This window comes from Hydractinia symbiolongicarpus, chromosome 4 (assembly GCF_029227915.1).
Source record: "Hydractinia symbiolongicarpus strain clone_291-10 chromosome 4, HSymV2.1, whole genome shotgun sequence".
Classification (NCBI taxonomy): Eukaryota; Metazoa; Cnidaria; class Hydrozoa; order Anthoathecata; family Hydractiniidae; genus Hydractinia; species Hydractinia symbiolongicarpus.
This window is the reverse complement of record NC_079878.1, coordinates 4,692,825-4,764,913: the sequence shown is the minus strand read 5'-3', so window position 1 is coordinate 4,764,913 and position 72,089 is coordinate 4,692,825. Positions and strand designations below refer to the sequence as shown.

Genomic DNA, 72,089 nt, shown 5'->3' with positions numbered 1-72,089 from the left:
GTTGCAGTAAAGGTTTTTTTAAAAATGTATTACGGCTGTCCAATTTTATGATTAATTTTTGATCTAGCACAGAAACTTTTCCCATAAAATATTGCAGGATTCTTTAGGGGCGTAAAAACAGGTTTTGAACAGTGTTTTTATTTTTAAATGTTACAAAAACTTTTCCGCAAAATAAAATTGCTGAATGATTGTTTTAGCTGTGTAGGATAACAACAGGGTGTTTACTGTCTGTTTATGTGAACCAAAGTTTTTTCGGATGTGCGCCACAGTATATTTGTACTAATCACTCAGCCTAGTGTTAACGACAAGCTATTACCTGTGTTTCTATTTAACAGAAGTTGTGCTAAAGTTATTTTCAAAGGGTTTGTTTACCTATACTAATGGCGCACCACAGATTAAAGTACATATATATTTTAAGTTTTACCGGGAACATTTTATGAAATAGTTTTCGCTATGACATGGCACAATATGTAAATTGTGTTTCTATTCAAGCTAAAGTTGAAGGAAATATATATTTTGTGAATCTGAAAAATATAATTACACACCCGACACACCTTTAATGTTGTGTGTTTCACTCGATTTATGATATACTGCACACCTGTACTAAAGCCAGCCACCTGAATGTGTGGTACAGTTTAAAATTTGTATTAATTGTTCCATCAAGCGTTTAACGCCAGGTAACACAGTTACTTGTGGCTTAACCAGCGTAAATTCCTAAGTGTATATAATACTCACCTGTAAAGTTTTGTATATATATTTATGTTTATGCCCTGCTGGTCTAATGGCTATGACACTCATGCTAATGAGAGATCCAGGTTCAAATCCTGGACAGGGCTAGGAAAAACATAATTATCTTGCACCTACAACAACCAGGTTTTCATATAATAGGTAACCTTTGAGTAGGACTTCTCTGATTATTTCTATATCTTGACTTTTTAATGTTGTTGTCATTGGAACCAAGTTAATCTCAGATTTATGAAAAAATGATATGTCGTTATGACCGATTGTTTAAATACTTGTAATGGCACATAATTCTGCTATGATTCACTGTGTATTGACCTGAGATAAATTTAAGACTTTTTTTTTGAGATATTGAATTTGAAACATTTGCACCTCAATATTTTCTATACTCCTGGACTAATATGATACTTAACTTAGACATATTGAATATACGCAATCTTTGAGTTGTAAGATGGAGATTTTCTACTAAAGTCATGCACCCCTGCCTTGCCGTTCCATTGCCTTGCCAGCACTGACCGTGCCTTTCTTTGCCTACCCTTCCTATGCCTTTTCTGGTGCCTGCCTACTATGTCCTTGCCTGTGGCTCCCATGCCTTGCCTACCCCTGCCTTCCTGATTCCTCTTCCTATTTCCTTGCCTGCCTTTGCCCTTTCCTTGCCGTGCTTAATGCCTTTGCCTTGGCAACCTCTCCGCAACACTTTCTATATTGATTTACATAATTTTTAAACGAGCCTCTCTTAGTGATGCTAAACCTTAGCTATTTTTTATCTACGCCATAAAATAAATCGACCGCCATATTAGTTGTACTCTTGTTTACATGAAGCTCCCGCGCGGGGCAGAAATAAATTTTTGCAGGGCAAAGACTGTTCATAAATTATTTCTTTGGTATATTTATCATAAATTATAAGGGATGGATCATGTGACCAGCCTGTTCCAGGGCCTTTCTCGTGGCTATCAACTTATCAACAAGGCAAAATGCCCTGCCGGAACAAGGTTGTTTGGTAGCCCTTTTGGTAGCCCTTTTGCAGCACTAAACACACATAAATTCGACCTGCGCTTACATTAGACTAAAAAGACCCCGAGGACGAGGTTGGTATTTCATTTCTAAAATTATCCACGCACACATAATAATATGAGAAAATAAATTACAATGGCCAGTTTATCAGAAATACTTGTCACACCTACCTGGTACTTGTAAAACCATTGTTGAGGATCTGTCTCAAAAATGATTTTTTTATATGTTGTGGAGAATAAAAAGTTGTTTATCAAGCCCTTTGGATTTTTTTTAAAATCTTTTCCCGTTCTCAAATTATTCAAGATTTTAAATATTTAAAATCCGGGATCTTATGATGTCATAAGTCAGTTTTTAAAAAATGCTGACGTCATATTTCTACATATAATTAAAGATAAGGCCATTGTTAAACTACAAAACTTTACACATGCCAAGAGCATAAGGACAGTAGTAGTAGGGAGTGATTATAATCAGGTTTTCGCTCCTTTCACACCTTTACCCCTGAAAAACCCCGCTTCCACCACTTCCACCACCACCTCATTCCAAAACAAGTAAAAAACAAAATCATATGACGTCATCAACACATAATCATATTCATATGCCAATAACCAACACATAATAATAATATGACGTCATCAACGCATGCGCAAAGGCATATATACTATATATGCTATAAATAATAGTATACAGAATATGAGTAAGGGAAATTCCCTGAAATATCCAATCCTTGACCAAACCAAAAAAAAATGCTGGTTGAAATTGAAATCTACCTATAATAAAGATGAGTTGGTTCAAAAATGCCATCAGTAAAATATATAATACCGTGTCGGCACCAGTAGCGGCAACTCGCGAAGCTCTCACTAAACAACTAAGGAGCGTGCGGGATACCGTTAGTTACTACTATAACAAGGCCAGGGATCAATTTTCAGGAACACCAACTCTCCACGATGAGGTTCAACGGGTCACCATCGAAGATGAATACCAAGGAATTGAGGACCTCAAACACATGTTTGGGAAAGAATCTAAGCATGCCACCAATACTGATGTGATTGAGGATATCCATAATATTTTTAACGATGACGCGGAAATGATAGAAGACGGAAACCGCATCAAAACATGGAGGTTCGACAAAAACCTTAACCAGCTATTGACAGATACCATTATGCGAAAAATCCCCCCCCCCCCATGTAAACATGCGTGTGAAGGTGATATACTCATTTGGCTGCGATATTACCGAGGCGGTGGAGATGTTGCGAATTATCACAAAACCAAGAGCTCTAGGTCACTCTCAAGCATGACTGAAATCGAGGCTTTCATCGATGAATGTGAGATGAAACGCCTTGATCTGGAAGATGCGGAATTCTGGACGAAAGCCTATTTACCACCAGACAGAACCATCGAGACCCTTGGGGCATATGAGGGTAAAATAGTCTTCAAGCACGTGCAGATTAAGATTATTTTTACGAGGGAGCCCCTACTTGGATGTGGACCATTACCAGATTGGTTGCGCGGAAAAAGGTGCATTTATAGCTTTGACAAGACGGAAGAGAGAACAGACAGCTTGTGCCTAGCTGTTCATTACCGGGAAGAGCGAAAACAGTGCGAAAAGTTCCTCACAAGGCCAGCTCTCAAATTAGCTCGTGAATACTACGAGGAACCCAAGTTAAAGAGGGGAGAGGTACGTGCTATGAGGCTCGTGGATTTGGAGGGCATCGCTAAAAAATTCAAAATTAATATCAGAGTCTTTGAACCAAAAACAAACACCGATAAGGCCCCATGGCGACTCGTATACGGACAAGGCCAATACAAAAAAGACTTAGACACGATCAATATTGGTATGCTGCAGGGTCATTATTTCTATATCAAGAAGATGGATGTATTGACGCAGCATTGGGAATGCGAGGTTTGTACACAAAGATTTACCAGACCCGAAAATCTCACACGACACAAGAATAACGAATGCGAAGGCATCAAGACCAAGATCATTTGCAAAGGTGATAGGGTTGAGCGCATGCCGAGTAGCTCTGAAAAGGTATTCTATCCCGATAAGGGTTTCAGTTACGCGGCATGCCAATAGATTGAGGCCATGTCAGAGCAAACAGGTAGGCATATACATCATGCTCTTTGTGGACATGGGGGAGAGCGTGTGATACGCGATGGTAGTAAGGAAGTTTATAGGGTAGACGGGTATGATCCTCATACAAAGACAGTATACGAATATCACGCCTGTAAATGGCATGGATGCCCATGTCAACCACAGCGAACCAACGTAGATAAAAAATAATTTCAATCGTACCAAATTTAAAGAAGACCACATTCGGGGGCTGGGGTACAATCTTGTCACTGCATGGGAGTGCGAAAAGCCTCCCAAGGCTAAGAGGGTATTCAAGAAAGAATTTCGACCATATCCCCATTTCATTGTATTTGATTTCGAGGCCCTCCTGGCACCATTGAATCAGCAGCCCACGTCTGATTTAACATATATCTCCGAGCATATCCCAAGTGTTGCAAATCACGATTCGCTCCAAGAACATCCTACCTTCAATCCAAAAATTTGTTGAGCAATTAGAGCAGAGACAGATCCGGATTGTCCAAGAAGTTGAACTGATATATCCCAAGCCGGATGATTTCGATATGCTCCCGGAACAAACTCAAAATGCTTGGCATGAATGGGTAAATCAAGTGACGGTGATAGGTTTCAATAGTGGCAAGTACGATATCACCATGATAAAGCGGTATTTTGTCGAACGAATTGCGGATGATGATAATATCAAAGTGGCAAAAAAAGACAACGACTACATGTTTCTAACCACTTCAGAGTTCAAATTTATCGATATTAAGAATTTTCTGGCGCCAGGCTTGAGTTATGAAAGATGGTGCAAATCATTGGATTGTGATCTCAAAAAATTAATGTTTCCGTACGAATGGCTAACATGCTACGAAAAGTTGAACCATGTGGGCCCAGTCGATCATGAGGCGTTTTATAGCACACTCAGTGGTAAAAACACCCTATCACCCGAAGATTACCAGACGTTCAGAAATGAGTTTTTTAAAAGAGAATGCGTCACGATGCTGGATTGCTTAGCCGAATACAATATGGCCAATGTAATACCATTTATCGAGGCAAGACCCGACGAGTACTACGAGGATGAGATTGACATTTTGAAAGATGCCGTAAGCATTCCGGGTGTTTCGATGCGGTATGTACTGAATAAATCCTTGCGGTTGAACCATGATATACAGCTTTATGCCCCGGGTGATCCCTGTAAGCATAAATGTGAGGCTCGTTGCACCAAAGCCCGATGCGAATATTGTAAACTGGTTCAAAACGCTTGTACATCTTGTACAAAGAACGAGGCATATGAGCTCCTGCAAACTGGCATAGTAGGTGGGCCAGCTATCGTATTTTGTAGGTACCATGAGAGTAATGTGACGGGTATTCGCTCACATATTTATAACGAACCGAAAAAATGTAGAACCATCCTAGGATATGACGCCAATATGCTCTACCCGAGCACCCTACTCCAAGATTTCCCTTGTGGGAAGGAGAAGCTAATAAAAATGGCAGATCCTGCTGAAAAAATAGATGATCTAATGGAGAGCATTCTAGATGGATCGCTTTTCGGGTTTGCTCAAGTTGATATTGAAGTGCCAACTGAGTTGTACGAAACATTCAGCGAGATGTCCCCGTTATTTGTAGTCACGGAGATCGCTGACAATCAAATCCCTCAGCATATGCACGAGTATTTAAACAAGACAGAGCGAAAACGTATACCAGGCACTAAAAAGCTGTTGGGAGTGATGAAAGCTGAGAAGATCCTGCTTTGTACTGACTTGCTTAAATGGTATATTAATCATGGTTTAAAAATTACAGCTTGTTATCAAATACTCAAGTACTCAAGGGGTAAACCATTCGCTTGGTTCCCGGAAGAAATAGCGGATGCGCGGCGCCAAGCTGATAAGAACCCTGATAAACGTATTGCGGGCGATGCAGCTATATTAAAAGGTAATAGCTTCTATGGCAAAATGATAGAAGACCTGGCGAGACATAACAATACCACATTTACAAAGGATGAAAAGGTAGATGCAGCAATGAGAAGCCCTTAATTGGAGGATCTTGAAGAAATTGGAGAGGCATACGAAGTAAGGCGGGTTAAACAAGGAGTTTCCATAAACCGGGCGTACCAATGTGGAATCCTAGTGTATCAATTGGCTAAATTGCGGATGCTCGAATTTTACTATAATTTTCTCGACAAGTACGTAGATCGACGAGATTTTGAGAACATTTATATGGACACGGACTCAGCGTATTTTGCCATATCTGGAGATAAACTACGTGATGTTGTTCACTCGGAGCTACTCGAGCAGTACGATGAGGATGTTAAGAACTGGCTCGTTACCGACAAACACTCGAGCCGAACCGGAGGGTTATTTAAGGAGGAATTTATCGGGTCTAGGATGATTGCGCTGACAGCCAAGTGCTATTTCGTCGAAGGTAAAAATGACACTAAATTCTCGTGTAAAGGAATGTCCAAAAGACAAAATGAAGTGACGTGGTCTAGATATATGGCAGCATTAAACGGAGAGCTGGATACTGCAAAAAATGTGGGCTTCCGAGTTCATAACCAGGGGATGGTCACATATCAGCAAAACAAGCTGGGTCTATCAGCGTTTTACGATAAAAGGGTAGTGCTCGATGATCGTATACATACAAAGCCTTTAGAGTAGTTCGCGTCCAATATTTTGTTATAGGCCATTAAAGTTTTATAACAAAAAAAATGCCTTGGAAAGAAGATTGCGAGCGATTTTTTTGTATGGGTAACTGTGATCACCCAGGGCGCTGGGTATGGGTTGAACCATCTAACCCCGACAGTGTAAAAATAAAAAAACCCGCGGTACAACAGCAGCAGCCTGTACCGCGGGACATACCACATGTCACGAGGCCTGGGATAGAGGTATTACGACCTATGCGCACTAATAAGCATTAAAGGTGTTGTGGGGCACCACCTTTATACACAAAGCTGCAAATAAAAATGGAGTTACGGCTATTGATTGCGATAATTCTTCCGTATATATTGATACTTCCTTTTCTCTATCGATACAAACATATAATAAATAGTACGTCTTCATTATCTGAAATATTCGACAATGTTGCCAATACTCCAGAAGCGCCTGAGCAACCTTTAGATAAGCGTCAGATTCTCAAGGATGCTTGCAAAACCAAGCCACACCTCTTAGGAAAAAAATGTACTGAGGCGTTTCTGGACAAAGCATCGCCCGAGGTTATCGAGAAAATATACGCCGAGGTAGTTCAGCGTGAGTTGGTAGAGAAAGGAGAAACCACAGCTCGAGCCATCAGCACTCACGCGCTTGGGTTGTATAGCAAAACCATAAGCAATTTTGTACCCATCGATGATCCCGAGGCCCTTCGCCAGGATCTAGAAAATGATTTAATCATTAAAGAGTCCATGACTGATCTGGGTATACTGGTATATACTGCCTTTAGTAAGTTACTTGCCCCCTTACTCGTTGCGGCCCACACGATAAATCATACCCAGCTCTCAAAGTCCATTGAAGAGAAGAGAGAGATTGATGAGGAGCAACAAAAAGATGAGCAGCGCGTGTAGTATTATTATCAACCAACAGAAACAACAAACAGAGACCGTCGAAAAAATTATTGAAGTACACAAAAAGCACCCGGGAAGGGTTGCCCAGGGGCACAGACTAGCGGCACTGATGAGGGAGAGAAAGCTTGGAAGAGCGCCGCCGAAGAAAGAACCCATGACGTTTAGAGAGTACCTGCGATACTTTGAGAGAGATTTAAACACTCCTGAAGCCATACTCACGGGGATAAAAGAGACCATGGAGATCCTTGAGGAACAGGGTGTATCCCTCATCTTAATGTAAAAAAGAAGTGATTTGTTACAGGTCTTAGGGCCTATAAGAAATGAGTGAAGAACCTAACCAAGTGATTACCAAGAAAAATGAAGGTCGTGTAGCGACTGGCAAGAGACTTACTGAGTGGAATCGCAGGAACAAGGCCGACGTAAAGAAGAACGTGGGTAAAGGTACTTACCAAGAGAGTCAGGAACCTGTCGCAGTTCCTCCCAAGTCCCGGGCAGTGGATATATTTATAGCGCTGGGAGTCTCGTTGCTATACCCGCCTGTGTGGGAGGGGCATATTATATTTTCCGCAAAAAGCCCGCAACGGATCAACAGCCTGCTGAAACACGTGAACAATAGCAGCGTCAACCTTCAAAGCATCAAGCCAAGCCAGATATTGATATTTTTCACATGCGATAGGGTATAATATAAATGAGCAGCAAAGAATATCAGAAGGAAGTTGTTGATAGCCTATGGGAGTCTGTCAGACTAGTTTCATACACAATCGTCTTGGCACTGATTGCCAAAAAAGCATTAGGCGTTTCTCGACCAGGTGCGAAGATGGATCTAGAGGATGGACTAAAGCTCGCTGGATATATGACTGGTGCGATCTTATTTGACGATTACGCGATAAAACAAGGCTGGTATAAGCGCTCCATGATGCCACCTAAGTAAGCACATGCAAAGTTCGTGCATACCACGTGGTATACATGAAGAATATAATGCTAGATATTGTCAAGGAACATCATACAGCTCTCTTTACAGGCCCCAGTTCTTGTGGAAAGACGCAGCGCGTGCTCGACCTCCCGGAAAATGAATACAGGGGTCACTTTCATAATATTATAATCCTTTGTCCCGCTATACGTTACAATAGGACTTACCTCGATAGATCCAGTCTCTGGCAAGATCCTTATGTATTTCTTATTGACATAGGTGATCAGTTATTTGAATGGATAAGCAAATTTTCAAACCTCCTGGCAGGTGAAGACACGCTATTTATACTTGATGACTTCATCTCTAATGAATCTCTCGACAAACGAAGGCAACCTTTGCTCGAGTTGGCAATATCTGGTAGACATCGAAGGCACTCAATATGGCTCTTGACTCAGAGTTATACGGCACTGCCGAAGAATTTAAGACGACAAAAGAAGCAGTTCTTTCTATGGTATCCGCATGAGAAGTTAGACCTCAAGCTGGTGGATGATGAGACAAACCAGATAGACGACTGGAATCCAATCAAAAATCAACTGAAAAAATCAAAACACGCGTGCTTGTATATTAGGTTGGAACACCCCAGGGCTCGGTGTATATTAAAATAAATGTCATATATCATAACATTAAGAAATCAGCTGACTGCTTGCCATGAAGAGCTCGAACGCATACCCTATCTGGAAAGTCAACTAGAAGCTCTTCAGGAGGAGCTTCATGATGTTCTGGAGAGAGAAAGAATCCAAAGGAATACCAAGTATTTTTTCATAACCGTCCTACTCATTGTGACCCTGGTTGGAGTAATGTAAATAATAAAATGTCACTTACCTTATTTAAAACAATGCCTACCATTGAGATATTGGTAAACAATCAGGACCAACCAATGTTTAAACGTGCTGATCTGGGAAGATTTCCGGGTATTGTTGATATAAAGGCAACATACAGAGATGTAAAAACCACGCCTCGTCATGAGATAACAGATGGTGCGTTAGACGCACTGTCCAAGGAAGTAACCGGAGACGAGGCTTTCGTGACATTGGATGGCGCATTAGAGATTGTACATAGATCTCGAAAACCAAGGGCTATTGATGTCATAAAATGGCTAACTAAAAGAGGTGTGGAAAAATTACAAAATGAAATCGAAGAACATCGTCAAGCCCTGGCAATACTCAACGATGACCTTCAGGAAAGGGACTTAACTATCGCTAACCTTGAGGAAGACCTCCAGGAGAGAGAAAACCAGCTTGATCTCCGAACATTGGAAATTGCGGGATTACGTCAAAGATATGTGCCACATGCCAATGATGCGGGCAAGGATAATGTTATTATAATATTTCGCAAGCATACAACACCGGAAAACGATAAATACCACCATCTTCCCTATTACTGTGCACGCGTTCAACGCCGTGGTATCTTTAAGAAAAGGAGGTGGATCAGGCTTCCATATCCTGAGTCTGAAGAAATCGTCGTTATAGATAACGCCAATGGCATGCATGCGCTTAATCGGTTTGAAGAGGAAGGACATATGGAGCGATACATATGCCACTTCAGGCTTATTGATCTTACTCGCGAGCATTTATATGACCTGGGTGATCCGACATTAGAAGATTAGAGAGCGTAATTTTGTGTTTATAACACACAAAATCGAGAAATATTACCAATTTACCAATTTTTAACATGCTCTGGAGGTAGTTCAACATCCTCTGGAATCAACATTAATTCTTCCGCCACAAAACTTCGATCAGATAGTATAGGAGACGGGTACCTGTCACTATATGGTCGAGTCTGTACGTCTTTTTGCTCCAATAGGTATCCGTCGCGCGTCTTTTGGCATCCCCATGTTCCTCACCAGCCTGTAGCAGATACAAGTATAGGCCGTCGTCTGGTAGAGATTTTTCCTCCGGGTGCTTCTCACTTTTCGCAAGCGGTACTTCATCAAGCTTAATTGCTTTTGAAGGTTTCATGTTAATCATAGCCGTCTTGGTGTTATTCAAACTCTTGACGATGGTGTACAAGTGTTTAACTCATGTGGTACTCTGTTCGCCAGTGACCAGCTCCTGAACATCTTGGGGTTTGAACAATTTCTCGGCGAGTACCTTGTTGTAGGATTCCACAAAAGCCGTGAAAGTATGGTGGTACTTAGTAGTAGCCCGGTTGATGGAAACTCCTTTGGATTCCAACAGCTTACTCACATTTGATTTGAACTCACTACCATTATTCCACTAAAATATGCTCGGATAACGCAAAGGTCCTGCTTTATAAATATCCTTGACCATCTCCACAACTTTACTGGCTTTCTTGGTTCTCAGAGGCCTCGCCACCTTGAAGCGTGAGGCTATGTCAATACCTGTTAGTATATACTTGTACGTATTACCATACAGCTTGTCATGAGGCATGTAAAGCAAGTCGAATTGGTGCATTTCGTTTGGCTTTGTAACGGTGAAATGCGGGTAATTGATCTTTTTCGGACCCTTGATATGTCGGAGCCAGAGCAACTGACGGGATAGCCAATATATGACTTTCTTTTTTGAGAGACCAGATTTTTCAGCGAGTATCTTAATGGCTTTTCGTCCAGTCCAGAGATTTTCTGGAGAATAGTAGATTTGACTTAGTTTTTCAGCTTCCTTCTCGGTAACAATATGTGCTTTTGTTTTCGACATATTTATTACATATCGCAAACGTTCGGCATTACATGTATTTGTACGCTACGAACCCCAATACGGTCAAGGAGCCAAGAATGAACGTGAGCTCTTGGCCCTGCTGTTCCTTGGATGGGACATAGTAATCAGACAATTTTGGGGCCCTCTCAATAGTTGCGATAAAATGGTCTCGCATGCTCTGGTCTAGTTCCTTTAAACTATGCCCTGCAGCACGCTGTTCTTCTCGTCTCTTATTGTACCAATCGATGCGAGCTTGTCTTTCACGGACCCATTGGGCCTGAGCAGCTTGTAGTTTTTCTACCGCTAAATCGTGGCGTCTCCGCTCTTCTTCACCGTGGCTGCTTATTTTACTGAACAAAAAATTTGATCCACTGAAGGCCAGGGCGTTAATTAACGCCCCTCCTGCCATGATTGCTAAGGTTGTCATGTTTTATTCTATGATATATCACAGAATAACGCGTGATACTGAATATTTGATCTCTTAATATCCTACTGAATGAAAACAACCCCCTAGGATATTCAGTTGTGCATCCATTAACAAGTACACGTAACATCTAATATCACCGGTACCATCGTTTTTTTGATGATATGTAGGGTTATGCCGTCCGACAACCTCTGAAGGTGTCGCCCGCTCCCGTGCAAGATGTGATCTGGACTACTGCGGAAGTCAATGAACAATGCATACCTCTCCATTAGATATTGGCCAACGGTCACCATGGAATCATGGTGATCTAATAGCACCGTGACTTGCTCTAGGTGGTCCTTTGGCAACATCGCGTGTGAAAAGAGCTTATTGGGGCTACCTTCAATGGTGACAGACATCTTCTCAATCTTCGGGTTGTAAAAATTTTCATTATTCCCACTATATGCTTTAACTACACCGGGATCCTGGAATAGGAGTAATATCCCTTTTAGAGATTTCGCCGGTGTGTCGATTTGTAGGTTGTAGGATGTTTCGGCCTTTCGGATCGTGACAACCTTGCTACGGAGTATACGCTCTTAGGGTAAGGCGAGACGGCTGTATCTCGACATCATGGCACTTGCGAGCTCCTCGTTTACAACCTTGTCGAATTCTAGCGAGATATTGCTGATCTTGTAGGCAGCATCAGCTGGTTTGGCTGCCGTTGAAGCTGGGGTACCGGCATCCTTTATAACGTCACCGTACGATGCAAAATGGATCACAAACTGTAACCTATCGTGTAGTCCTGCCTGGTAGAAGGGCAAGTCTCGTGTCAACGAGAACATCTTGCCGATAGGAATACAAAATGTGTTGCCGTAGGCCTCAGCGATCGTCTTTTCCTCGTTATTGCCTACATGGTCGCTGGTCTTGACTTGGAGGGCCCACACGGTGCCGTCGTTAGGATTTATCCCCTGAAGGATCAGGGTGTTGTCCCTATCAAATTTTGATAGCCAGAGGTCTCGATACGTCGCCAGTATGTTAAAATCTTGTATGTTTTGTATTTCATTACCATTTAAGCTTATGCGAAGGTTTTGCACCAGTGCTTTACCGATATTGCTTACGATGGTACGTTTGGTATTGGCACCCGTAAGCTCAAGGTCGAACAAGAGCTTCAAACTGCTGGGAAATATCACGTCGTCTCGACCCATGTTCGGAACATCCACGTACAAATCTTCATTGGCACCAATGGTAGACGGTACATGCGATATTTTCACTCTCTGCCTCTTACCCTTCATTGACATCATAGTCTTCACCTCCTTATAAGGGTCTAATTTCGTTCCAAAAACAGACATTCTTTATTAATAGTATTTCGGCGTTGAAATAAACTATGGATAATCCAGGATATGAAGATGACTTTACGCCGGAAGAGGATATTCAAGACGAAGCCGAGGAGTTTAGTAGCGAGAGTGAAATTCTTCGACCCGAGGACGTACCAAGCACTACGCCCGCAACACGAGGCAGCCTCACTCTCACGGTAAGGCGGGAACTAATGGAATCAAGGTTGATAGCTTATACAAAACTCTTAGTGGGGAGCTCGGTCAACCACTCGCGGGACATTATGATGACTTTGAAATGGATGGGAACCACCTTACCTACGATGGTATTAGTCTCACGAAAATGAATGGTGAGCTTAGAAGTTTTTTAGAAATACAGAGGAGGTTGGGTGTGAAACGCCTACGTGACATGGACTTTACCGACTACACTACACCACACAAAAGCAGTAAAAATATGGCGCAGGGACTCCTTAACGAGATTGTTCACGTTGAAGAGAAGGCTGATGACATCAAAATGTTGCCGCCACTCGAGAATGTTCTTGATGAAACGAAGAGCCTTATGGAGGATACTTCCTTTACCGAAGCCTTTGATGAACGCGAAAGACGGAGGCTTCATTTCTATGTTAGAACGCTCCAGGACGACTTGAATAACGTGAAAAGTAAGATGATCTACTACGATGGTGAGCTTTTCAAGGCAAATGACAAGATCAACAAGCTTGAGGCGAAGAAGGCTGGGTCCGACGTATCAGAGGAGCAGCAAAATATTTGGGAGGAGGACCTCGATAAAGCCAAGGAAGATCGTGAAAAGCTAAAGGATGATCGAAAGGTGGCAATAGAAGAAAATGGTCTCTCTAGAATCAATACCCAGCTCAAGGGGATTAAGGAGACCCTCATGAAAATAGCTGGAGATGACACATCCCTACGGGAGAAATTGACCATTTTGTTCAAAGAGCAGGGGCTCACTATCGCGAGCATCGTATCAGCTGTTGGTCTACTGGTTTCTACCATCGTGCTCGCCGTCACTGGAGGAAGTGCAGGCGCTGTAGGAAGTACAGGAGGAGGTGGTGGTAGCAAAGGGTTTGTGAGAAAGCAGCTGGAGAGACTGGGAAAATTCCTGAAGTATCTAGCAGGCAAGGCTGGGGCCGCATTACCAGGGATCATTGGCAGCGTGGCAGCGAGAAGATCAGCTCTCTTGAGGGTTGAATAACCACGAATCCCTAATTCTCTGGCTTCTTTTTTTACATATATAGAAATATATCGAGCTTATTAGACCACAACGAATGTTTCCTCTTCATCATCTGAATCAATAAGGTGCCGCGTCCTGAATTGTTGAACGGACTTATATTTACACTCCTCAAGCAAGACCTGTGGATGGTGCTTATTCCCTTGTCGATAGATGCTGCTTAGTTTTATTATACATATCGAAGTACAGGGCTGCTTCAGTGGTAGTGGTTGATCGTAGAAATATATGTTTATTTTACCCTCCCATTCTTTAATTTCTGTGTTCAGGTATCTACCGTTCTTCACTGATGAGGTTGTGAACTCACTACTATATAATTTCTCTATCCTGGCCAGGATACACTTATATTTTTCCAGCCATTCAGGATGTTGATGCATATCAAATGACATGGTAGCTAAGCGAAGATCCATCATCATATCTGGATACACCGTTTGAATACAGCCCCTTTGGCGTTATGATCAATAGTGATGATATCTTGCTACCATGTTTATAGCCTATAACATATCTAGCATCTTTGCCTTTGTTGGTTTTAATGGAATCGCTTAGTACTATGTTTTCAATTTGAACCTCGTCAATATTAAGTACTCTTGGTTCGCTGTAGAAAGACCTTGTCTCTACGGAGTCGTTATAGAATTTGAACATCCTTTATTATAATAATCAGAGCCCAACCAAGGATTTTTCACAACTACACGACCCATTATATAGTGCTGCCAACACAGCATTTTTCCTTTTATGATTAACCTCCGTCAACACTTGCATCTATCATATTTTTATCGAGATTAATCCTGCATTCGTCGCAATATTCCTTGGTCATATTTATTTGATAGAACTCTGTTAACTGGCAATTAGGGAATTTCCCTTTACTCAATTCTAATTTTGTTGATGTCAGAATATATAGTATATATGCCTTTGCACATGCGTTGATGACGTCATATTATTATTATGTGTTGGTTATTGGCATATGAATATGATTATGTGTTGATGACGTCATATGATTTCGTTTTTTACTTGTTTTGGAATGAGGTGGTGGTGGAAGTGGTGGAAGCGGGGTTTTTTAGGGGTAAAGGTGTGAAAGGAGCGAAAACCTGATTAAAATCACTCCTTACTACTACTAGGACACACTGCTTAAAAGTTTTGCTTACTACCTTATCATATCATCAATGATGATGTCACAAGGTCAGCTGGAAATCTTTGAAGCTTAATATCTTGTAAACGAAAAGACTTTTAAGAAATTCAAAAAAACTCGATAAACAACTTTTATTCTCTCTACTCTCTTTTTATTCACAACATATAAAAAAATCATTTTTGAGGCAGGAATCTCTTTAGTATTTTTTGTTTTACCCATCTTTTGTTTTATTTGAAGTGACGATTTGACCAAGTCTGTTTGATATATTCTAAAATTTGATCGTTGGTTAACGAATTTTTACTAGGCACGACGTTGACTCCATAATGTTTCTTAACCGTATATACATTTTGTATATAGTTTTTTTTACTTCAAAAAAAGTTTTTTAGAATACGTGTTTTTTAAATTCAATCTCAGCACTAAGATTTAAGTGGCAGCCACGGTTCTATTAAAAAAAAAACAAGACTAACATGTTGATTTTTAGTCTTATTATGTAGACCCAAGACCCAATCAATTATAAATGTCGCAACATCGCCCATAAATGTCGCAAACTTAACCGTAAATGTCGCAACCATAAATGTCGCAATCAACCATAAATGTCGCAACCATAAATGTCGCAACCATAAATGTCGCAACCATAAATGTCGCAACCATAAATGTCGCTCAAAAATTGATGTTCAACCATAAATGTCGCAAAGTCTATTAACACTTAAAACATCTTTCGAGCCGAAATTCATGGTGAAGCTATTAAATAATTATAATGAGCAATTAGTTATATCTCACATTTCGAATGATTCCGTTATCCAGTGTAACCTTTGCAATTATAGGGTGCATGATAACTCTAGTCACAGAGTTGTGTGAGGTATCTTGGCATAAAACATTTTAATCATATTGTTTTGTTGTTGTGTTTAAAGACCTGTATTTACAGGGGCGCATTTAGAGGGGAAGGGGGGGCACGCGGCGCACACCCCTCTTATAGCTGCACAATGAGAAATTGTGAAGGAAATTGTAGAAAACAAAAATTTATGTTCAATGAACGAAGATAAGAATATATACATGATGAGAATAAAAATAAAATACTTGTTTGATAATAAGATGTCTTTTTGCTTGACCCTATTTACACACCTAACGTTCTAGAAAAATCATTGTTTCGGCCAAATGATCCCAAAAAATTACAAACCATCCGTATTACAGTGCTTTCAATTTTTAAAAATGCTGCGTCCCACCTTCTGTATCATTTTTTCTTGGTTGGTTAGCATCTTTTGAGAGTATTTCTTTGAGTTCCAAGGAAATACTTCTACATCTACCCCCCTTAAATTGATCAAATCCTCAAATAGTTACATTTGACATTATGCATTATTTTGCTTTGAGATGATATTTTCAATAAGGACACTTATTAGAGATCAGGGTATCCCTATTGAAATTTATAGGTGGCTTGATTTTTTGTCCACAGCCATATTTTTAAATCACACGTACAAAATAGTGTGATATGCTGGTTTACCCTTTCATCACGGCGACGCGAATTTTTTTTCCGCGCACCGTAGGCGGTATCATTGACCATGGGCGGTATCATTTTACCCGTTGGCAGTATCCATGGATTTTTTTTATTTTTCATCGGGAACCAGTCTTTTGACACGCTCGCTAGAGTGTTTGTGCCGAAAATGCACGTGGAAACTTTAAATTTGACGAAATAAAGGAACAATACAGAATAAGAGTGAGGAAAAGCTATCACGTACGAAGTAAAAGAAGCAGTTGTTTCTAACTTGCATAATACTTGCACTATACTTATCATTTTTAGATTATTTAGCATCATGTCTAAGGAAAATGTTGATTTCAGTGTTGGTGAGTGTAGTAGTTCGTGGACTTTGAGTCTGTGTTTTATACACTTTGTATGTATATATATATAGGAATGACGACCACGCCGTTTTGAGATTTTAGAAATATATGCTCGTGTAAATATCTCTTTGTGAGTTCTCTTTGTGAGTTTAGAAGATGAAACATTGATATTTTTTTCGTGTTTTCGTGTCTACTTGATTTAATTCTTCGTGCGCTCATAAAAATTATTGATTAACTGATTTGTTTTCAATGAAGGAAGTATATCTTTTAAACTTTTGTTTTTTACGATGGCCCTGAAGGGTCAGCTGCTACGCGCATTTATTTTATGCTACGCGCATTTATTTTATGCAACGCGCATTTATATTTTTGAAACGCAAATTTATTTTTGCAACGCGCAATTTTTTTTTTGCAACGCGCATTATTTTTTGCTACGCGCATTTTATATATTTTTTATACATATTTTTTTGCTACGCACTTTCTTTTCACGTAAAATTTTTTTTGTTTTAAAAATACAAAATAACTTATCAACATAAAACGTTTTCAGTCTTGTGAGAAACAATATATTTATGTCGTTTCGCCATGCTGCAATGTTAAGATGGCGGATATACACGAAGCAGTTCATAGATATTTTGAAGATGGTCTGACAAAGCGCTTCCCCCTTGAAGAGATGGTTCCGCAAAAAAGGTATGAGAGACGTCCTTTGCATGATATAAGAAGTGCTAGGGAGGATGTAGTGAAAGCTGTTGGAGATGAATTGAGTGGTAGTGGATCGAACATAGGCTATAAAAGGATTCATAAATCATTACTATCGAAGGGATTCTTTTGCAGACGAGAAGACGTGAGACAAATCATAAAACGTTTAGATCCGGTGGAGTTGAACTTAGAACAAGGCGTAGTTTACACCGTCGGAAATATGTTGCAAGTGGCCCGAACATTGTATGGCACATAGATGGCCACAACAAACTGAATCCGTTCGGTTTCAGCATTCATGCGTATATTGATGACTTTTCCAGAAGGTTAATATTGTTAGATGTAGCAACAACAAACAAAATGCCAGAGGTGGTTGCTAAATTCTATCTTGATGCCTTTCGTGTATGCGGAGGAACACCGCTAGAAATCAAAGCTGACGATGGCACAGAGCACGCATTAATCGAACCTATCCACTTGTATTTGTCCTCATGAAACGGAGATTCAAACGTTAATAATTTTAGTATAACAACATCTACGCATAATCAACGAATTAAATCATTTTGGTCGACACTGCAAAGGAATCGTCGATTTTGACATGATTGATACAGATGATCCTGTTATGTTGGATTGCGTTCGCTACTGCTTTATGTCTTTACTAAAACAAGAAATATTGTCCGTGAAAGAAGATTGGAATACGCTCATAATATCTTGAAGTCACTCATCAGAGACGAGTACTGACCAGGCTTTTGCTTCATGTTCAAGGTCATCGTTTAGAAAAAAAAATAATTTATTTGAAAAAAGCAATCGTCCCCTACCTTCAAACTCCATCTTTATTAAACTGAAGCCGTTTATTCCTTTCGACAGAGTAACCGCTGACCATATATATTGCATTTTCTAAAAAAAAACCAAAAGAAATCGATGTGCATACGAGCGTCTGTCAAAAATAATGACCAAAAACGCAGCTATTAAGTTACAAGATGCTGCCTTGCAACGAAACGATAATCCAAAATTGCTAGCCGACATATGTGGCTGATAATGAGATAGGATCTTTGCGACTCATATATCATCAATCTTGGTGGAGTGATTACACACGAACTATCAGCAGACGTGGGGTAGTCGATAACCCATTAATAAATGAATTTTATGAATGCGTACGGAATAGAGTCATAGAAAACGGGGAGATTATTGAACTGAGTGCTCTTTTAGACTTGTAAATAGAATATACAAGTAATAGAATTGGTGATACAAAAACCCTATCGCACATGCTAGTACATTATTTACGCTGTAACGAACGGAAACAAGCACGTTTTATGTGCACAAAACGGAAAACTGGGTCAAAACAACTTGTTACTTAGACTTTTAGGACACGTAATATCTTATGACGATGTTTCATATTTGAAAACAAATATTTCAGAGCAGCATGTGCAGCGTCATTTGAGCCGTAGTTTTCTACCGTCGAACATACAATATTCTTCATTCGTTAATTTTATCTGGGATAACAACGACATCAATCCTGAAACACTGAGTGGGGTGTCCATACATTGTACGAATGGAATCATTGTACAATTACCTCACGAACCTTATCAAGAACCGTTGAATGATACGGAAGAATGCAGACCTGTGATTTGCAGAAGATCTTTCCATGCTTTACCCACCAGGATTGTAAGCAATCTATAGCAAAAAAAAGAGTTGACCCAGCACCAGTGCCCAACATTGAAACAGATATCTCATTAGATGATGAAACAGTATCAACTTATACTGAATTTGTTTTTTGAGATATTTTTTGTACCAAGTCCGGCCATAATTGTTCCAGTCAGTTTGCCTACAGTCGACAGCGACATACCATTGTATGCATTGTGTTTTGTTGATAAAATACAAACCCGTAAACATATATGCATTGGTACCAGTAATAACTTACGCCTGATAGAAATCACAAGCATGAGAGCTGATATTAGAGATGAATGTGCTTTAGCAATGCTAACATTTCACTCTTTTACAGGGAATGACTACACCGGCGCCTTTCATGGACTTGGAAAGTTGAAAGGATATAACATCTTAAAAGATTCCCAACATTACTTAAATGTTTTTTCAGAATTTGATGATTCTTTTACTTTCGATGTGTCCCTTTTTCCAGCTATCGAAAAATTCGTATGTGAGCTTTGCGGGATAAAAACATGCTCAGATATTGATGAAGAAAAATACATGAAGTTCTGCTCCAGCAAAACTCCTATTTCTGATCCACAAAGACTACCACCTACCCGAGATGCGTTGCTGTGTCATTGTAAGCGTGTTTTATACGTAACGGCAATCATAAAACGGTCGTTGCAGTTGATGCCTGAGATTCCGTCACCAAACGATCATGAATGGAATGTCAGATGGCACATCGAACGTAGTCTGGATGTTGAGAAACTTGATCCAGACTTCGTCCTAGACATGGTTTCATGCGCTTGTTGAATAAAAAGGTGCAATACTAGCAATTGTCAGTGTTTTGTACACGGCATAAAATGCACTGACCTTTGTAGCTCTGTAAGAAGTGAGATAATACACACGAAAGTGACGAAACCAGTGACAATAAAACAATAAAAGTTGACACTATTATTTTAGAAGCTTGAGTTGGTTTAATTACACGGTAATCATGTTTGTCAAGCAGACATTTTACCGCCAAATATTTATACATGCGAGGATACTACAAGATATTTTGTCTGAAGTATACCTATATGTTTATGTTATGTGCTTCGTTTTTTCATTGTAAGCATTTTGCTTTTTAGTGTTTTAAGATTTTGCTTCTTATCCTAAAAAAGAATTGTAATCAGGGTTAATATTATGGCTAATAATTTAACCAAGATATATAACTTAAAATATTGGAATTCACGGGTGAGTATAATAATGAGATAGTTTTTGCTCTTCGTGGTTTTCTGGATCCCTTTCGTGTTTGATTGGCGACGGATGTAACAGTACGCTGCTAGGACCACGTGATTGCCAATAGGGTAGAATAATGCTAATCTAAGGTGAAAAAAGGGAAAATCTCTATATTAAAAAAGTTTAAAAAAGTTCACAAAAATTGGTGTAAGAACAAGAATGCTGGGAGTTTTTGCCAGTACAAAAATTTTCATATTTTTATTTATTAGCTTTTAGGCTAGGAAAATAAATTTACTTTAAGGGGTTTACTTTGTAAATTTTACAGAATTACTTTCTTACTAGTCGATAAGACCCGTGGAAAAATCCACTTAGGCAGGAGTACAATGGTAAAGAAAACCATATCTTGAATTTTGATAACTTCAGGAAAGACCCATCAACAAAATATTCTTATAGGTGAATATTTATCATACACACCATATATGTATACACACCATTCGGATAAACTATCTGAGTTCATCACTAACATGTTGCCGCACGTAGTGTAGTGGGTTCGTCTGCGGCTCCCAGTTCTGGGGACCGCGGATTGAATCCCTCTCACTGCTTGGCAGTGTTTTAGTGATAAACAAATTAGTTCTTCTTCAATAAAATATTCTTATTTTAGAAATTTCTTCACTGGTTGCCTCTATTGTGTAGACTTTAATATTTGATCAAAATATGGAGGTGTAAAAGAAGCTATACCTATGCCTCCATGATTAAAATAATGCATGGAATCAAATGTTTTGGACGAACACCTAAGGAAGTATAAATGTTTAAAAATATCGCTCACGTGAGCAAAGACAAACAAATAAACGAAAAATATTTTTAGAAATTTATATACCTGTTGCATTCATCGTATAGATCTTAAAACGCTGATCAAGAAAACGTATAAGATGATGTACATTTGACAAAAGGTTGTAGAGATATTGGAGGACGTCATCAACCCGCTCACTTCGGAACGGATTCGGGGACCCAGGTTTAAGAAACTTACCCAATTTGGTCCCAGATGGTCCTTAGTCACCCACGCACTGAAAAGTGATTGACGTCACCACCTCGTTTCCAAGTTAGTTAGCCACAAAGTTTTAAGTGCACTGTAAGGGCTTCACTAATGTTAGTAACTTTCCTTTGACGTCATTATTACCTTAACATTAAAGTTCGGTAAATTACAGAACAATTTTATAGGCGATGTTTTATAGACTTTATCAAAAAAATGAATACAATCCACTTTGCAAAAGTCACACACAGACACACGGAAGCTCTGTATTATTATAAGAGACTTGTCAATCATAGTCATAATAAAACAAGACTACACTAAACACATAAAAACATAACAGTAACATAATTTTATGTTGTTGTGTATTTACCTTTGTTTTGACAAAATCAACATTATTTTTAGCATTCTCCATTTTTTTGAAGAATCCTTGTAATTTAAATTTAATTTAGAACGCCATGTAAAATACATAAACAAACATTCGTTATTTTCTTCAGCCTGCGTAACTAGGACCAGCTCACCTCGCCTGTAGAGTTAGTCCAGTTAACCGGACCAGCTCGCTCTATATGAACAGCCTCTTAGACGTGTGTTTTATTTAGTTATAGTTTTAGTATGTACTCATAAAAACTTTAACACCTTAAGAATTGTCGAAACATGTTAAAATTAAAAGAAAGTGTTTTATTTTTAAAAGTAGTTTTACAAATCGTGCTGCTTAGATCACATACGCATCTAAAATATCAACGTGTTTGTAGCCCTCAATCTTTTTAGGCAAGGTGAGGGAAACTTGGCCATCTGTCAAAATATTATCTACAGGATTATATATTCAACAAAAAAGATGTAATCACCCTTGTCGTGTTTAATTCCATGTTCAGATTATAATGGTACTTAATGAAATAAATCTTTTTTTTAATTTTCAATACATTTCCAGTTACTCACCTGTTTTTTATTGTTATTTTTTCAATAAATTTTTTTTTTCTGTTTCAGAAAATATATTGATACAAGATTGAAAGTTTGGTTAACGTTGATATTGATGACTGCAATGGAATCTAACACCTCCAAAAATACTTGCATTTCCAATGATTATAAAATATTATCTCGAAATCAGAATTAAGTTTTTGGCTTTTCATGTAGCTGCATTTATATTTGCACTACTAAATTTACTTGTAAATGGAATGTTTTTTTTTCATATATATATAACAAAACCGGAATAGCGCCGTAACATGAAACTATTATGTGCGCTTTGGTCGTTTTCAGATTTTCTATATGGATTACTTGTGGCTGTAGCAATGAGCGTGTTTCTAAGCAAGACTTTTGATAAACTCTGTCACGTGCAATATATTGGCTTCACCTCTTTCTCCATGTCGATATTAGTGGAAATCTACTTAGCAATTATGAAACCACTCACACATGCGATACGAAGAGAGAAAAACACTATTTCGAAAATACTTGCTGAAGCTTGGATAGTTTGTATTCCTCTTCCCATCACTTGCAAGCACTACGTAACTCAGTTTTGGGATGCTTATTCAATACTTTCTTGGGTATTTATAATTCTCTTGCACTGTTTCATTGTTTTTGTACAAACAACAGTTTTTTTGTACGTGAAACGAAATCCCAACATGCGAAGTCGAGATAAACATGCAGTTGTGACAACACTGCTTTTTACATGCTCCTTCCTTGCCAGGTTCATACCACGTAGACATTCGTGCTAGCAATTTTTCAGTTTTTGGAGTAGATAATTTCTTTCACTTCATATTTAAATTTTTAAATTAAAATCTCTTATTGCGTTATGCCCATAGAAGTTACATTGGTTTTGTGCAAGTGTTTTGAATAACATATTATCCACAGGCCAAATGTATTTCAAAAACATTTGTGCTACCTGTATTTCTCAATAACAAGGAGACAATTAAGTCAATCAGACTAAGGGTGTCATTTTATTGCAACGTACATCAAATCTTTTTGGATCATTAGCAGGATTATGCATTAATAAGTCACAAACTTCATTAAGTCGACCTTGTGCACACAAAACCATAAACCCAAATTACAATAACTTACGCTGTCGCAATTGGAATGTGAGACAATTAGAGCACAACGAAATAATAAGGATATTAAACTATGCTACTAACAAACTCTGTTAAATACAATGAAATCACCAAACATATCAACAGTGCACAAGTTTCTACCTGCTGGTCTTTGGAAATAGGTGTATATTTCTAAGAAATTAAATTTTATGTTGATTAAATTTACGCATTCTTACTATACAGGGGCGGCACCACTAGGGGGGCTTTTTGCCAAGTAATAATTTTTTTATTTTCTGAATATAAGTGTCTCTATCACTGCATGAAAATTGTTGTTATCCAACCGGAGAACCTGCAGGCTATCTCACTAAATACTTCGATTTTTTAGGGACGTATACCAACGAAATCAGTACGTAACAAGCAGGGCCGAAATAGCCGTTTCACGTATTTTAGGACTCTAAAAATGCGTTGACTTTCAGAGGCTTCGGCTTGTGGGAACAAGGGGCTTACAGCACCTGGACCCCCGCTAATCCCTGCTGTTTCGGCAACTCGCTTCGCTTGTTGATTGTCACTTAAATCTCAAAATGCCTAAGCCCCTTCCCTTTGGAAATTGTGGGGCCGCCCCTGTTGTGAATTATCGTTTGACAAAGTAGAAAAAAAAAATATTGACAATTACTCGGATTTCGATATAAATGTATCAATGTTCCAACAAACAATTTACCTTATTACACGAAAATAAGTAGTTAACTTAATAAAGGGGGATTAATTATGATACATAAAATTAACTCAAATTTATAAATTTTGGTATTTAAGTTTGTGGTAATTAACGCGATTTTTCTGATATTACATATCACACAGTAAAGTGGTTTAAATTAATCAAATTTTGGTTTCGTTGGCGACCCTCCTTCAAAGTGTCTGTAATACCAGCTGCCTTCCATCCTACCCTAATGCTTCCTTCCTTTTCATAGATCTCCTTCATGACTTTTGAATGGCGCGGCTTCAAAGTTGACAACCGAAGGTTAACTTGAGTGGTAAAGACATCCTGATCAGAGTTGCTTTGGAGAGCTTCCATGAAATATACAAATGTTTTTTTAACGCCTACTTTCACTATATTCCTATCCCTGTCACCAGGTGGTGGAATTAATAAAGAGATTACTCAAAATAAGAACTTAAGACTCAGTTTTTTGTAATAACATTTGCACTGATATTTAGAGCACATATACCGCATGTGAATATACAAACTTTTAATTGACACTGACATGCAATAACAATGACCAGTGGACTCCAGTTGCATTTTTTTTCAAGAATGCAACTCCTTCCGGCTTTTTCCGACTTTCCATAAAGTGTACACATTACACAGGGAACATGATTTGATAGGCGACGGTACATACACCCTTATGAATTTGGAATCTGAAGAAATTTTGGCTTTCCATGTGATCCATGTGGGAGAAGTGGAAAATTCAAAGAGGATGGAAAAGCTAGGATGATTAAAGTACTAGACCGTGTCGGTAATGCTGGAATATCCATTAACAGGCTTACAACCGATCGAAATATTTAAATAAGGAAATAATTTAAAGAGATGCAGAATGACATTAATCATCAATTTGATATATGGCACGTAGCTCAGCGGGAAAAAAAGTGCCCGTGATTTATAACCCTGGATAAAGTCTGTTATCAATCACTTTTGTTGGTGCTGTGCATCATGCGAGGGTAATTCAAAAATTTTAAAGCAAAAGTGGTGCAGTTTTTACACCATGTGAGTAATAGACATCACTGGGAAGGAAACACTTTTTACAAGAAGTGTGCCCACGCCAAACTCAGTGAAGACGACAGCCGAATTAAAAAATGGCTTTGAGAGGGTTCTACTCCTTTGATAGCGCTGTAGAAAATTGTGCGAGATAAACTATTGGTACGAGACTTGAAGTACCTAGTTGAATTTAAACATACTGGCGGTTCAGAGGTGTATCATGCCCTTTATAACAAATACTGCCCCAAACGGCTTCATTTTAGCTACAGTGGTATGGTCGCGCGGTCTCAGTTAACAATGTTAGATCATAATGCTGGCACAAGTTCAAAAGATGGAGAATTGCGGTTTAAACACCAATACTCAAAGGTTTCTGGCGCCTGGGTAGTAAAAAAAAATTTCGACAAAAAAAGATTAGAGCTATACAGAAGATTTGGTAGAGAAAGTCGAGTATTTAGTGTCTTCTCAAGAAGAATGTGCTGTTCCAGATCTCAACAACGTACCAATATAAATCGCACCTGTACAACGCCCAGAAAAAGCAGACACTGTATGCGACATAAAAACAAGATTATTGTTTTGAATTTGTTTTTTTATTGTAGAAGTTTCTTCTTCTTGTTAGAAAGCCAAATCATTCTGAAATCGTCCGACTCTGTGATTCACTCGTTCTCTAAATAAGAAATAAACATTAAATAAATAACCCCCTGACAGATCTCACAATAAGTCATATATGTTTATTCCGAATATGCGCTTGAGTGATCAAACACAATACAAAAAGCCCAAATTAGACTGTGGTAACAACACGAGCAGTTTTAAAAAGTTTAGAAAAATATTTAGCAGTGAAAAAGAGAGCTGAAGAAATTATATTTTCGAAAAGATATTATTTTTTGCTTAATTAAATTTGGTTTATTTTACCTTGGAAAATTACTCCAGTGTTGCTGTAACAAAACTTTCCGTTTGTTTGCATGCCTTGGCATAACCAACAAATTCAAGAGTTCTTGAATAAATATTTATTCCAGGTATGTTTTAAACTGCGTATGATACTTTGAAGAAATAATAATTGTCAGTAGAAATTTATTCTAGTACGCTTTTCTATACGCGACCTCAAATTTTTGTTTCTGAACACATTGACATTATTTTTGTTGTTCGATCCCAGACCATCGGTAGAAAACGCGCCGCGCAACAATTCTTGGAGGCGAAACAGCATCTAGTTCACAAAGAAAGCACATCATTCAGGAACTGAGTTATATATTTTCATGATTTTATGGACTAGTTGAATGAAATATCAAAAAATAATTTTTGGGTTAACTTCCCCTCTGAATGTTCTCGTACAATTCAAAATCAGGTTAGTTAACCCTTTGAGAGATTCGTAAATTGAGTTTTTCTTTAACACCCTGTCAGTATTGTTTTGTATACCCTTTCAAAGTTAAAAGCCAGTTAAAAGCTGTAAAAGTCAACTTTTTGTAAATACATTCAAAATTTCATTTAGTTTGGATAAACATTTCTTAATATTTAAATAAAAAAATAAGTGTCTTTACCTAATTAAAATGTTCCGACACTGAAAAGTTTAATTCGTAAAAGGGACTGTGACCTGTGTTTATATCTCTGTAACCGTGGGAAGTTTTTTGTCAAATTAGGAAATGGTGGGTGTTGGAAGAGGCAAACAAACAGGCAACAAACAAAGCAACCGTTAACCATCTTAAAAAGTAAAACTTTAGCAAAACATATCTGCCAAAATATTTTTAAGACATCAGTAGGGTTGCTTTGTTTTTTATAGTCAATTTCATCCCCATCTTCCAGTAAAATTTTTGATTAAATCTTTTCGATTTAATCAAAAATTGGAATACGTAGAAAAGAAAAACATGGAGGATATGAATGAAATGTTAGAATATCATGAGTTTTGTTGAACAGTTTTCTCGTTCCACTATTCTGAATGTCCACATTTCAACGTAATTCTTTTAATATGCCATTAGTCCCTTAAATTTTTATTTAAATTAAATTATTAAATTAATTTTATCTTTGACTACTGCAGAAAAGTTCTTACTGTAAAGCTGTATCCGCACGAGTTTGCTTTCTATCAGTTTTTTCTTTTCTTAAACGCTGGCCTAATTTGTATTAAATGTGAAAGAAAGCGCAGTAAATCACTTAGTAGAGTTCTTTGTTTTATAAAGATTCTTCTCTAAGTTTAGGAAAAAATGTTTTTCTTTTGTTTTTTTTTTGTCTGACGACGCAATACACTGTGCGTGGAACACATACACTGAGAACAAAGATTCATCACGTGAAAATACTTTGACATACGGTCAAATCAAATTGATGCTCTAATTGATGCTCATATATTGTATTGTATGACGTTTTGATGAATGTGTTTGGTATGCAGTTTGACGAGGATGATGTGAAAAAAAGTCGTCATTCATGAAAAAAATTATTTTGAGAATGGTGCGACATGGGAAAAGATTGCGCTATTCATGGCTTATTTTCTTGTTCCCGTGCATTTTAATGTTTTTTATGCTTTCTTCTTTCCATATATTTAATTCAACAACTATCTGGGCTGACAGAGCTTGAGTTGGTTTGAAAAAGAATATCGTTCACAAAATAGAAGCAGAAATTTAACAACAGTTGATTATTGACATATAAAACGGGGATGAAGTCCATAAAGTTGTAATATTGTCGGGATATTTTTCTAAATTATGTTATTTGTATTTCAATCTAAAAAATTGTTTTTGTGAAAGAAAAAGAATTTTATATATATATAATTGTAATAATTAATCTTTCATAAATTATTGTAATGTTACCAATATGATATAAATTATGTATCTTTTTATCTATACCAAAAGGGATGTTTTATTTCATACTTTGCTCAATAAATTAGTTGCCAGTGCATTTAACATGGTTGTAAAGGGGGATTTTCACGAAGCGAATTGAGCGGCGAATTCGACGGCGAATTGTATCTGAACATGCGCAGTTCGATGCAAAATCAAAACAAACAAAACTGCGCATGCTCAGATACAATTCGCCGTCGAATTCGCCGCTCAATTCGCTTCGTGAAAATCCCCCTTAAAGAACAACTTTACAACAATTCGACCGTCCTTGCCAATGGCGTCTCAAATGCTGTTTTCCCTTCTACAATCATGTTACATGTACAAAGAAAGGTTCCCAGGCTCCCTTTTGGCGCACAAGAAATGCGATTTCAAAACATGGACCTTCTTTATTTTAAATACCTCTACGAAGGAGTGCAGAATATTAGAAGCTCCTTTTTCTTTCGCACTCTGATTAAAATGAAATCCCACGGTCTGCAGGAAACAACACCAAACCTTCAAATGTCAACAACCAAACAAGAACAAATGAAATGTATACCACCACTTTGACGTGTGAAGAGTTTTAACACAATGCATAGTATCTTTTACTACCATGCGAGCGAGAATTTTGAAGTTTCATAGCAATATGTTATAGATACGCAAGTCTGTACCTGAGTGGGTTGATCATACGTCACAGTTTATAACAAACGCAAGAAGGCTTAAGGTGATGGAATGATGCTACTAACTATGCTTATCTGAGGTCTTCTTATATGTGAGGTAGGATGGTTGGACTCACTTGCTTTAATATTAAGTGTATAATATTCTATATAAAGAATGCGACAATTTTAAAACCCTAATTTAACAATACTCAGTTGAATGGAATTCGCTGGTGATGATAATATTTTCCCAAATTTAAGGGAACCATGGATAATTGGAACCTCTAGATCATTTTTTTCCTTGAAAATACGTTCTAACAAAATGTAAAGTTGTTATTGTGATGTTTTTAAAATAGTTAATATGACAGTTTATAGCCAAGTGAGGGTTGGTGGGGGTCTAAGTCCCTAGTAAACGGGGTACTTAGTTCGAGTGGTCGCCATATAATTCCAACTGTAGTAACATCGCTTGAGAAGTTCTCTTTAGGGTTTTAAAATTCGAAAATGTCAGTGGAATACTCACGAAACCCTTTGTATTTTCTTGTTTCTGTTTGTTTGTTTACAGTTTTATGGTATTATTTAATAATGGCTTTCCAAAGAGGTTAGTATGGCTCCATACAAAATCCTTTTAAAGCAATCCGTAATCCAATCTTATCATCTAGCAACCTGATTCTTTGTCTCAGTTTGGTAATAACAAGAATTAATACACATGGAAATTGCTGAAAATGACAATCCACGAGCGAAATTTGTTAACGGGAGAAACTGTTATGGCTCAACAAAATTAATACGAACAAAATTTAGCACGCGAATCGATTTTTTGTTTTCTTTTTTGAGTTTGAGAAACTAGTAGCGTGTCTTCCTATAAGAAACATCTCGATTTGATGTAACATGTAAACGCAATACGAAAAGAATGCTCAATGCTATCAAAATGAAAATAAAGCAAATTTTGAATCAATTGTTCGAAAATGCGCAGCTGTGTCAACAATTAAACAATAGGGAAATGTGTTGCAACCTTAGACTCAGTCCTTTTTTACGTTATAAACAAATAATCAACGCCAAGTTCTCCATATATCACCGTTCTTCAAATTTAAATTATTCGACAATTCAACAAATCAAATTCTCACAAATAATAAAGGTCAACTTTATAGTCAATTTTTATCAAATAGAACAAAAATCATGATAGCATAAATATGTACAAAAAAAGTTAACGTTTTATCGGGTTGCTTTGTCTGTTTTTCTACAAAAAACAAAAAACGAAAAAAAATGCATTTTTAATTGCTTGAGTAAATAAATCGGTGACAAATTTTCGTTATTTTAATTGAAAATGTCATTTTAACAATTGCCAAATTACACTCAGGATAAAATATCTCCTCTTTTATTGTAATGGTTTTTGTATTTCATCGAGACAAAAACTTTCTGAGAACAAAGCTTATTGATAACTTATCTGTGCAAGAAGTTGGTTATTAAGCGAACTGTAGTATAGATATACGAAATCGCAAAAAAGATTTTTATACGCTGCGCCCAAGTTAATAATAGCTATTCTCATACGGTATATACGGGAAATCCGCTGCGCTGATTGCCCCTCGCAAGCCTGGTCTATACTTATAAATTTTAAATTCGGGTAATATTTAACAGTAAAGATATATCAGTAAAATAATTTGTAAAAAAAAAAATTCAAAAAAAAATCAAAATTCCATTCCAAAACGTTGCATTTATTAAATCCCATGAAATACGCACATGATCATAACAGAAAAATTTCCAGGAGTTTTTGACACAACTAAAAAAAGAGTAAAAATTTGAGGATTGCGTTACAAAGCAAGTGCGAGACGTAGACAAGTCAAAATACATCCCATCTTTTACTTTAATAGATTTCAACTACGGTTGACGTCTAGGGTTAAAACAAAACTACTTTGAATATGTACCCATTTCAAAAATACGATAAAGCTTCCAAAAAAGATTCACAAACCTTCTTCAAAAGTGACAACCCATTTAACCTTCCAATATGTGTCGTAATCCCACCAATAATTTGTAGCCATTAAACGTACTGCATATTTTGCTTTCATTTTTAACCCAATATGCACATGTTTACCCGAAAAAGATCGTAGTAAATATTTACTATTTTTTATACGATATAAACTGTTTTGTCTATCTATACTGATATATCTGTACTGATAAATATTACCTTTACTGATATATCTTTACTTATAGTAAAGATAAAGTATTTCTATAAGTGAGGTGATCAGGTTTGCTCTACAATACAAACTTACACCATCCCAACGAATCGGGCGGTATGCTTATGCACGTCAAATGCTTTTCCATGGTGCTCACCACTCCTGGATCCAAAATATATTTTTTAAGAACGCCAAAAAATATTTTATGTGCTGTTTTCTTTTTCTTCAGGTTTGTTTCTTAGACATCAGGGTATAGAAGTTGTTTACAGTTTTTCTCATTGGAATTCCTGTGTTTTCCACATTAGCTCACTCAAATAGTTGGTCACACAGCATTAACGCACACTGTGTTGCTTTAGACCATTATAATAAGATGGAAGCTTAAGAGAGGTTCGTATCGACGCACTCCGAACAGATCTCGATCTCCCAGCCAATGGGATCACCTTGTCTTATATCAAATGAAGTTTGGCACGCAAATTTTTGCTCAATTTACTGGTTTTGAATACTTTAAAAAGTATTTACTCTTTTCCTAAATTTTAAAGTTTTTTAATGAACCCATTGTCTTTAGAATTCGAAAAAAGGACTACGCATCTTTCACTGGGATGCATTAAGTATTAAGCGATTTTTTTCAGAAAAAAAAGTTATTTTTTCTTACTAAGAAGGGAATTTTAAGCCAGGGAATGGTTTTACATTTCTTCATTTGCGAATGTTTATTCCTTTCCCATTGCATTTAGGGGTTCATGAACCTTTAGCCTGGGAAAATTTGTGCTCTTAACGTAGATCTTTTTTACTGATTCTTTTATATACTTTTTGTGTTTCTTTTTCAATTTAGAGATGAGACCAATATCAGGTGGTCTCCTTGTGTTACTAATAATTTTAATCGAATGTGTATATTGCAGACCGTACAGGTTGTTTGGACGGGAAGAAGATTGCTACAGTAAGTGATATAACTTTCAAGACTAAAGTTTGTTGCTACATTTCTACTGCAAAATCATCTACCGGAAAAATTAATGTAAAATCTTTGAAAAAAAAACTTTTTTTGTTCGTTCTTTTCAAAAATGTTTGTATAATATGCTGATTTTAATTCGCGTTAAAATAACAAAAAAAAAATTATATTGAGCCCGCGCAACAATCGGAGTTAAAATAGGTGCGCTAATTATTCATAGACTTTTCCATTAGGCGTAAAAATCAACACTAATTAGAGCACCCGATTAACGCGAATTAAGGCCAGATGGAAATCAAACTTTAAGGATACTGTAAAAGCTTAGTTTCCATCTGGAAATTTGCACCCGGCGAAGGGAAGTTACTGGCGTTTTAGTGAAAAACAAAAATGAAGTTTTATGGCTACTTAGAAAAAAAAATTAAATTTCATATTTATATTATCTTATAGACAATTTAATTTACTTTTATATCCAATAAAATATTTTTTTTTCATAACAGAACTTTTAAAAAAATAATGAATTTACTGAAATGTCTGTACCATTATAGTACCCTTAAGTAAACCAACGTTTATTTCGTTTGAAACACTAATCTCGCAACGGGAATAATAAATTCTAGTACGACAATTAATTTATTTATTTTTTGATTTAGTTGCAGGAAGAATCTTGAAGAATGGTGAGGTATACTCGTCGCCAACAAATCCATGTTTTGGTTTAGAGTGTGAAGATGGAGAACATTTTGCTGTCTACCTATGCGCTAGTGGACAACAAAGTATGTATGCTTCTTAAAATTGTTTTCATAGCATTGATCAAATGTGAAATTCTAACGAAATTTTCATTAGAATACGGTTTTCCTCGTTGTCGACAGAACAGTTTTATAGTCAATGTTTTATAAAAGTCGTCAAAGAAAATTTAAAAAATATTATTTACTTTAGGCTATACAGACTATTCTGTGGACTGTGAATAATTTCACAGGGTTGCCCGTCTTTTATATGTCGCATTTCGTGTTTCCGTACACGACATTTTTCTCGCGCACAAACAGATAGATGGAACGCGACTATTATTATAAAGACACAACCAAGGGCGTTACCGTATATTATCACCCGATGTCAAAAGTACTTCCTGAGTTTGCAAGCTATCGCTGAATTTTTAACGTAAATTTGAATAAGTATCCCAAATCGCAAAAAATGTCACTATTTATTGTTCTGTATCTAACCTTTTAATTGAATAGAGTAAAAGGTCCAATCCCTCTCAAAACTAACTTGGCGCTACGCAACATAAAAAACACACACGTGAAAATCAAGCATGAAGAACTGTGCGCATCAAGTTATCTTGAACGATAACTTGTCAATCCTTGCCTATATTTAGTATAAAGCTCCCTTTACTTTTAGCGACAGCCGAACCCAACACTAAAGCTCCAACAACTACAACAGTTAGAACAACGACAACGACAAATGCAACAACATCAACAACGACAACATTAACAGCTGCAAAATCGACAAAAAAAATAACAACGGGAAGTTCGAATATGACGTCATTGATATCACGTGAACGTCAAAACAGTACGAATCTGATGGCTACCTTACCTGCAACACAGAAGAATGCAACAACGACGAAAATACCTTCAACTAAAAAACATCTCTTCACGAGCTCTTCAAAGGTTAATTTAACCGAAACTGTGATTACAAATGCGGAAAAAATCGTGCTAACTTAATTACTTTTCGTGGATAGATGAATTTGGGAAATTAAAAGAAACATAGGGTTAATAGAATATAATTCATTTCCTTAACTACTACTTCTCCTGTTGTGGGACATTGATCTTTGCATAAAATTGCGCGCGACGGTTACATTTAGCCTGCGCAAATTAACTGCGTCATGAAATTACCTGGCGTTAAATTATATATCCACCTATTAATTAAAGAGTTACTTGTCATCAGATTCGCCCCAAATATTGTATCAATTTCAGAATCGCCTGCGCATGTACGAAAATCAAATCGCCATAATTATTATTATTCGTGTTACGTTTGCACAATATTGTCTATTCTGATAGACAATATTACGCACCCAAGTAACTTAACGGAATATCAACAAACTACCCACATATCAATTTTTGACAATGCTACGCAACAGTAAGCAAGGATTAAAGTCCAGCCTGGTTGTTTCTTAGCTTTAAAGTGGATCTTCCTGAAACATTACGACCCTGTAGTGTACCTTTAAAATGCTCTTCAACAAGAAGCCAGTCGATCTAAGAGTAGCTATAATATCAGACTTAAATTAACAAAAATGTGTTTTCTCTGAAAAAACATGCATAGAAGAAGATATATTTAGATATATAAGACCTATTACATAATAAAATATAGATATTCTAATAACGTCTAATTTCGTTAAAATAAATCATGCCTAAAAATCTACAGTGTAAACGCAACGGGTAAAACAAAAGGAGAAACGTACTTAAAACACGGGATACACAAACTTAATGCAAATTTAAAAAAATTAAAAATAAATGAACATCTGTATATCACATTTTGAAGAGTAGATCGTAGATATGGAAGAATCGACTAAAAATGGGCTTTTTACACTAGCTCGCAGATGCTAGGGTATTCAAATACAGCTGTCCGTCCCAAAATGGAAATTTTTTTTTTTTCACCGACACGGGATTAGTCGTGTGTTCGAATCTCATCTTGGTAACTATTTTTACTTTTTTTTTTCTTTTTACTATCTCGCCTGCGAGGATGTGTTTCCAACTCGTAACTAACTAACCAATTGAAACGTCACAAATTTAAACTTCATACCTAAACTCTCTAAGTACTTAGAAGTCATCGGCCAAAATTGGTATTTGTTTTCGACAAAATTTGGCACAGTTAACAAAAAGAAATAATGCTGAACATAATAGTGACATCAAAATTTTGCTTTTTGTCACCTAAATTTCATTTTAGGCCAAAATTGGTCCGAAAATTAAAATTACTTTATTTTCAACAAAATTTGACAAAGTTAACCAAAAAAGTATGCTGAACATGATAGTGACATCAAAATTTTAACTTTCAACCATGAATGATAGGCTGTAATTTTTCTTTTTTCTAGTAATTTGTTGTTTTTTTTTTAACTAAAGCTATTTCCTTTTTCGAACAATTAAGATCGTATATTATTTTTCTTTATTTTGCTTTTTCTCACTAAGTGACTTTCTTATAACCGGTTTTTTTTTTTTTTTTTTTTTTTTTTTTTTTTTGGGGGGGGGGGGGGGTTTACTGAATTTCAAAAATTTTAGGTGGAGCTTGTGGTCTTTCTTCTTCCTGTCAGTCAGCATACTCCAGCTTCGTAACAGAAATCACAATTTCATAGACAGCTTTTTATAAACTTTGTTGGCGAGACGTATAATATACGTAAACTAGTTACGTATATTATACGTCTTGTTTCGTTTAATTTTGAGATCGAATCACGAGCAATAGGTCTCGGAGGGTGACTGATGTAGACAACATAGTGTATGACTTTGAATCCCGTCGCACTTTGTGACCCATTTTGTCGCACTTTGTAATCCTAAACCTACCCCAATTTGTAACCAGTTTAATACCCCGACCTGCTGCATTTGGTGTATAATTTTTGTTTTGATTGATACGTACACTTTTTTCTTCTTTCACACGACTTTAAATACTTTTTCTTCCGTACACGTTTTACAAGTTGTAAAATGTATCCGTCCTATCCAAAACCGCGTCTGAATCAACTACTTTGTTGTTGGGTTATGTTTTATAGCAAAACCATTGATTTTAGATAAATTCCCTTCCCAAAATGCTAGTTCAAATTTTGTTGATTTGTCTTCTTTCAAAGTACGAAACTAAATAATTCCAGTTTCTATATTCTATATATAAACAAACCTGAGAGTGGTCCCATTAACAAAATACATTGATATTAGATGTCCTACAGTTTTTAAAATTCACCAGCAACAAAATATTGTTTTGATAACGCAAAATTAATTAAACGCAATTTTTTGACGATTTTTTCTTCTGTGGGAATCTGTAATACCATTTTGTTTGTGTCAATTATAAAACCTAACCCTTTCGCTTGTTTGTGTGGATAGGGTTTTGTTGTTTGTAAATTAAAAGTAAATCCTGCAGCACTTAAATCTTGTTTGATTTTTTTCAGAATATTTGAGACATGCTCATAACCATTGCGCAACTTTACAAATCATTTTATTTCTTCCCCCCTCCATTTCTTAACAAAAAGTTATTTAAAAACGTAAGCAATGGCTAATCCAAATGGAAGAACTAGGATTTGGAAACATAACTTTAAAAGTATAACCACATATCCGTTTAATCATTTTTATTTCATAATATACCTTGTTCCACGAAAATAACGAAGCAAGTAAACAACGTAAATAACATTAAATAAACTCCGTTGATTCATTCATGCCGTAAATTTCCCCTCCGTTAGTTAATGTCTCGCGCTGAAAATTCCCTGTTAACCTTAGATCTTTAAAACAAGAAGCCCTGTGGCTTAAAGATTTCCGCCATTAGCAATAATCTGAAAAAGTACTGAACTTTGAAGAGGACTGGGGGAACAAAATCATTGTATATTCTAAAATTTTAAAATTCAACTTTTGATTATTATTGTAACTGTAAATCATAGCTAACTTAACTTACATAAACTTCATTTCTATATAAGAACAATTTTAAAAGAAAAATAATAATCCTGAAAATTGATGAACAATAAAAACAAAATAAGAACAACGGAAAGGCTGAAAATTTATCTATTTTCTCTTTTTCTCTGAAAAACAACTTTAAAAATAACTTTAAAGGTGACAACATTTTTATTTTTTTTTACATAATCAGTTAGGAAAGTTTTTTTTCAGACTACATATTCTTAATTTTTTCTTTTATGACACATTGTCACGATTTTATAGCTATAAATCTTTCACCAAAAATATTCAGCCTCAACAATTCCCCTAAATTAAAATTCATGAATAATTAGCTTTAGTCTACGTGCTTGCAAAATTGTACAGAGCGAAATGACGTTAATAACATCAAATATGGCGCATTATAAGGCGATCTTCATTATGCTACACTGCACGAGCTTTAACTTTGGATTATAAACTTTAAAATAAAGTATTGTTCATTGGATAAAAAAACAATTTGTTGCACTGTTAGGATTCTTATTGGCTTAAAACTCATTTTAGCCTCGTTCTCAGAAAAAATCTGTCAAAACGACGATTTAAGCTTTAGCCTGGATGAGTTTTAGGCGTCTATCTATCTATCTCTCTATCTCTATCTCTATCTTCCCAGGCGATATTAAAGATTCCGCCTTCGCCGGCGGAAATCAATAAGTTTTATACGCCTTCAAAATAACTCATGGATATATAGTTTTGATTAATAGAAATAAAAATAGAACAAACATGTTGAAATTTTTCAGCTCTTTAATCTTCTCCTCAGAATGAAAAGACACATATTGTTACAAAGATTTCTATGGTTCTTTTCTTTATTTGACAGATATTCCAGTAATTTTTTTTGAGCATTTTTCACAGAAAGATAAAATACATGTGATGACATTTCATTATTTTTTTTTTAATCTGTCAGTTTGAACCTTTAAAAAAGTGTCTACCTTATCGAACAAAAAAATGTCGGGTTATTTTTTCGTCAGACAAAAAATTTAGTCCGACAAAAATTTTTGTCCAAATCTAAAATTTATTATTCTTTAAATTCTGTATCAAGAACGTATGCTGTATCAAAAACGTAAAGTATGAGTAACCGTCAAGAGGTTATGGCATACTTTAATAATCGAGTCAAAAATAATAACAAATAATCGTTCTTATAAATAATTGTTCAATCGTCTTTATTTTCTTCAAGTTCATCTCCATCTTCGCCTGTGGCGGTGTATGAAATTATCGGCGGCCTTTTTCTTTTTTGCCTTTGCTCAATAACTTCACTACAGTCATCGCCATCAGTTTTTTTCTTCCACTGCAAAGTGGATTTCGTTGTCTTCATCGTCATCATCTTCTTTTTCGATTCCTTAATAATCATACGAATACAAAGTTGTTATGAACTGCTTCATTTTTTCATGTGTCAAAAACATCGGGCTCTTAAATGGCAATATCAAGGGGATTTCTAAACCACCTGCGGGAATAGGTGACGGTCGGTAGAGTGAAATGTACAAAACCATCTATTTTTTCGCTCTCCTCTTTCACGAAGAAGAATACATGCCTTGATGTTTCTTTCGGAACATGTCCTACAGTTTTTAGTTGTGGCGAAGTCATTCCAATATTATTTCGATTTTCTTGGACGTATTATCGTCCTCGATTTCAACAGAAACAAGGTCGTTTTTTTAACATCAATCCAAATGACGTTTTTATACACATGGTATCCACGAGCTGAAACTGTTGCTTGGAATTTATACGCCATTTTTCTCTAAAATTTCTTATCCTTGCAAGCAAGTCGTAGAGTGAATCTGTTCTATTGCTATATTAAGCAAATCACGCCAGAATAGCACATCGAACGGAACTGGAAATACAGTTGACTCTCTCTATCTCGACTACCCTCTATCTCGAACATCTCTCTATCTCGAACCAAAGTCTCGGTCCCTTGGACATTTGTGTAGGCTCTAAGCTATTTTCCTCTCTTTATCTCGAACCTCTCTATCTCGAATACCTCTCTATCTCGAACCAAAATCTCGGTCCCGTCTGACTGTTTCTCTCTCTATCTCGAACTTTTCCGGATTTAAGAACCTATTTACACTAAAAATCGAATTAAAATGTTCAATTTTCGAACGAAAATGTTTGACGTTCGAATTCTAAAGTCACTCACAAAACATTGTTTACAGTGTTTTGAACCAGAAACCTTCTTGAGGTGAAGATGTCGGCTTTAAAAAGAAAACTCAATAACGTTTCTTTAATTCAAAAATGTCAAATAATTCGGGAAATCGAGAAAGGAATGTCAAACAAGGAGGCAGCAGAAAAATACGGGATCCCCAAAAATACAATTTCAACTTGGATGAAAAAAAAAACATAAGATCCTACAAAGCTTGGAAGAACAAAAAACCGCGTCTGGTTCGAAAAAGGTTCGAGGCTGTGATTATGAGCAGATAGACAAGGCTGTTTTCAAATGGTTTACTGTTCAAAGAAGCCAAAACATTCCGATCGATGGCAATTTGATAAAAGAAAAGGCACTCAGTTTTGCTAAAAACTTTGATTGTTCAAGTTTCAAGGCTTCCGATGGTTGGCTGGACAAATTTACGAAAAAATCCAATTTTTGTCAATTTTTCTCTATCTCGAACTTTCTCTATCTCGAACAAATTTTCTGGTCCCTTGCGAGTTCGAGATAGAGAGAGTCAACTGTAAATGCGGGAGACATTGTAAGGGTTTCAAATGTTTTTAAAGTGATTGTGACGTTCGATGTTTGTTCGATATTTTTTAACATCGAACATTGTATTGTCTGAAGACGTGTTGTTTGTGTTTTGTTACATACACGTTTCCCGAATTACCTGTTTTTTAAAATTTTAGAATTTTGATGTTCTGACTTTAGGATCATATTCAACATCATTGAATTGGCGTGTGTATAAATTTTTAACTTAATCCGACATGTGAAAGTTCTGTTTTGTTGGTATTGATGTTACGGTCAAAATCTTTTTAATTTTCTACTTGTACTAATAACCCTCGGTTTCAAGCAAAGTTCAATTAGAACAATATTAAAAAAGCTGTTGTAACAGGTTGTTTGTTTGCTGTATGAATCTAAAGATTTTACAGTCTATCATTTTCAGGTGAGGATTTCAAAAATCACGCTCATTTTGTTTGAAAAAGTTTAGATATAGCAGCGTTACATCAAAGAAAACTAATTCGGGAAAGGTGTATTGAAAATTTTTTTATTCAAGTACGACGACGTAAAACCTGCCATTCAAAATGTAACAAATGCTGAATTAAAACTTGTTGCGGAAGAAATTGATGCTTCTTGTAGTCAACGGGATAGTTACCAGAAAACAATTCCTGTAACTATAAAAAAGGAAGTTGATTCATATGCGTTGGTTAATGGAACAGCTGCATCAATTAAAAAGTTTTCTTCAAAGTTTATCAAATATACCTTTAATGGGACAACTGTTAATTCCTGGAAGAACAAATGCAAACCTGGTGACCTTAAAACATTTAGAACAGCAGGGAGACCCAATTTGTTGGAAGAAAACCTTCTGAAGAAGGTGAAAAAGATTGCAATTGGCACGAGGGCAGCGGTAGGAGTAATCAACAGAAGACTTATTTGAACATTACGAAAGGTCATGACAATGATACACCTAAAGGAACTCTGTGCAGAAAACCATTGTAAAATAGTTATTGTTCCACATAATTTGACCAATAAATTTCAGCCGTTGGACATCAGCGTTAGCAAAGTAACAAAATCATTCATCCAGAATCTGTACAATGAATAGTTTTCGAATTTTGTGGCAACACAACTTAATCAAAGCGTTGCTCCAACTGATATTAAAATTTCGTCCAAGTTGTCGGATCTCAAACCGCTACATGCATCATGGATTGTCCAGCTGTATGAACATTTATGCACACAGCCAGAAATGATTACACAGGAATTCAATGCTGCAGGAATTACTGAGGCTCAATATATATATGAAAAACTGGAAAATCATTTTAGATGTTAAAATATAAATATGTTTTTCGAAATTATTGTTTTTTTGCCTTATCCTATAATTTTCTTCAGGTGATATTTTTTTTTATCACACATGACCAAAATTTCCACCAGTTACTGTACTGCTTTACTAACTCAGTCTAGATTGAGTAACAAGGACAGACAGTGATATTTTCGTAGAACGAGGCACAAGGACTAAGTTGGAACACTCTAACGTGTCATTTAGTAGTGATAAAAATAATAATTTTTTTAATAATAGTTTCTGGGTGAGTGACCATCTGGTGAAAAATGGAGGATTTTCGTGAAAACACGATAAATTTTTACGAGTTGACAAAAACCCAAGGTTTCTCACGAATTTTTAATAATTTCTCACAGAAACTTCAAAATTCAATCAAATTAGTATTCAACAGTCGCGTAATATGGTTTACACCTAATTTTAATTGCGTAGGAGAACGAATGGTAGGCATATATTTCCAATTTTGACTGGGTATGTTCAAAAAACTTGCCGTATCAGTTCCAGATTGCGACACAAGCAGGTAGAAAAAGAGAAAACCTTATATTTTTTTTTAATAAAAATACCAAAATTTGTTTTCAATGTAGAAATAGTATAGAATAGTATTTATGGTCAAAATTACAAAAAAAACTTCTTAAAACTCCAAAAGACTAAGTTTATAAAAGACGTAACATAAATAAACATAAATTATGCTAAATATTAAGCAGGAAATATTAAATGAAAATTCTCATGCTTTCTTTTGCATTCCCAGCAAAAGCCTATTTCTTGAGCACACATGGGTATATCTTACGTGAAGGAACATTGTAAAGGTAACATTCACAGTGCTATTAAAAACACTCCAAATATTGCATTCGCTGGAGCAAGTAGTTCTACTTCAGACTTCAAACAAAAAGTAACTCAAGCTGCAGTGTTACATACAAACTTCATTGTGCGACACAATTTATTCTTCGTTACAGCAAATCATTTAGTTTCCTTGTATTAAAAGGTGTTTCCAGACAATGCAATTGCTCAAAATTTTAGATGTAATCGTAAAAAAATTGTTGTAAATTGAATGAGGCCATTATTAAGTTAACTTCTTCAGTTGAAAGGAGCAACAATTTGCATTAGTCGATGATGGGTCAAGTGTAAAGTGAAATAAAAAAGATGAATGTTGTTTCTGTTCATACATTTGATGCAAACAGAAGTAATAATATAGACGATGATGTTATTCTTGGGTTTAGTACACGAAATTTGTTACAAAAACAATTTCATAAAGGAGAAGTTCTTGTTAGCGTAATACATTCATTCAAAGTCTTGCTGCATTTTGCAGAGAGTAAAATATATTTTTTACTGAAAATGGATGTTAAAAACACATTCTGGGATAGGAACAAATGAGTTAGATAACAGAGCAAATGCAAACTGGCCGAATAAGGAATAATTTTATCAACACATATTCTGATATATTACAATGATTATGCAGTGTATGAAGAATTCATTGTAGAGGATCGTCTAGAGACAATTTAGTATCACATACAGCAGATGTTTTGTATTTTTATTCAGTGCTGCGTAGTTAGTGTTGTTGACACCACATTCGAATGCTGGTATTGGAAGATCTTTCAGCTTGGTGAACAACAACAAATCTGAAGGTAGTGATCAAAGTCGACTTGATATTAAAAAATCATTGTCTAGACTTCACTTTATGCTGTTGTGTGAGCTATTGTTTTTTGATATTTCGTGTTATATACTTTTGTTGGGAAGAACTATCTGTATGTGATGTCATATTTGCTGAAAGAAAATATTAATGTTATTGTTTTTGTTGAGAATTTCACAACATTTTGTGGGGATAATTGTTTGGTGATAATTAAAACAAGACAATGTTTCCAAAATAAGATCTGTGTTGACTTGAAGTTTGCTCCTAAATCATTGATTTTTTGCAATTTCAGTTTAAAATGGTTGATAAATGGCAGTACTAAAATAAAAATTGTGTTGTAAACGTTAATTTTCACATTTTGTGTATAATTTTGTGGGAGAGGATCACATGCAATGGAATAAATGATATTTTGAGATTTATATTTGGTTTTCCAAACTATAGTTTTTGTATAAGTTTTTAGGTAAAAAACGAGTTTTGGTTTGAATAACCCCCGAATTTTATTTGATTATTATGGATATCGCACCGACAAACAAACAAAAGCGGCTATTATTATAGAGACTAGTCGTTAGCCGGTGCAGGATTCTTGGGTACGCCGGTGCTCAGTCGTATTTCTTATTCTTATAATATATCGCTATATCGTGCATCTATAGTGCAAAGTGACGATCGGCTACCATTTTAAACAAAATATGGGTATTATTAAATAGACTGGCTAGTCGAGGCAACCGGCGTTGGAACATCGAGTTAGCCACAAATAACTGTTTGACCTATGATATTCGATTCCCAGTGAGCGCTTTAGTACAAGCATATATTCAGTACGCAATAAATTCAGCGACGCGCACACAACATTTTAATGTTTTAAGTGTAATATATTTTTTTAAATATATTTTTTAAAATATCTTTCCCGCACCTTTCCATGAAAGTAAACCGTGCCGTGAATGCGTCTAGGCATAATGGCTTTTTAAGAAAAAGCGTTAAAGCAAATTCAGGCTAACAAAAGTAAGTCCTCCGTTTTAATTTCCAAAATTAGTTTTCATGAAATTTGCAAAATTTTCAGTGCAAATAAAGAACACATCCTGTAGATTATCATTAGTATTACAAATATCACAGGTTAACTAAGAAAGTTCTCTGATTATATCAATAAGCTTGAGCTAAAGTTTACGTTAGGGATTTAACATAAAAATTTGAAAATTCAGATTTGAAAATTTTGACGCAGCCAACTGCGGGCTACTTTTACTTTTCAATAACACAAAAGTGGAAATAACAGGGGCGGATCTAGGGTTAGGCAGCCTAGGCAATTGCCTAAGCCTAGTTTTGTGAACTAGAAAAAAAATTCTCTATAGATAGAATAATCTATAAAAAAAACTAAATTATTTTTATCAATTTATTTTTGGCATCCGCCGATTTCGACTATGACGATGCGCGGCGTGCGTGTTTTATTTTACTCAAATAAGCAAACCCGGGGCGATCTTAGGCAAAATGTCTATTCGCCTAAAACGTCCGCGGGTTTTAAAGTTCCGAATGAATGAAAATCACAGATGGAAGAAAAAACGCCTAAAACGTCCGCGGGTTTTCAAGTTCCAATGAATGAAATTCTGGAATGTGAAGAAAAAACGCCTAAAACGTCCGTGGGTTTTAAAGTTTAAACGCCTAAAACGACCACGGGTACGGTTACATGGAGTGGATGTTTCTTTTTCAACATGGTTTACCTGGATCAGGTCCAATTGCAGGGAGCACTTCAAATGTCTAGAATATTAAAGCAATTGTATGCCACCTAAGTTAAATAAAGAAGTTTTGAATTTGGAAACCTTTTCAGATATTGAAAGGATTGGAAATGCTGGAGAGAAGTATTTTGGCCACGTGTGCCGTGTTGTTGTCTCAAACCAAACCTTTATCTTCCTCTGCAAGAGACAATAAATTCAGTAATACTTGAAATATTTTAGTTTTAGCTGCTCCTGAATTTTAGGCACTTTTGTGTCAAGAACTATTCTTAAAAGTGGTAAACCACCAGATGTTCTTACAAAACGTGTAATTTAAATCTTTTTCTTATCAAAACAAAAGGTTTTAACTTGGCCTTGATCAAATGCATTGTTTATAAACATAAAAGCCCAATGCTAAACGAGATAGCTAACTGAGGCAGTTTATGTCAACACTGTCTTGGCGGTCGAGAGATGTTTTGATGTGTATGTTAAATTCGGTATAGAGTATTACTAGCTACCTGTATGTGTATTAGTTGGAATTTTGTTAGTTTTTTTTCTTTAACGTCTTAAGGGTCACTGGCTTCGTGTAGGCTTTGTGTAGCCGTTTATGCAACTGTGTATCTTTGTTTCTGTTAGGGAGAGAATACATTCTTGTAAGATAACTAAGGGACAGCTCTTTCATGAACGCAAAAGTCCAAGCTAAATGTTAATAGATCTGCAGATCCCCTTTCCCTCCCCTAAACATCAAATCAGAAAAGGTAATCTTTGAATGTTGTCAGTCCTTGAAACCATAAGCACTCGGCCATGTGTCCCTGCTAAGCAGGTAGACACTAAAAGTTATTAATACTTTCTGTTCTCTAAGAAATCGATGTATACAGTATGAGATATAATTAAACGGCAAAGGATTCTACCTCGTCCCACCGCCAAATTTATACGCTTAGCATATACTTTTTTATTGTGATTGTCCCTAAGAACTTTGACTTTGTGGGAACTTTTAAACAGTGCATTTTATATGCAACATCCCACTGCTCATTTTAAAACTTTTAAGAACACGAGAAGATCTCTTTGACTTTCCCATGTTACTTTTAATTGTAATAAAATTGCTAAAAACAAAAGAATGAAGCAATACCTAATCTAAGAATAGTCCAAGTTTGTTTTATAATATTTCTTATTCTCATCTTGCTGAGCAATACAACGTATATAATTTTGTTTTAGGATAAGATATTTTGATGTCACCCTGGTACCTAAGATGAATATTCTTCTAACAACGAAAATCACCATCAATTAAAAGAACACAGATTTGTTAATCCTTATAATATTGGAAAACTGTAAACAATGGATATATATCTGGTATAATCCACAAAGTTGTGTTTCATAAGAGGAACTAAGAAGGTGAAAAAAATCAATCAAAATAACTTGTATTTTGATGTCACCCTGGTACCTATGATGAATATTCAAGTAAATAACACAGAAGATTTGTTCTGAATCCTTATAATATTGGAAAACTGTAAACAATAGATATATATCTGGTATAATCCACAAAGTTGTGTTTCATAAGAGGAACTAAGAAGGTGAAAAAAATCAATCAAAATAACTTGTATTTTGATGTCACCCTGGTACCTATGATGAATATTCAAGTAAATAACACAGAAGATTTGTTCTGAATCCTTATAATATTGGAAAACTGTAAACAATGGATATATATCTGGTATAATCCACAAAGTTGGTGAAAAAAATCAATCAAAATAACTTGTGAATATTCAAGTAAATCATAGAAATGATTTTCACGTAAAACATATACAGATCGAAACAAGAATTGCATGTTAAAAAACGTTCTGTTACAGACTGTAAACTAACAAAATGTCATGTCAACTTATGGGTATGAGTAGGATTTGTATATATGTTGCTTTTTATATGAGAATCTTCATAATTGGCTTATAGTTACTAAAACTTTCTTAAAGATTTTACAGTATTAAAATATTTTTTAAACATAGTTGACAGGGACATGTAAGGGTAAATAATATGAGACATGTTAAATGTTTTGATGTTATTTTTCTAATTTCTAACTCTTTTCTGGCTTAATAAACTGCCTTTCTCTTGTGGGAATTTCATAGCATTAAAATTAATGCTTAATAGAAATTGGTGCAAAACTACACCAGTAACCCTAATGCTAAACTGTATTAACTTCATGAAGAGGTGATTACTATATACTTTTTGTACACGTTTATTATATGTTGCGATCTTACACTGTAAGTCTAACTGGAAATCTTTCATTCTTTTATATGCTGGTTTTCTTTGTGCATTTGCAGGTTCTTAACACAGACTATAATTTTCCAAACAATATTTCTACGTTGCACTACTGTTGACTATCTATTCCTAAAATTGTCTTGTAATGTAATTTTTTGTTGTATTGTTAGTTATTAGACTTATTGCATGTTTTGAAATGAAGCAAATCCCCAACTTATTACTTGTTCTCGTATTATGTGCGTAAAACGAAAAAAGATGCTAAGATACTTAATACCAGTATGTGATTCAAAGAAATTATGGAAACGCTAACCCTGTTTCAAATCGAATTTGCTAACCGGACGCATTTTCCATCCGCATGTTTTAACAAGGATAAAGTGGTAAAACTACGGGGGTTACTGTTATTTGTTTGGCTATAAAGAAACTTTCGTTTCTAATCTAGAAGGATTCTTAATAACTAAAAACCTTACTTTTGGGAAAATTTTAGTTCCTTTTACAGCAAAAACACAAAACGGCCGATTTACCTCGTACAACACCACAACCCTTGACATTACTTTGCCAAAAAATCTATGAAATTTTGCCTAACCAAAAAAAATTCCTAGATCCGCCCCTGAATAATGCTGTGTAGAATAAAAAACTGTTGTACCGAACTGAATAATAAGTTAGCTCCTTCAAAATCTGCATTTGTAACCAAAACTTTAAAATTGGTGGACTAAGATTTGTGCATGGCTAAAAAATGTGACAATATAATATATACATGAAACAGAAACATGATACAGAAAACAAATATTACATAAATCAAAAGCTTTTAGAAGACGAAAAAGTCAATCAGAAACCTACAAACCTAGCACTGAACACGAATACTTTAAAAATCAAAATGGCTTTCATGGATTTGCTTTACGCGTTCCTTCTTGGGTTTGTCCTTGGAGGAAAGAATACGGAAGGAGAAACAACTCTTTTAATTCTATTGAAACACTGCGTGAGGTTCTAGCAGGTGTCTGTATAGAAACTTAATTTGAAATTTTGGCGGTTGTGTGACTAAATCATTCGTAAATAACAATTCGCAACTATGATTGGTTATAAAAACAATTAGATAATTTGATGATGAATTTGATAATATTATCAAAACAAGAAGCCATATTGAAATCGGTAAATTTTCTTTTGTTCTTATGTTAACATAATTAGCGAAGAAGCACATGCTCGACACTTTTGTAAACAAAAAGAAAAAGTTTATATCTCGTTTTAAAACGACGTTCTGTTATGAGAAGTTATTTCTTTAGTTAGAATAAACATTAATTTAGCACACATTTTGTCGGCACTCGTCCGGCGCATATCTATCTATATTGTTTTTCATGATCGAAGTGGTATACTCAAGCCTGCAAAAATAGGTTAATATCATGGTTAAACGCTTATTTCCAAACCTATTGTTGAAGTTTTTAACAGCAATGTTTACCGACTTATATTAGGTACACTTTCCATACAAATATCACGTGCCTGCAGCGTGTTACAGTCAGATTTCAATAGAAAAAAGTTAGCCTCTATTAAAGGAGAATATGGAAATTGATCTTTTTTTTGCGAAAAAGACTCGGTCGAGCACCTCACGCACTGATTCTTTGAAATTAAAAACAATAGAAAATTTAATACATTTAAAGCGTACAGAAATGAAGTTGTTTCTCCTTCCGTATTCTTTCCTCCAAGGTTTGTCAAGGCTGCAAAAATCTCGGATTAGTTTTTCAAATAGATCGGACGTCATGATTGGCTACTACACGCGAGCGATCAAACAAAGTCAGTAACAATGTATCGCATTTAGTATTTGATTAAGGGGCTATCCCCCCAAATTTTCTTCAAATTTACAAAAATTTGAAAAAACATTTTAAGGTACCTTTAATCCCTCCTCAATCGTTTTCTGCTCTTAGAAAGACATAAAAATTAGTAAAAGACCTAAAAATTAAGATTTTGTACAACCCTTGTGATAACTTGTCCCCTTAGCAACGCCTTAGCAACGGACTTTTGCCTATAAATCTCTCAATATTTTCCCTATCCCTCTGGGTTTTTTGGCAAAAAACGTTAGATTTGGGTACGAGGTTGCCCAAGGATCTAAATGTCCGTAAAAAACTGGATAGTAGAGGCTAAAATCATCATTAAACGAGCCAACAAACACGAGGCTATCAGTTTTCCTTTTCTACAGTTTATGCAGCCATGGGAAAAACTTGTAGAAAGAAATTTAGAACTAAAACCTTCAAGAAAAGAAAAGGATTTCATGGAAGAACTGTTAGAGAACAACCAGCCAGTGTAAATATTGTAAATACAGATAATAATAATGTAAATATGGATGTAAATGTGGATGTTGTGAATAGTGAACAAAACGTAAATAACGACACTTTGAATACGACTGTCTCCCAGAAAAAGGTTGTTGATTTGGATGCTTATACTACGAAGAAAGATATGATTACTGGTTACAGATTTGTGGACATGGAGATAATGTTATCTTTGTTCAAAGTTCTCACTTGTCCGAGTTGTTCTGGTGTTGGGGCACTCCACCTATTTGAGGATGTACGTAAGAAGAAAGGTTTCTCTTCTTTCCTAACACTTACATGTAAAGATGAAGGTTGTGACTTTGAGTATGGATTTTATACTTCTAAAAAGAGCAGCTACTTGTTTGACATAAATGTTAGATCAGCATACAGTATGAGAGCTTGTGGACAGGGATATAACGGCCTAGAAAAGTTTGCTACGTTGATGAATCTGCCCAAACCAGTTACAAACAATAATTATGATAAAATTATAAAGCGTTTAAATGTAGCAACAAAAGTTGTAGCTGAGCAAACTATCACTGATGCTTGTAAAGAAATACGAGGTGAGATTGCTCCTGAAGGTGTTATTCTTGACACCCCAGTATCTGGCGATGGGACATGGCAAAAGCGTGGACATTCGTCCCTCAATGGAGTAATGACGGTCATATCAATGAACACAGGAAAAATTCTTGATGTTGACGTTATGACCCGTACATGTAAAGGTTGTAAGTTGCACGAAAAGCAACAAGCTGATGATCCTAAGTCATATGATGATTGGAAAGCAAACCATAATTGTAAACTCAACCATTTTGGGTCAGCCAACAGTATGGAATGCGAAGGTGCTAAACGAATATGGGAGAGATCAATTGCAAAAAATAAACTGCGTTACACAGAACTTTATGGTGATGGAGACAGCAAAAGTTTTTTAGCTGTTAAAGACACGTACAGTGCAGATGATAAAACTGTTAAAAAATTGGAGTGTGCTGGGCATGTGCAAAAGAGAGTTGGATGCCGTCTTCGTAACTTAAAGATGAAAGAGAAAGGTCTTGGTGGTGCAGGAAAATTGACCGACGCAATGATAGACCGCCTCCAAAACTACTATGGGATGGCAATAAGGCAGAATAAGAACAACCTCCCAGAAATGCAAAAAGCAGCAAGAGCTACTTTGTTTCATGTGGCTTCCAATGAAAAAAATAAATTGCATTACCCAAACTGTCCTGAGGGTAAGGAAAGCTGGTGTGCCTATAACAGGGACAAAGCAAACAGCAAAAATTTTTTCAAACATGGTCCTGGATTGCCAATGAATATTGTAATGTAAATAAGACCTATTTTTGAAGAACTTAGTTCCAATCAGTTATTGGAAAAGTGCTTACATGGTCTGACACAAAACCAAAATGAGAGTTTTAATGCTATGATTTGGGAACGCTTGCCAAAAACACGGTACGTTGGACTAACCCAGTTAGAACTTGGTGTATTTGATGCGGTTGCAAATTTTAATATTGGTCGGAAAGCAAGTGTTATGGTATATGAACAAATGCAATTAGTTCCTGGTAGATACACTGTTCTCTGTTGCCATAAACTTAATATAAAGCGAATAAATGTATCAAAGTACGACTCTTCAGAACCAACAAAAAAACGCAGGCAATTACGCAGAGGAAAAGCAAAGCAGAGATCTGACAAAAATAAAACATCTGAGGGAAATACTTATAAATCTGGTGCTTTTTAAACAGTTTTTTAATTTTCCCTTATGTACAGATATATGTATTAATTATATTAGCTAAAATTTACATGTTTGCTTCATTTTTTACTGATGTTAACTTTTAAATCAGTTTTTCTCCTTTTCGTTTTTTTTTCTCGCCGGCCTGAATACTTAACTAATAAAGTGAAACAAATCCATTTGTAAATATTACAATAAACAGCATACAGTTTTTAGTATCAGTTTTTACCGGAAGCAGTGTGGCATTTCTTTTAATTCAATTCCACTAACAGTTATCGAGCGGTTGTTAGTACTCTTGCCAAAACACCATTTTATTTATTTTAGAAAAACCCATGCAGAAGAAACTGTAAGAGAGAAGTCGATCCAGTCATAAAATAAACCGCTAATATTCAGAGAAGTATTCTTTTTTTGTTTTCGATTATAAAAGGAAAAGGCAACGTTGTAATGATGAAATTGTCTTTTTTTTAAATAACTTTTTGTTAAATTAAGTGCTTACCATTTTAAATTAAATCACATTAGCATATAGCTTTCCAATCTCCTCCTGTAAATTCATAATCTAACTGCTTCAAAATATTCTGTGATTGAAAAGCATTTGCAAACTTATTAAGGTAATTTCAGTATTTCTAAATACTTTTTTTCTGACTGTAACAATTGCAGGTATCGATTATACTCTTCGGTTTGATATAATCCCTTGGGGTTTTTTTAATGTAGAACGTCTTCACTGTAATAGTAGCCCTTCTCATCGTCAAATGGTTTGTGACCTGTCCACTTTCTTTTTTTTGCATGGAATGATTAACATATTTTTCGAGCAATTTATTCTCCTTTTTAACTTTTTGAGAACGACGAAGAAATTTCTCCTCTAACCTTTTAATGTTAACACGGTCCTTTTTATGCCGAATATCTATTTTCTCTAAGTTCCATCTTTGTTTTGTGTTATTTAAAACTTTTTCCGACTCTACATTTCGTTTGAAGACATGTTCAACAGATGTTGTTAGATAATCCTTAGATCTGTCTACATCTGAAATTTCTTCTAAGATAACTTCTACTGTCGAAGCTATATAATGATTCCGGAAAAAAAGCGAAATTACTGTGACGAGCAACAAAATATAAAAAACCTTGTTGCATTTTTGTGTCTTCGTTAACTCTTTTGCAACATTTGCGTCAATAATTTTCACCATGATCTTGTTTATTTTTTCAGCATCCACTCCCAATGCTATCAGTATTATTTTGATTTCATCGAACGTACGTTGAAAGGTCGTACCGTCCATATCCAAGATATTATGTGCCCAGTTGTTTTTTCAATGTTTTTAAGCGAAATTCATATTACGAAATACATATTACAAAAGATTCATATAATGACAACCCGGACCTTTATCACATACCGGGCTATAGTTTTATATACCGAGCCAGAAAAAAAGGCAAATGCGGCGGTGTAGCCATGTATATATCGGATCGAGTTAAGTGAAAACATCGGACAAATTTGGAACATAATGAGCTAGAAAGTTTATGGGTGGAAATTTTCCAAAAAAACGCAAAGAGTTTTTTAGTCGGTACTATGTATAGACCACCGGTAGGTTCTAAATATCTACCAAGGGAATTTAAAACTCATCTTAATGACTTGTTGCAGCTTGTTATGTCTGAATCAAAAGAAGTGAACCTTTTGGGAGATCTGAATATTAATTTCTTAAAGAAATCAGATGATAAAGACATTAAAGAACTTTTACGTCTTTATGGATTGAAACAGCTTATTGAAAAACCGACTAGAATTACCGATAATACACAAACGCTAATTGATTGTATTCTGACTACTCGAAATGATACGACATACCAAAATGACGTCATCCCCATCGGTATCAGCGATCACGATATGGTCGGTTTCGTCAGAAAATTAAGAAGAGATAAGTTACCACCAAAAATTATCAAGACTAGGAATTATGCCAAGTACTCTAGTGAGCAAATGGTTGACGAAATTAGTAAACACAACTGGGGTGAACTTTATGGAATGAACGATGTGAACATCGCATGGTCATATTTCAAAACTACTCTCACCGCATTGTTCAACAAACATGCCCCTATCATCGGGAAGACAGTCAAAGGACAATTTTGTCCGTGGCTTAACAATGAGATATATAAATTGATGAACGAAAGAGATAAGGCTTTACGAAAAGCGCGAAAATCGAAAAAGCCAAGCGACTGGAAGGCTTACTGCAAAGTTCGAAACTTATGTACACGTAAAATACGAGAATCGAAGTCCCAATTTAGTAAAAACTTACTAGCACAGAACTGTCATAATCCAAAGAAATTTTGGGATACGATAAAGAAAATAATGCCAACTAAACCACGAAACGTCGTAAGTGATGCTACAGCAACCAAATCGAAAGTTGAATCACTATGTTTGTTTTTCTCTTCAATAGCAGCTCAAATCAAGGAGAAATCAATTCCCTTAAAAGATTTTGTATGGAAACAACCACAATGGTCGAAATTACGAACTACTTCCATATTTACCTTCAAATATGTATCGAAAATATCGATCGAAAAAGAACTGAAAAAATTAAAGAGAAGTAAAGCCACAGGTGTAGACGATCTTCCACCTGGACTGCTCAAAGATTGTTCCAGTCAAATCGCTGCTCCACTTTGTCACATAATAAACTTATCGATACAAACGGCTATGATACCTGGAGAATGGAAGCATGCTGTAGTTAAGCCAATTTTTAAAAAAGGTTCGACTGACGATAACAATAACTATAGACCTATATCTATATTGCCGGTCATCTCAAAAATTCTCGAAAGGGCAGTATATGACCAAGTTATCGAATATCTTGAGAAGAATAACTTACTATCTCAGTATCAATTTGGGTATCGTCGTCTCAGATCAACAGATTTGGCTGCTAATCTATTGTTAGATGACATTAGAAAGGAAGTTGATAAGAAAAAATACGTTGCTGCAGTTTTCATGGACTTGTCAAAAGCCTTCGACACGGTTGGTCATAGTATTTTAATTGAGAAATTATCAGCTTATGGTATACGTGGTAACGAACTAGAATGGTTTTCTGATTATTTATTTGGGAGAAAGCAGGAAGTAGTGGTAAATAACATCAAATCTGACCCACAACCAGTGAATTGTGGTGTTCCGCAAGGGTCCATACTCGGGCCATTATTATTTTTAATTTTCTTTAATGACTTTGATAATGTCCTACTTAAAGCTAGCGTTATTAAATTTGCAGATGACACTGTTATCTACTTCTCAAGTGAAAGCTTTCTCGTCCTTGAAAATGTATTAAATGAAGAACTTCTTGCTGTTGAGACATATCTACGAGAAAATGATCTTGTTATTAATTTAAACAAAGGGAAAACAGAATGGATGATATTCGGGACGAGTAAAATGTTGAAAAGTGCTGAAGGAAAAATATCATTGTCATGTAATTTTGTGGAGATTAATGAGACGAAAAGCTACAAGTATTTGGGATCAATTATTGATCCTAAGTTGTCTCTAAATAACAACTTCGACTCTATATACAAAAAAGCATCTGGAAGACTCCGTTTACTGACGAGACTACGATCCGAAGTTGACGATACAACTGCTAAAAAGATTTACGAAACAATGATAACTCCAATCATTACATTCAATAGTATCATCAATTTGAACCTGAATAACACCCAGTTGAACAAACTGCAGTCCTTGGATAGACGTGCCAGAGTAGTAACTAACAACAACAGTTTACAACCCATTTACGACAAAATTCAACGAAATGCTTGTAATGTTGTCAGAAAATGTATTGATCGTAAAACATGCTCAAATTATTGGAACCACTTTCAGCTGCTAAACCATCAAAGACTGACTCGAAACAATTCTTATTCGCTAAAGTTACCAGCAGTACGTTTGGATATGGCAAGAAATGGTTTTTACTATATGGGTGCCAGTATATATAATTCTTTACCAATAGATATACGAAGGGAGCCTAGTTATATGAAATTTAAAAATAAATTGGATAACCATATTTTTTAATCGTTTGGCCTACTTACACACTTTATTTGGACTTTGGACCCTAACACAATATGAAGCTCTTAAACCTTGTCTAGTCTTCCTTATTTATATGTTTTCACCTCTGTTTCTCACCCTTTCTACTTGATGTTTTTAGATACTGCAAGCTTATGACATACGCGGTTTTGAATTAATTTTTTTTTTTTTTTTTTTCTTTTTTTTTGCCGATTATTCATTCGACATTTAGCAGAAGGAAGCATTTGTGATATGGCATGTTTCATCTTTCGTTTCTTAGTATAGCATTTTCAATATTTCATATATTATGCTAGCTTTGTTGCCTCACCCATTGATACCAATTATCTCCCATTTGAGCGCTTAACTCATGGACACCTATAATCTTATCTTTAGTGTATTTTCTCCATTTCATCTATGTGCTTAGCGTTTTTCTTTTTGTTTTGCCTATTCCTTTTCATTTTATTGGATTTTAGAACATCGATGATTTTATATTAAATTGTATATAATGTAGAGTATTTGATTTTAATTTTAGCAGGACACATTTGAAAAGCAGAAATTTATTCTGAAATGTATATCCTGGGTAAATATTGATGATAAATAAATAAATAAATAAATAAATAAATAAATAAATAAATAAATAAATAAATAAATAAATAAATAAATAACAATATTCATGTTCCCGAAATTGAATTCTAACGTTCCCGTTTTTCTAAATTGTTCCCTAAATTGAAATATATTATTTCAATTTCGGGAACATGTTCCCGAAATTAAAATTTTTGTTCCCGTTGTTCCCTAAAATGAAATAATAGCATTTCAATTTCGGGAACATGTTCCCGATTCTGAAATTGATGTTCCTTTTTGTTCCCGAAATTGATTTTTTAAAAAAACAGGTTCCTTTGTTTTGTTCATCGGCTACATAAATTCAGAAACGCGTCCAAGCATGTACTGTATATGCAAAGAAGGAGAGCACTGTTGTTCTTGAGTGCGGGAAAGTTTCTACTTCCCTGTTTGTTTACTTTTGTTCTAGAGTGCAGGGAAGCTTTTTTTTTAAGATAGATGTACTTATATTACATGGCTGGCTATAGCTGGCAAAGCTAAATAATTTTGCAGCTGATGTAACTGATCCTTTTTGAAAGCAGCGGTTGGCGGTAGCTTAGTCAAGAACATACTGGGCTTGTTCAGATTTCAGATGGATATAGCTAGCTATATATATAAAAAATTAAAACGAGTGTTGTGGTTTGCCAATCAGGAAGAACTAACAATTAGCCTGTAACACAGAAGTATATAGTTAGCTTATATACAGGATATAATTATACTGTATTTGGTAACTATCAGCTTAAGGCTAATCATCAGTTCTTCCTGACTGTTTGTGTGCTGGTTTCGATCTATAACGTTGTGATAAATCCATTATGAATTGAGGGGTAGTAAAAGAAACAGTACATTGATAACTTCGTAGTTAGCTATAGCATCAAAAAAGTCCATTGCTTTAAGATTCACAAAATGGCATTTTAATTGAGATACAAATGGCTTTCATATTTTTCAGGCGTATTTCGGACTGTTTCCAAAAAACTATATTTTTAAAAATGGCATCACATTTTGGATGCAAAATTCAAATAACGAATATTGTTTGATACTATATGTATATTCTTTTTAATAACTTGTGGTTAACTTATTTTTAACGTTAAAGCTTACTTCACGTGACAAAAAAGTTTTAAATTGAAGCAATATTTGTTTGATTTGATTTGATTGATCATTTCCAGCCTCTAATAACCGCTGATCATTCGCTAAAAATTCGAATGAAAGAATTCAAATCACTTGTTGAAAAACACGAAATCGAAGATATTCTCATTAAGTACGGTGAAGAGACACTTTTATCAAAAGTTAGAACGGAAAGAAAAAATTTCCTGCAAAGCAAAAAGAGAAAAACCGGCACTTTAAAAGATTAATACGTTAATGCTTGACTTTTTTGTAATATATTTTTTGTTTTCACACGCATCTGTTTATTTTAGGATCAGCGTTAATGTAAGAATTATTGACGCTACTTTTTGTTTATGTAATCTTTTTCCCCCAAGTTTTCATTTATTATTTTTTTAAAAAGCTGTAGAGAAAACTTCCCTTGTTCGAACCATTGTAGTTCTATTGTCGAGGATAGGATACGGACGTTTTTACTAACTGTGCTTGTGTATTACATTTTGAACGCTATTTCGTTATTAATTGGACGTAAAACTAAGATGTTTTCACGTTATGAAGAAAACGCAAGTTGAGTCGTTTCCCAAGGTTTTTTTATTTTTTGCGAATTTTAGTTTGTGTTTAAATATGCATTCTTTCCAATTTCTTAAACAAAATGTGTTTATTTTAAAGAAATAAATATTTTATTTGCTTCAGTTCTTCTTTGTACTGTACGTATATTTTTCGAAATTTACTATTAAGCATGATTTTTTTTTATCAGGTTAGGTCGTAAAAGCAAATAAATTCAATATCGTTAATCATCTTAATAGTATAAACAAGAAAAAGAGCATCTTTTGTCTTACAGAAGGCTTATATCACTTCATTCTAGTAATAAACATAAATTGCATTACATTACTTTACGCGCTTCTTTACTTTCTTTATGCGTACTATAGGAGGTTTCATTTCCCTAGTTGCCGTCGTCTAAATTTCCGTCCTTTTTACGTAAGATCGATAATGACTGGTCCACTTCGGAATAAGAGCCCTGGTTAGGACAATAAATTTACAACAAGCGCTCAAGTCGAAAATTTCTTACAAAATATTTTTGTGACACCAGTTGTTATTAGTCTGCTCGAAAAGATCATGAGAAGATCATTGAACTTTGGTAATTCGATAAAATGAATTTGATTTTGATTTTTAGGCACAATTTTTTGAAGCCTGGTCACGAGTGAAAATTATTTGTGATAACTTTCTGAGGTCGATGTTCACGCACGAAAAACATTTTGTAGACCAGAACGGATAAACTAACAAAGCGTCGCAAATATGCAATTTTAAGTTGTTGTGTGATAATCTAAACTGAAAATTTACCGATCTTTGTAGGAAAAAAGGTTGTTGTGTTGTGAACGTTTTTTGAAATATGTGGTAGGACAGAACATGTTTTCCGTGTGTGCACATTTGCCTTTACAGTATCATGTCACAATTAATTCACACGTACGCAGTATTCATTCTTTTTTATCCAGGCATAAAGTTCAAGTCTCGTGTCCCTGAGAAGATTCTCTCACTAAGTAACCCCGGTACTCCCCCCCATTCCTAGAGACCTCGATTCCGACCTGAACTAGCCCTGTATTCGACGAAATATAATATGCCACACCAATTTTGAGCGAAAACAAATTTATTTAATAAAAGTCTGGAAAATGTAGGGTTTTTTTGTGTGTTAAAGTCTACATATAGAAATGCACGAGATTTTTTCTAGAAGAGCTCTGCATATTTACTCAATCTAGCTATGAAGCGTGAAAGCAATGACAACGGTTTTTTACTAACAATTTTTGGCTAGTTGCCATGGTAACCCGTTTCTTCGAAAATTGGGCCTTTTGGACAACATTCAATGTTTGCTCTGGCCAAAAAGGAGAAGAAAGAGTGCTGTTTCTACAGTTTTGATGTGCGTTTTTGTATTTTTTTAGACCTGTGCACAAAATAATAAAATATTATTTTTTTTAAAGTGTCCTTGTCTGTCACAAAATCTTGCGTTAGTCGCGGAAAGGACTAAAATGCAGGGATTCAATTCATATTGAGGAGAATACTACTTTTCATTGAATTCTCAATTAAATTTTGTATCCTGAAAAGAATAGAAAAATATTTTCAAAATCTAAAATTTTCCGACGGGGTTTACTTTGTAATAAATTTTGATCATCTTCGTTTTCTTTTATCGGAAAATTGTTCAATTACCGTGAACAATACTTCACACACTTAGGGTTTAACAAAGGAAATACAAAACCCAAGCTTGTTATTACGAAAAGTTCAAAACCTTTTTCTTTCTGCATTCTCGGCATATACGCACACGCGCATCGTGAGCTACGCTAGCGAAGTAGACTTTCTTCGCGTTAATTTTCTGTGCTTCAGGGCACAAACCACACTTAAACAAAAACAAGCAATTTGAATACCTCCGTCGGCCATTAAACATATCAGCGTAAGTTTAGGTGACAGGTCATCAAAATATTTTGCAATATCAAACGCTTTTACCGGTGCGTTTCGAGCAGACATGTATTGTAACAACCATGTTATACCAATGATGAACAATTTTTAATCGAAAATATAACAGCATCCGCTTCGCAAAGAACAATGTCTTATTTCTCACGGCTTTTGTCACGTCTCCACCTCCATTAGTTACAACAGCCGTTAAAAATGATCTTTTATTATCGGGGAATTTAGATTGCGTATTAGCGAATGCGACACAGGCTGTTTAACGGTTTACTAATCACCACGATAGTGCAGGATTCATTCTATAGACATACACGGTTTTTACTCAAAGAAGAGGTAGTCGCTAACATGCAATCTTTTAATTTTATATACCACATACAGTAAAGTAAATCTAGTGCCGATTCCGTGTACGGTTCTTGACTATCGATCATTTTTCTTCAGGCAGTAGTGGAACTCTGGGTCTAATTTTGGAATGTTGTTAATAATCTCTTAAGACTTGGGCAGCAGCAGGGCAACCAAGAATTTTATGTTTTTATTCTCAACATTCCGCTGACAGTTACGACACCCCATCTTTCTGCCAATATGTACGCTGATGCAGATACATTTTTGCAATAATGAAGTCATTCTAGATAGTTTTCTTGTTGTTTTTCAGTGGTATCTTTTTCCGTAGGATGTGTCAAGAGGAAATGTAGCGTTTTATTTAAAAAATCCTAAAAACACTTAGCTATAAAACGAAATAACAAGAAAACTATGTTCCGCGCCGCGTCTTAAAATGAGTAATAAATAGTTCCCGAAATTGAAAATTGAAAAGTTTGATTATCGCGATTTTGGACTTAAAAATACATAGTTTAATTTTGCTGCATATCAACAGTTGAGAACCCGGGCGTGCAATACTTATCACATCATCTTAAGCTGAAACAATTTCTTTGACAGTGTTATGGGAACGCGCATTCCAAAAACATCATGTTCCCGAAATTGAAAATACGGATTTTGTCTCGTTTTAGAGGTAAACGAGACACCCTTAATATGTATTAGATATATAACACTAGCGAGGATGTCCAGGTAACCATTTTTGCCCATTGATGTCTCAACATAGTGTTGCAAAGGAAGATAAAGCTATAGATCGTGCTGTCACGAAAACGGTTTTCGGTGCGGTTTAAAAGAGCAACTAAGACTTGCCTTGTTATACTTGCAGAGGACATTCTGCTCTCCAAAAAAACTGTATTTTGTAGATAGATAAGTGATGTTGTTGGTGAAATTAGGTGAATTAAATGCGTTTTAGTTAACATATCAAGGGCTTGCTCTCAGGGTCTATACCAACGTTTGACGGGGGTTTGGTAGGCGAAATAAATATTGATGTTCCCGAAATTGAAAATAGTTCACGGATGCCACAAAGACATAAAATTATTTTAAATATTAATTCACTCAGAACAACAATTACGTTCTAATTGAAAATAACCCAACCAACCCGAGTTTTCATTGCCCAAGCTGTATTTAGAGATGAAAATAGTTGTTCCCTTGATTTTAATTTCGGGAACGTAGTGTCCAATTCATGAATCTGCAAATAAATAAATAAATAAATAAATAAATAAATAAATAAATAAATAAATAAATAAATAAATAACAATATTCATGTTCCCGAAATTGAATTCTAACGTTCCCGTTTTTCTAAATTGTTCCCTAAATTGAAATATATTATTTCAATTTCGGGAACATGTTCCCGAAATTAAAATTTTTGTTCCCGTTGTTCCCTAAAATGAAATAATAGCATTTCAATTTCGGGAACATGTTCCCGATTCTGAAATTGATGTTCCTTTTTGTTCCCGAAATTGATTTTTTAAAAAAACAGGTTCCTTTGTTTTGTTCATCGGCTACATAAATTCAGAAACGCGTCCAAGCATGTACTGTATATGCAAAGAAGGAGAGCACTGTTGTTCTTGAGTGCGGGAAAGTTTCTACTTCCCTGTTTGTTTACTTTTGTTCTAGAGTGCAGGGAAGCTTTTTTTTTAAGATAGATGTACTTATATTACATGGCTGGCTATAGCTGGCAAAGCTAAATAATTTTGCAGCTGATGTAACTGATCCTTTTTGAAAGCAGCGGTTGGCGGTAGCTTAGTCAAGAACATACTGGGCTTGTTCAGATTTCAGATGGATATAGCTAGCTATATATATAAAAAATTAAAACGAGTGTTGTGGTTTGCCAATCAGGAAGAACTAACAATTAGCCTGTAACACAGAAGTATATAGTTAGCTTATATACAGGATATAATTATACTGTATTTGGTAACTATCAGCTTAAGGCTAATCATCAGTTCTTCCTGACTGTTTGTGTGCTGGTTTCGATCTATAACGTTGTGATAAATCCATTATGAATTGAGGGGTAGTAAAAGAAACAGTACATTGATAACTTCGTAGTTAGCTATAGCATCAAAAAAGTCCATTGCTTTAAGATTCACAAAATGGCATTTTAATTGAGATACAAATGGCTTTCATATTTTTCAGGCGTATTTCGGACTGTTTCCAAAAAACTATATTTTTAAAAATGGCATCACATTTTGGATGCAAAATTCAAATAAGGAATATTGTTTGATACTATATGTATATTCTTTTTAATAACTTGTGGTTAACTTATTTTTAACGTTAAAGCTTACTTCACGTGACAAAAAAGTTTTAAATTGAAGCAATATTTGTTTGATTTGATTTGATTGATCATTTCCAGCCTCTAATAACCGCTGATCATTCGCTAAAAATTCGAATGAAAGAATTCAAATCACTTGTTGAAAAACACGAAATCGAAGATATTCTCATTAAGTACGGTGAAGAGACACTTTTATCAAAAGTTAGAACGGAAAGAAAAAATTTCCTGCAAAGCAAAAAGAGAAAAACCGGCACTTTAAAAGATTAATACGTTAATGCTTGACTTTTTTGTAATATATTTTTTGTTTTCACACGCATCTGTTTATTTTAGGATCAGCGTTAATGTAAGAATTATTGACGCTACTTTTTGTTTATGTAATCTTTTTCCCCCAAGTTTTCATTTATTATTTTTTTAAAAAGCTGTAGAGAAAACTTCCCTTGTTCGAACCATTGTAGTTCTATTGTCGAGGATAGGATACGGACGTTTTTACTAACTGTGCTTGTGTATTACATTTTGAACGCTATTTCGTTATTAATTGGACGTAAAACTAAGATGTTTTCACGTTATGAAGAAAACGCAAGTTGAGTCGTTTCCCAAGGTTTTTTTATTTTTTGCGAATTTTAGTTTGTGTTTAAATATGCATTCTTTCCAATTTCTTAAACAAAATGTGTTTATTTTAAAGAAATAAATATTTTATTTGCTTCAGTTCTTCTTTGTACTGTACGTATATTTTTCGAAATTTACTATTAAGCATGATTTTTTTTTATCAGGTTAGGTCGTAAAAGCAAATAAATTCAATATCGTTAATCATCTTAATAGTATAAACAAGAAAAAGAGCATCTTTTGTCTTACAGAAGGCTTATATCACTTCATTCTAGTAATAAACATAAATTGCATTACATTACTTTACGCGCTTCTTTACTTTCTTTATGCGTACTATAGGAGGTTTCATTTCCCTAGTTGCCGTCGTCTAAATTTCCGTCTTTTTTACGTAAGATCGATAATGACTGGTCCACTTCGGAATAAGAGCCCTGGTTAGGACAATAAATTTACAACAAGCGCTCAAGTCGAAAATTTCTTACAAAATATTTTTGTGACACCAGTTGTTATTAGTCTGCTCGAAAAGATCATGAGAAGATCATTGAACTTTGGTAATTCGATAAAATGAATTTAATTTTGATTTTTAGGCACAATTTTTTGAAGCCTGGTCACGAGTGAAAATTATTTGTGATAACTTTCTGAGGTCGATGTTCACGCACGAAAAACATTTTGTAGACCAGAACGGATAAACTAACAAAGCGTCGCAAATATGCAATTTTAAGTTGTTGTGTGATAATCTAAACTGAAAATTTACCGATCTTTGTAGGAAAAAAGGTTGTTGTGTTGTGAACGTTTTTTGAAATATGTGGTAGGACAGAACATGTTTTCCGTGTGTGCACATTTGCCTTTACAGTATCATGTCACAATTAATTCACACGTACGCAGTATTCATTCTTTTTTATCCAGGCATAAAGTTCAAGTCTCGTGTCCCTGAGAAGATTCTCTCACTAAGTAACCCCTGTACTCCCCCCCATTCCTAGAGACCTCGATTCCGACCTGAACTAGCCCTGTATTCGACGAAATATAATATGCCACACCAATTTTGAGCGAAAACAAATTTATTTAATAAAAGTCTGGAAAATGTAGGGTTTTTTTGTGTGTTAAAGTCTACATATAGAAATGCACGAGATTTTTTCTAGAAGAGCTCTGCATATTTACTCAATCTAGCTATGAAGCGTGAAAGCAATGACAACGGTTTTTTACTAACAATTTTTGGCTAGTTGCCATGGTAACCCGTTTCTTCGAAAATTGGGCCTTTTGGACAACATTCAATGTTTGCTCTGGCCAAAAAGGAGAAGAAAGAGTGCTGTTTCTACAGTTTTGATGTGCGTTTTTGTATTTTTTTAGACCTGTGCACAAAATAATAAAATATTATTTTTTTTAAAGTGTCCTTGTCTGTCACAAAATCTTGCGTTAGTCGCGGAAAGGACTAAAATGCAGGGATTCAATTCATATTGAGGAGAATACTACTTTTCATTGAATTCTCAATTAAATTTTGTATCCTGAAAAGAATAGAAAAATATTTTCAAAATCTAAAATTTTCCGACGGGGTTTACTTTGTAATAAATTTTGATCATCTTCGTTTTCTTTTATCGGAAAATTGTTCAATTACCGTGAACAATACTTCACACACTTAGGGTTTAACAAAGGAAATACAAAACCCAAGCTTGTTATTACGAAAAGTTCAAAACCTTTTTCTTTCTGCATTCTCGGCATATACGCACACGCGCATCGTGAGCTACGCTAGCGAAGTAGACTTTCTTCGCGTTAATTTTCTGTGCTTCAGGGCACAAACCACAAAAACAAGCAATTTGAATACCTCCGTCGGCCATTAAACATATCAGCGTAAGTTTAGGTGACAGGTCATCAAAATATTTTGCAATATCAAACGCTTTTACCGGTGCGTTTCGAGCAGACATGTATTGTAACAACCATGTTATACCAATGATGAACAATTTTTAATCGAAAATATAACAGCATCCGCTTCGCAAAGAACAATGTCTTATTTCTCACGGCTTTTGTCACGTCTCCACCTCCATTAGTTACAACAGCCGTTAAAAATGATCTTTTATTATCGGGGAATTTAGATTGCGTATTAGCGAATGCGACACAGGCTGTTTAACGGTTTACTAATCACCACGATAGTGCAGGATTCATTCTATAGACATACACGGTTTTTACTCAAAGAAGAGGTAGTCGCTAACATGCAATCTTTTAATTTTATATACCACATACAGTAAAGTAAATCTAGTGCCGATTCCGTGTACGGTTCTTGACTATCGATCATTTTTCTTCAGGCAGTAGTGGAACTCTGGGTCTAATTTTGGAATGTTGTTAATAATCTCTTAAGACTTGGGCAGCAGCAGGGCAACCAAGAATTTTATGTTTTTATTCTCAACATTCCGCTGACAGTTACGACACCCCATCTTTCTGCCAATATGTACGCTGATGCAGATACATTTTTGCAATAATGAAGTCATTCTAGATAGTTTTCTTGTTGTTTTTCAGTGGTATCTTTTTCCGTAGGATGTGTCAAGAGGAAATGTAGCGTTTTATTTAAAAAATCCTAAAAACACTTAGCTATAAAACGAAATAACAAGAAAACTATGTTCCGCGCCGCGTCTTAAAATGAGTAATAAATAGTTCCCGAAATTGAAAATTGAAAAGTTTGATTATCGCGATTTTGGACTTAAAAATACATAGTTTAATTTTGCTGCATATCAACAGTTGAGAACCCGGGCGTGCAATACTTATCACATCATCTTAAGCTGAAACAATTTCTTTGACAGTGTTATGGGAACGCGCATTCCAAAAACATCATGTTCCCGAAATTGAAAATACGGATTTTGTCTCGTTTTAGAGGTAAACGAGACACCCTTAATATGTATTAGATATATAACACTAGCGAGGATGTCCAGGTAACCATTTTTGCCCATTGATGTCTCAACATAGTGTTGCAAAGGAAGATAAAGCTATAGATCGTGCTGTCACGAAAACGGTTTTCGGTGCGGTTTAAAAGAGCAACTAAGACTTGCCTTGTTATACTTGCAGAGGACATTCTGCTCTCCAAAAAAACTGTATTTTGTAGATAGATAAGTGATGTTGTTGGTGAAATTAGGTGAATTAAATGCGTTTTAGTTAACATATCAAGGGCTTGCTCTCAGGGTCTATACCAACGTTTGACGGGGGTTTGGTAGGCGAAATAAATATTGATGTTCCCGAAATTGAAAATAGTTCACGGATGCCACAAAGACATAAAATTATTTTAAATATTAATTCACTCAGAACAACAATTACGTTCTAATTGAAAATAACCCAACCAACCCGAGTTTTCATTGCCCAAGCTGTATTTAGAGATGAAAATAGTTGTTCCCTTGATTTTAATTTCGGGAACGTAGTGTCCAATTCATGAATCTGCAAATAAATAAATAAATAAATAAATAAATAAATAAATAAATAAATAAATAAATAAATAAATAAATAAATAAATAAATAAATAAATAAATAAATAAATAAATAAATAAATAAATAAATAAATAAATAAATAAATAAATAAATAAATAAGAATATTTGCTGATTCTAAGACATCTTGTAAATCAGGAGCCTTTATTCCAGCCATTAAAAGGTGTTGGAATATTGCATATGTGTCGAAGTAATGTAAAAGCAAAGCTTATGTCAACTTTTGTAAGTTCAACTATTTTTGACTTTGGTAAAAGCAAGTCCACCTGATTTGCTTTTAACACATTCTTACGTTTTAATGTTAAAATTTTGCTTTTAACGTCTGGTTTGTTGAAAAATTGATAGAGACCTTTTTTACCAGCAAGCTGAGTTAGATAATGAATTAATATTTTTTAAATTGCAACGTTTCCTTCATCCAACAACAAACCAATCCGCAAACCATTTTCCTTTTGTTGGCTTATAACATTTTTGTGCAATTCTACACTAAGCAACTGCGATTAGATTTTTTTTACAGCTTGGTTTTGACCGTACTGAGTAGCTTAAAAGGTAAATATCACTAACAAACAAAAAACAACTGGGAAAAAAGTTGTATGTCAACGATTTTATTTTGAGGAAGGTATTTGAGATCAAGGAAATAAATACTGATATATCAGGTTCTGAAGTAAGTTTAAAAAATAAATAAATAACAACTTAACTTATTGTCTTGACTCATTGAATATAATTAACAGAAGTGGAGAATAAAACTTCTTACCGAAACTAACCGCTATCATTCTGAAGCACAAATTTCTGTTTTCACTACTAAAACTTTTAGATAATCTTTCTTCTTTTCGTTTTGCACTGTCTCTATCTATTTGCATACTTCAGTTTGGCTATTCCTATTTTCACACAAGTTTGGATTCTTTCTATAAAAAGTAAATCAGTAGTTTTGCACAACTGTTCTTTTTTCCGTTGCATACACAAAGTACTCATAGTACTTACATACCGTTATGTCAGCACTTAGATTTATAGTTAAACGAGATTTGATCAATTGTTACACAGCTTAGTACAGTTATTTCCCCTCAGTGCCATAAGTAAATTAGTAATATATCGCAGTTTTTACAAATGCAATAATGAAATCCAGTTTAGTTTATATTTTACCAGCGCATTTATTCACCAATTTTTCTAATTATTTTACCAATTGTCTTCTCCTAATAGCGCTCAGCTACGGAGCGTCATATCTGCCAAAAATCGCACCACTACTTTCACAGTTTCTTTATGACGTCCTGCGGATCTGTAGGACGTCCTACGGGTGTCTAGGACGTCCTGCAAACTTCTAGCACGTTCTAAAAATCTCTAGGACGTCCTGCAGTCCTCTAGGACGTCCTGCAGGGTGTCTAGGATGACCTACGGGACTCTAGGACGTCCTACGGGGCTCTAGGACGTCCTAAAAGGTGTCTAGGATGACCTACGGGACTCTAGGACGTCCTATGGGGCTCTAGGACGTCCTAAGTGAATCTAAGACGTCCTAAGAATATCTAGGACGTCCTACAGATTCTCTAGGACGTCCTAGGAATATTTAGAACGTCCTACGGGGCTCTAGGACGTCCTACAGGTTCTCTAGGACGTCCTACAGGTTCTCTAGGACGTCCTAGGAATATCTAGGACGTCCTACGGGGCTCTAGGACGTCCTAAGGGTCTCAAGACGTCCTAAGTATATCTAGGACGTCCTACGGGGCTCTAGGACGTCCTAGAGATCGCTAGGACGTCCTAGGGAATAACCACATGGTTTTGTGGCGTGTACGGATCTCTTATAATAATACGCTAAGTGTGTCTGTCTGTCACTTTTGCAAAGTGGAATACATTCTTCAAAATTTTCTTTAACAAATTCTATAAAACATCGCCTATAAAATTGTTCTGTAATTTACTAAACTTTACCGATAAAATAGTATTGACGTCAAAGGAAAGTTAATTAAGATTAGTGAAGCCATTGCAATGCACTTAAAACTTTGAGGCCAAATAACTTGGAAACGAGGTGGTGACGTCAATGTTTTTTCACCGCGTGGGTAACTAGGGACAACCTGGGACCAATTTGGGTAAGTTTTTCAAACCTGGGTCCCCGAATCCGTTTCGGAATGGACGGTTTGATGACGTCATCAAAAAACCTTTAAACCTTGATATCTCTGCAACCGTTTGTCAAAGATACATGATCATATACATTTTCTTGATCAGCATTTCAAGATCTATAGATGAAGGCAACAGGTATACATATTTCTGAAAAAATATTTTTTGGTTTTCACAGGTCTCTGCTGATGTCTGCAAAATTTAAATGATGGTTGTTTTTCTCTGTTATCCTACCTAAGTGCATTTTTCCACGGGCCTTATCGACTAGTAACTAATAATATTAGAAGCAAAGAAGATTTTTTGAGCTTATATTTTTTAATACTAATGTCGTATTTGCTCTAATGGCTGCGATTTCGAATAATGACATTGTGACAAATTGATTTTAACAAGATATTGCTTTCCTATGACACGGACGCAGAAAGGACTATATTGATTATGGCAACAGTGTCAGTCGAAGAAGTAAGTAATTAAGGATATAAAGTGTGTCATTTCCGTATTGAGATATCCAAATCTTGTGATTTACTTTGTAGCTAGCTGCATAGCTATCAAAACTGAAAAGTTTAGCTAGCTAAACTGTCCTGTCTGATCCCCCACTTTTTTGTTATTTTATAGATCTGCCAATTTCTGATTAAAAGAGGTGTGGACAATCCTACAGTAGATACTTAGCTTTGCTGACTTAGCTGCTGCCATTAGAAATGGTCATGCAATGGAGAAACCAAATAAACTTTCATTTACTGTAAATGTTGGTTTGCAGAACTTTAATGAGAGATTAAAAAATATTCTTATGTGAAATGTACTGGTGGATCCAGAAAACTTTCCTTATCTCGGGACATTACTATGAGTGGTATAAAAGAACAATTGCATAAAACCTTTTTTCCAAAGGATAACAATCAAGTTTTGGGTTCATTGTCACTGTTTGAAACATATGTTGGTAGTTTCTCTGGTGACAAGCTAAGTGATCATTTGACATTAGAGAGTTATGTTAAAGAACATAATCTGAAACCTATTCGCATTTATCTCAAAATAAAAAAGAAATCCATTTTGTCCAGTTTGTTCACAAAGTTAAAGAGCAATATTTTTGAGGATGACCAAGACAACGATGTTTTATTTGAAAGTCCTTTCAATACTCATAAAGTTGCTAATATTAATTTAGTTGGTGATAAAGATAATAACCGTCCTATTCTGTTAGGTTCATCCGTAGAACGCAAAAGATTGAGAGATGAAATTGATGAAGCTTATAATACGTCACTAGAGGCCGATAAAAAGAAAAGTGATGTTAAAAACGAAAATAAACAACCACAATCATTGTTAAATGAAACTGAAGAAATAGAGGATACTGTAGCAGTAAAAGAACGTCGGTTAATTGATATTATGAACACACTTTTTGTTCTTATTGAGACAATATCTTTTTAGTCTTTTACGAATCTTTTTGTTAACTTACGGAAAAGAGTATGTTATTTTTTAGTCTTTAACATTTATTTGCTTAAATTTTCATACATAGGTTTAAATATTTGCTTGACACATTGTGTAGTATATTTTGAAAGGAAATAGTTTTAGCAAAATGAAACAGCGTATTTTTGGAAGTATATTCTATTTTTGTTTTATTTTTGAATGTGTATGATTTTATAACGATAGATTATTCTTGTTGGTTTCGAAGAAATTTTTCAACATTTGCTTTCCTTTTTTGGCTATGACCTCTTTAACTTGTGACATTTCTTTTGGTTGAGTCATCACCGACAAGATTCAAAAGTACACAATAAGGTTACGTGGTTTAATAAGACTCAGTTGTGTTTTGTTAAATATATGTTTGTTAAGCTCTGACGTGATTTATATTGTATCATTTTGTTTTTGTTCATTTTACTACTGAAATACAGTTTTTTAAGATATAAAATTGTACGTATTTTTCATTTCTATTTCACACAAATTTTATAAATAAAATTTAAAATTACAACATTTCTATTATCGATACAAGGTATAAATAAATATGTTCAGCCTCTTCGCGTGAACGCGGATGCTGCAAATTCTGCTCTTCCATCAAAATATTTGATAGTTCTATAAACTCATTCTGACAAGGAATAGCTCGAGGTTTTTTTGAATACATGGATTCAGCCAATTCGAGCTCGTCTGCATTGAATACGAATGCACAATCTATGGCATTGTAGTTGTGTGGTGGAAAAAACATTAAGTTAGGTCTTCCAGATGGGCTTTCTGAACATTTTGTACTTCTTATCTTGTGGTGATTCCAAGTGTGTTTAACTTGATCTAAATGTAATTGAATGAGACCGTAGTAACAAAACTTCAATGCTTCAACATGAATGTTATTGCTGTCGTCATATAGTCCCTGGTCTCGCAGGTCTTTAAAATAATCTATCCAAGACTGAGTGGTATTTCTTTTTAAATATGACCACCACTGCTCTATTCGTTGATTTGATACAGATTTTCCGTACTTGAAACTGTTCCAACCACTCCATGAATCATGATGATTTCTTCGAAGGAATCGTTGGATGCCACATACATTCACATTTTCTGTCCCCCTATCCCCTCTAATTAATTTTGGCACGGCACATAAAGTCTTCACTGCACTAGTATAATAGTGAGCTATAATAAATGGGTTTTTGTTTGTGTCTGAAACAGCTAGCCAAATAATTTTACGACTGAAACCGTCGATTCCACCGTGGATACAAAACCCGAAGGGTTTCAATTTATCGTTCCCGTCAATGTGCCAGACATCGTTCGGACCATTTGTTCTATATACCCTTCTTTTCCATCGATGCTTTGTTCTCCTTTCAACACCAGATGGGTCTAGCTCTTTTAAAGTTGCTCTAACTAACCTGGTTGGTATTTGTATTCCTTTTTCTAACAAATGCTGATATATACTACGGTATCCACGGTTTTCTCCAACTTCCTGAATCTCTTGTCTGACCTTGTCTAATATCGTGGATGTTGATACATCAGCACACTTTCGCTTTAGGCCATATTCCTTTAAAAAGCGATGCAAAGTTTTCATACTTATTGAAATATCGTGGTACCGGCGCAAGACTTCTAAAATGTCTTTATACTGATATCCACAACGAAAAAAATGAGTGATAATGTCTCTTTTGGAGTTCCCAATACCTGAACTATCCATACCTTTTTTCCAAGTCTAAAGATAAAGAAAATACAAATGATACATTTACTGAATGAAGAAAAGAAACGGGAAAAATCATGAAAAGCCACTCACCACAATCCGTTCCTTGCAAGTCCCTTCTTCTTAAATTCTTTTACATTAGTCAAAATCCACATTCAATGTCGACATAACAGACAAAACGCACTGCCGATAATATCCCCTTTGGTCGAAAGCTAAAATGCTATACTTTAAACCTGGTTCCACGTGACAGGACGTCCTGGAGGTGTTTAGGACGTCCTAGAGATTTTTAGGACGTGCTAGAAGTTTGCAGGACGTCCTAGAGACCCGTAGGACGTCCTAGAGATCTTCAGGACGTCCTAGAGGTATTTAGGACGTCCTGGAGGTGTTTAGGACGTCCTAGAGATTTGTAGGACGTGCTAGAAGTTTGCAGGACGTCCTAGACACCCGTAGGACGTCCTACAGATCCGCAGGACGTCATAAAGAAACAGTGAAAGTAGTGGTGCTTTTTTTGGCAGATATGACGCTCCGTACTCAGCAACCATTGACTAGCTCATAACGGAAACTTCTAATGGTTAAGTAATATTAAAGAGCACTGTCCAATCATACTTTGATTAACAATAACTTTGATCGAAGAGATACGCATCAAATCAATGCACAACTAATATAAATAATTTCTAGCTCAATGTACCTATGGATAACCTTACCTTGTATCAGATCAATATAAATGGGACATGACTGTTATGTCAGTTTTTTTTTTATATAGATAACGCTGTTTTACCCCTTATTTAACTACGAGACTTTTTCAAGAGATCAAACGCATAAATGTCTATGATACATATTGTTGGTTTAGGATATTATGGAGAACTTTGCCATTCTCATATACATACATTAGATTATTATGTTACATATTTGTTCAGGCCAAGTCTACAATAGAGTGGGTGTATGCTTGGATGTGGATGAAATTCATGAAGTATATATCTTCATTGTTAATTTGTCCTTTTTATTTTATTTTCATTACATTGAAAAGCTTATAATTCAGAGAATATTTATTTCAAATGAAGAAATTTAGTGAAGAAATGAAGAAATTAAGGAAAAAGATGAAAAAGGAAAAATACAAAACAACGAACATCAACCTTGTTCCCAGGGACTTTTTGACATCGAGACCGGCAGCGAAGAAACCCCTGTTACAGGCTGGTGAGAAATTACATTCAAAATAGATTATTTACTCACGCGTCATAATATATGCAACGATTAACTATAAAGAAGGCCCATTTTGTTACAAAAACAATTGAAACTTAAGAGGTTTCCTGACAATGAGAAATGTGAAAAAAGATTGACCAAAAAAGCGGTGAGCCAAACTGTAATTATTTTTATAAAAAAAGTTATTTTGGCAGATTTCCATTATTGAAAATTTTGAATGAAAATAAAGGTTATTTAAGTGGGTAATTTAAGTGGGTAAGAAAAGACTAGTTAGCTATCTTGCTAACTTGTATTTACATAGGCAGGCGTAATAAGCCATTACTGATCTTATTTTTTATTACACAGGTGACGCAACTGTTGCACACTAGTAGCGTTAGAAAGTCAATAAAATGCAGTTCTTGAAATTGTTTTTGTTTCTTGAGCGCGCGTAAAAGGCGTGGATTTGTAGTTAAAACTGCCTAATACATTTAATAGTGTAACAATGTGAAAGTTATATACAATAAAACATACAATGAAGTTACTGAGCTAAATACCCAGCTAATAAAAAAATTACAATTAATATAAGGTAAATATCTGAATATAATTTCGTTGGCTTATTTTTTTCGGGTAAGCTATACACCATAGGATATTTAATGTTGAAAAAAGGAAGTTGAATCAAAAGCAGTAGCAAAAGAGAAAGAGAGAGTGCAAAGTCAAAATCCTTCTTTCTACAACGTTTCAACCTTATGAACACCCAACTAATATGCTCATCCCAACGCCAAAGCCATTATTACAAAAATTCCCTGCCTGGCATACATTC

The 72,089-nt window shown here is 35.4% G+C and overlaps 3 protein-coding genes across 4 annotated transcripts in view; 1 reads left to right on the top strand and 2 right to left on the bottom strand.

Annotated features, from left to right (window-relative positions):
- Positions 1-28,619: 28,619 nt before the first annotated feature.
- LOC130640856 (integumentary mucin C.1-like) lies at positions 28,620-33,611 on the top strand. The gene is made up of 4 exons (XM_057447435.1): positions 28,620-28,840; positions 31,717-31,821; positions 32,475-32,594; positions 33,214-33,611. The coding sequence occupies exons 2-4, from the start codon at positions 31,719-31,721 to the stop codon at positions 33,534-33,536; spliced, it is 546 nt and encodes a 181-aa protein (XP_057303418.1). The 5' UTR covers positions 28,620-28,840; positions 31,717-31,718; the 3' UTR covers positions 33,537-33,611.
- Positions 33,612-68,908: 35,297 nt separating this feature from the next.
- LOC130642170 (uncharacterized) lies at positions 68,909-70,317 on the bottom strand. The gene has a single exon (XM_057449255.1). It carries the CDS (start codon positions 70,088-70,090, stop codon positions 68,909-68,911), a length of 1,182 nt encoding a protein of 393 aa, XP_057305238.1. The 5' UTR covers positions 70,091-70,317.
- Positions 70,318-71,943: 1,626 nt separating this feature from the next.
- LOC130640855 (secretory phospholipase A2 receptor-like) overlaps positions 71,944-72,089 on the bottom strand; it is a 14,390-nt gene continuing 14,244 nt past the window's right edge. For both annotated transcript variants that reach the window (XM_057447432.1, XM_057447433.1), the window contains one exon: positions 71,944-72,089. This exon is cut by the window's right edge and continues 1,137 nt beyond it. The gene's annotated coding sequence lies outside the window, so the exon portion shown is untranslated.

Coding starts and splice junctions, on each gene's coding strand:
- LOC130642170 (XM_057449255.1), bottom strand. CDS start 70,090: ATGGATAGTTCAGGTATTGGGAACTCCAAAAGAGACATTATCACTCAT.
- LOC130640856 (XM_057447435.1), top strand. CDS start 31,719: ATGAGACCAATATCAGGTGGTCTCCTTGTGTTACTAATAATTTTAATC. Junction 31,822..32,474: donor ACGGGAAGAAGATTGCTACA/GTAAGTGATATA, acceptor TTTTTGATTTAG/TTGCAGGAAGAATCTTGAAG. Junction 32,595..33,213: donor ATGCGCTAGTGGACAACAAA/GTATGTATGCTT, acceptor CTTTACTTTTAG/CGACAGCCGAACCCAACACT.